This window comes from Spinacia oleracea, chromosome 6 (genome assembly GCF_020520425.1).
Source record: "Spinacia oleracea cultivar Varoflay chromosome 6, BTI_SOV_V1, whole genome shotgun sequence".
NCBI classification, from domain to species: Eukaryota; Viridiplantae; Streptophyta; class Magnoliopsida; order Caryophyllales; family Amaranthaceae; genus Spinacia; species Spinacia oleracea.
Genome location: NC_079492.1, coordinates 131,202,601 through 131,274,689, shown reverse-complemented (window position 1 = coordinate 131,274,689; position 72,089 = coordinate 131,202,601). Strand labels below are relative to the sequence as shown.

Below are 72,089 nucleotides of genomic sequence, written 5' to 3'. Positions count from 1 at the left end.
TCACCTTCAAAAACAACATGAACTCGGTCGTGAAAGTGAAAGTGAAAGGGAAGACGTTACTTGTCATACGTAGTACAAGTAGTCAAGTTGTAGCCAAATAGCGGAAGTTGTCCAAGTTTCACAAGACAACACCAAATAATGTTACTACGTACAAGTTAGAACGGATATCATAACACCAAATGTCACGAAATTCACAAGAAGATTAATAACGAAGACATGATATCCTTGGTGCGGTGCGACAAAGATGAGCTGAGCTGAGCTGAGCTGAGGGTAAATACAGTACTACTATAGTAAAGAAAATAATAAAGCTAAAGCAAACATCACTTTCAAGTTTCATGTAAGTTTAGATTATTCATTGGAGTATTATTATTATTTGCTTTGAAAGTAACCCTTTTGAAAAATAATACTCCCTATGTTCTGTTCTTTACTCCCTCTGTCCCTTTTGAATGTCAAAGGTTGAAAATGGTTCATGGTCGGAGTTTTCTATAAAGATGGACGCATAGAAAACGTTAGACGACTAGAATGCAAGATGACTAGTAGTTTGTTTCTTGAACTATGTGGACATGGCAATGTCGCAATCATTTGCATATATACTTACTTTGGGAAGACTAGTATCGGACAGACCTATGAAACTTTACTGTAAGAGATGAAAGTCTGTCATAAGTAAATTTCATTAAAATTATTAGACACTAAATCCTCAATACCTGAGTGATTTGAGATTACTTGTTTGAGAACTGGTTGCTTTGACGTTGACCAACCGTCGCACCGTAAAAGGAGGCTATAAAGGCAACGCTCGGGTAATCACCTATCAAACGAAGTCTAATCTCAAGATCGCAAGATTGGGATTGTCCTCCCATAAATCGGGATGAGATGCTTAAAAGTTGTACAAGGCCACTCGGAGAGCTAGAAACTGTGAAATGCATGGCCGTGCTCGGATGAATCATAGGCTATGATTATCTGTTTATTTGATCAGTTGAACTCTGAAACCGAGAAACACCTCTGGACATAATAAGGATGACAACTCTTACCTTATGTTCAAGAGCAAGCATCGAGCGACAAAGGAATTAGGAAATGCACACTTGTCCCTAAGGACAAGTGGGAGACTGAAGGAAATAATGCCCTTGGTCCAAGTATGCATTCAATGTTAAGTCTAATAAATGCGGTTCAGTATTAATTAACAAGTTAATAATTCAGTGAGATCAAGTGAGCTGAATGCCTAGTTAGAGGCCGCTTCAGTTCAAGTGGAATTAATGATATTAATCCACAGCTTACTCTTGACTGAACCCGTAGGGTCACACAAATAGTACGTAAACGGATCAAGTATTTAATGGCATTAAATACTCTATCTATGGATATTCGGAATCGACGGATCTTGGTTTCAGTGGGAGCTGAGATCGTCACAAGCAAGAAATGAATACTCCGGAAACGATGATATTGCCAGAAACGGAAATATGGATCGTATCGGAAATATAAATTTTATCCAAGTCGTAGATGTTGCCGGAAACGGAAACATGGTACGTATCGGAAAATATCATCGGAAATGGAAATATTGCCGGAATCGGAAATATTGCCGGAAACGGAAATATTGTCAGAATCGGAAATATTATCGGAATCGGAAAATAATTCCGTAAACGGAAATATTAAATATTTGTTCAAAGCGGAAATTAATTCCGGAATCGGAAATATTAAATATTGTTCGTATCGGAAATGAATTCCGAAATCAGGAATTTAATCGGAAGTGTATCGTACGAATTAGCGTCGGACGAGGCTCGCTAGACGAAGGCCCAGCACGAAGTCAGGCCATCGCCCAGCAAGCCACACGCATCACCAACACACGCCAAGCCTCGACCAGGCCCAACGCAAGCCAGGCCCAGCCGAAGCCATGGGCGGGCGCGGACAGCAGCATGGGCCGAGCGCTGTGCGCTCAGCGTGGGCCGCAAGGCCTGCACGGGTGTACAGTGCTCGTGCGATGCTCGTGTGCGAATCCTAAAGCTATCGGGATTCGATAAAAGATTAAATCCTAAACCTATTAGATAAAGTTTATTTAATAGAGTCCTAGCAGGATTCTAATTAAATTAATTAGTATCCTAATAGGATTCCAGTTCCTTTTCCATACCTCTATAAATAAGTGCCTAGGGTCATTATTTACAGACACGATTGAAGTATTCAAAGGGTAAGTTTTTGAAAGAAAATTCAGCCATAGACTTGCACAACAATAGCCGAAAATTCCTAGCACCTTAAGGGCGATTCTAGTTGGTCAATCTTGAGGCGGATCCGGACGTACTGTGGACTATCTACGAAAGGACGACACTTGGAGTCCTAAAGACTTGTTCTTGTTCGGTTCGGGCGCAGCTAGGGAAGGCACGCTACAAAGTGTATGCATCTATACTATGCTAAATGATTATGTGTAAATAATATGCTTTCCTGGCTTTATGGTTTTTCCGCATGATTTATGTATTGTCATATGTATCATAACCTAACAGTGGTATCAGAGCCTCTTATTATTTTCATAATCTAAATTGCATAAACATGGTTAAATATTACAAATTTGCAAGAATTAAAAGGTAGTCTTTTCCCGAGTTGCAATGCTCTTAGGATGGACCAATGGGGAGATCATAATTTGCCCATGTTGTCCATTTTTCTAGTGAAGTGGGTGTGAAGTTCAGGCATAATTTGATGCGTGATATTCTAGTTGATATTTGTTCCAAAGTGGGGATCGCGGTGCGTAAGGAGGCTCCAATGGGTTTCCTCTCAGAGGCTGGGAAGGATCTAAGACATGCAGACATTTTACTATTCAATTGGTTACAGGGTAAAGATGTATGTTTGGATGTGACGGGCATCTCTCCCTTTGCTAGTATAGGTGTGAATTCTTGGGCTCCGGGGTTTGCCTTGCACAATGTTTTGGAGAAGAAAAAAAAGGAGTATGCATCCAAATGTGAGGACAACGGGTACAAGTTCATCCCATTTGCTTTTTCTACGTTCGGTGAATTAGATAAGGAGACCTTGGACACACTTTCGCGTATCAAGTCTCTCTCCATTAGTCACTCTAACAATGTTAAGACTGGTTCATTTATCTTTCATAGATTGAGTTTTTGCATTCAGAAGGGAGTGGAAGATTAGCTTGTTTCTAGACTCCCATCTAACTTTATGTAATTGTTTACACGTTCATAATAATAATAATAATAATAATAATAATAATAATAATAATAATAATAATAATAATAATAATAAGGGATCACTCAAATATTTCCTCCGTTCTTTTGTAGATGACACAATTGTTTTAATCACATTTGTGAATGCAATATTTCAAACATTAATATTTTTAATTATCAATGGGTAAAGTTATAAAGTCGATATTATAAATCTATACAATGGGAAGATTATAACAAAACGTCACATGATTATATTGTTTCTTAAGTATAAATCACAATAAATTGTCAACGTATATTATATAAATAGTGTCAAAAGTCAAATTATGTCATCTAAAAAAACGGATAAAACACTTATTTACAATAGTGTGAATACATACGGAGCTAGTATGGAATAATAAATAAATATAGGGAGTAATAATATTAATATATGGTCCAAATATAAGTTCATCAGTCAAGCATAATAGTACATGGACCCAATTCGAAAGTGGTTAGATCGAGTTAGAGAAAGTGATAGGACTAGTGTTTATATTTATGAAACAAGGGCATCCAGACAAGGCCAATTCATGAGTTATATTATGAAGAGTTCTAGTGTTCTACTACCTCTGCTTGCCTTTCATTGTGTCAATTTCTTTTACCTCTGTGAGTTCAAAAATGTAATAAATCAAAGTATAAAAAACATTATGAAACGGATTGAAAAGGAAAGTATAAAAATCATTTTGAAACGGAAGTAACATTGTTTTAGCCTTTTAGGTGTCGTTTTTTCGCCTTAACGTGTTGTTATCTCAACTTAACTTACAACCGTAATCTCTTCATACACTATGGCTAATTATATATATGAGGCAACATTTGCTCTTGATTCGATTTATATTATATTACTACGTATATTATACCAAAATGAACAGAGAAATGGCATGCCGATCTCCTACAACAAGGCATGCATGTTACTCCGTTACAGTATAAACTAAGGTCTGCCCCCTACTATGTGTTGTGCTCAATTGCTCATAAAACTATATCAATTTTTCATGAAACTATGTGTTGTACTGTAATGGACTTCAATTATGCTAGTATTACAATTTTGAGTAATGATTCATAAGTAGATTCATAAGTAGATAGACAAAATTCATCAAAAATAGTACTGTATTTTGGTATACTAAAAGTTAAGCACATTGACAGGATGCGAAGAAAGAAACAGAGCACATCTTGCGAAAAAGATTCTGACTCAAATTTCGGCAACATTTTTAAATTAATGCAACTAATCTTAAATACGGAGTAATGCAATCAGCCAATCCTCATCAACAATTCAACATGGGTCATAGTAAACACAAATTCTTCGTTGTCAAAAAAAACACAAATATTTTTATTTATAAGTGGTGTATAATAGGAATATTGTACAACTGAATAAAAGTTAGTTCGTTATACTTAAAAATTACCCTTATATATATGTAAAAATTTATCTATTTTTTAGTGATAAAAGCTTTCATAATAAAAATTATTCCTTCAAAATCACTAATAATATATAAAATTAATCATTTACCCTTGTAAAACATAACTTTTTGCATATTAAAAGGCTGAATTAAACTTATTGTAGCGAAGTTGAATCTCAAACATACAAATCAAGTCAATCTTGATTCTTGGCATATAACAATGTTGGCAAACAGTAGTATTCTCTCCGCTAGTAGGGCCCTGTTCTTTTTGGCTTATCTGCAATTTCAAGATTTATTTGGAAGTTCAGTTCAAGAACATTCAATTTAGTTAATTTTAGTTCAGTTTAAAAGAACATGACAATAGTTATGTTAGATAGTGTAATTAGAATTAAGTAATAATGTGTCGACTAAATCAGGACAGAATAGACACAACTATGAAGAGAATATAGAAAAGCAGTGGAAATGAGGAAAGAAATAGTTACTACTACTAGGCTTACTAGATTTGGTTTCAGAAAAATATGTAATGATATCCATCACAGATTACAATGGTGCATACAACCCATCATAAACTGAACTCTAAACCTACAGAAATCATCTTTATCTTCACTTTGGATTTCAAAAGCTAAAATCAGTCTCTGCTAAGCTACCTAATAAACAAGGGTTAGGCTACATTTAGTCAGCTGCACTTATGTTACAAATCACAGGTTACACATATTCTTTTCTTTTTTTTTTCCCTTTTCCATGATTTCTTGTAAGAATTTGTGTATTTTGCTTCTGCAGATTCTTCCCTCCTACTACTTGTCTACTCGTACCCACTCGTAACGTCCTGAGAGAGGCATATCGCTCATGATATCATAGTTGTACCTGCAATGACATAACAAAATTCGACCAATGTAAGTTTCTCAGAACATGGCTGCAGAAGAGAAGCACCCAGTATACAGCAGGTTAAAAGCTAGAACAATTACTTGTCAAGGAATAGTTTCTGCTGGTGATGTTCAAACCCGGCAAAGAACTCTTCCATTTCCGGGTTCGTTGGGATTGGTCTTTGAGTATTTCGAGCTCTTCGGTTTGCTGAAGCAGAGCACGTCGGTCTCGTAGTTGATCCGGGCGTTCCTATGGTTTCTGCACCTCTAATCAAGCTGCAAGGAGTGCTCTCTCGGGTGCTCCTGCAGTTTTAAATTCATGAAATTTAAGCCCCGGGCCAAAAAAATTGAACTGTCAAATCCAAAGAACACAACACAATTCATGCAGCACATTGAAGGACATGGCCTTTAAGATCAACAGTAAATCACATATAGAAGAACATAAGGAGAACTTGTGGTTCAATTCATCTTTATAATAAGATAAGTACATTCATCAGATTTTGGCCTTGGTCCCCAACAATTTTGAACCAAAAACACATGGCAGAATGAGTTATTGCCGTCAAATCAACAGTTTCTTTGTTCACAATTCAATCTTAAACACCAAACTTATTAGTTATTACCAACCACTCATGAATTCCCTCCCACATAAATACTAACTCATTAAATTAATACCAATAAATATATCAGCATGTACTTCTAAGAATAACAAACGAAAGAAAGTGTTTCAAGCAAATTTCCCCCTTTTGGTTGATCTAAGAGGGTTCGAGAACCGAGAGTAGTTGGCGTCTCACAAAAGGGTATTCCCACCACCCTGAAAGATATCTAACAACAACATGAAGCACCAAAAATAAAATCAAAAAACTAAAAGAGCTACTGATCCTTAGATGTCAAGGAGAAGAGCAGTCACGGGTCACAAAGGTCAGAAGTTGTTTGGCATTTTATAAAATCCATGGAAGAAAGAAACAAATAAGCTTAGGATGAATGCATTGAATGAACCAAAGAACATCCAAAAGCATAAGTTGCTTTCTGAGAGAGAGATATTCTCGGATTTTTATTTGGAATCCAAAAGTTTGGCCCAACACATACAAAAAGAGACCCTTCCCAGAATTACACTTCTTGTGTTGATTTGCTTGGCAAGCTATAAGTTCCTTAAATCAAAGGTTAGTCATACAAGTATTCCGTAAGTCGTACTCGTTTTTAACAAAAAGACGGTCTATTTGGTCAGACCGCGCATTAAGTAAATAATTAATTATACGATCTCACACGGTTAAATTAGATTTTAAATGTTCTTAGAGAAGGTAACAACTAACAACCAAGGTTCTATATTGAGGTAATAAGTTAAAAGCTTAATCCATTAAAAAATTGTAGGAACTTTATATTCACAAATTAGTGCAACCAAAATATTCCCCTTTTCGCCCCCACCTTTGAACCCACTTCAAGATGCTTCTTTTTAACCAAAATAAAATTTCACTAAATTGCCTTTTATATAGATTTATTTCCTTTTTTTCAAATAAAATTACTTTAATTTGGTGAGAGAAAAATAAATTAAAGGAGAACTTTTAATGGGTGCAAATAAGTGTAAAAATTATTTTTTAAAAATCTAGATCAAATTGACAGATGTCGTACATGAACTACCACTGTTGTTTTCAATATTCATCTTTTTGAGAAAAAGAGGCAAGAAACCCTTTTTAAATCCAACTCTCAATTATTATTTTTAAAATATTTTTCAATAATTAAATTAAATTAAATTAAATTAAATAAATCCCTCCATTTTAACAAACGGCCATAAATTAAACACAACAAACCCAGTAATAAAATAAATCAAGAAAATTTAAAAAATCTATGAAAAATTAAACTTAAATAAAAGGAAAACAAACCTTTCTCTGGAATCAAAGTCTAAATTGTTCTCTCCAAAGGATCCATCAACAGTACCCAGATCATGAAACTCCTCGGTATCAGAAAAATGACCAAAACGCCCTCTATCCCCTTTCTTGGACACGGAACCGGACGAGTTGACCGAGTTGACTCGGATACGTCTCTGAGTTTCCGAATTAGGGTTTCTAGAATCAGTGGTTTTCGTGGTCGGTGGAGGAGGGGGCGGAGGAAGGGTTTTTTCGAGGCGTCGGCTACGGAGTTGAAGGTAAGAGAGTTCAGGGTTGGGTTGAAGGGCGAGGGTGCGAGCCCTAGTACGAACTCCTAATGAAGTTGATTGAGAGATATCCATGACTGCAACATCCCCTGATATCTTCCCTTTCTTCATGTACTTACCCATTCTTAATCCTTTTTCCCTGAGAGTTTTTCTGGGTTTTCACTTTTCAGAGTTGGGTTACAATTTCATCCAAAATTTTGATGAAATTCAAAAAAAGGAGGGAAGAAGGAGAGAGAATTTGAGGAGGAAGGAGGGGCAGAGGAGGAGAGAGAAAGAGAGAAAAAATGAGCGGGATAGGAAGAGGGATTTGTAATGGGAAAAAGTTAGGGTTAGGAAAATAAATTGATTTGGGGGAAAATAAAGAGAGGGAAAAGAGGGGTATTACGGGGAAACAGCGGCACGCATTATTGGTTTTTGTCACGGTATTTTGGTGACCCCCACTTATTATAACGGGGGAGGGTTTGGGTTTACGTTTTTCTATTTTTTGTTTCTTGATAAATTTTGCAATTTTATTTTTGTTGGAAATTTGGGAAATATTATCTTCTTTTTATCATTTATCCGAGGCGATAAGGATTTTTTATTATATTATGAATGGAAGGTGCAAAAGATAAAAATAAATATATTGCTGAAGAGATCCTACAAAATGATACTCTTATCTTATAAATAATGTTTTAGAAATTCCTCGTCAAAACTACTTCTTTCGATTTTTTAGTTGCAATACTTTTCTTTACACGTTCGCCAATGCATATCTTGAATAATTAATATATTTAATTACCGATTAGTAAAATTAATAAAAAAAATTGATTTTCGTAAAATATACATTAAGACGAATCTAACAAGATCTCACTTGAATATTTTTTTACTAAAGTATAGATCATCTCTATTAGATAAGTGAAGCGGTGGAGTTAATTTAGTAAATCCGCTTTTGGTAGTTCATACGATATACTTCATTCGCTTGTGGATTTACTAAAATAACCTCACCGCTTCACTTAGCTAATAGAGATGATCTATAAAAATAAACAAGGTAGTTTTGTTCTTTTGGAATTTATTTCAGTCTCATTCAGTTCAATTCAGTTCAGTTCCATTCAGTTCAGTTCAGCTCAAAAGAATGGCGATGTGTTTATTTTTATTCTTAATAAAAAAAAAATTGTTTAATATTAAATGTTTAGGTAATACTAAAATATTATAATGCTCATCCTTATTTATTTTCATTTATTATTAGTATTATAATTATTATTATCATTATATTCATATTATTATTATTATTATTATTATTATTATTATTTTATTATAATAATTATTATTATTATAAAGAAGCAATTACACAAAGTTGGTAGGAGCCTAGCCACTAATTGTGCTCCGACACCCTTATTCAAAGCAAAACACAAACAAAGCTTATTATTATTATTATTATTATTATTATTATTATTATTATTATTATTATTATTATTATGTAATGTATTTATTATTTACTTTTTATGATTTGTTATTTACTATTAATTCAGTTCGGTTCAGTTTAGCTCTTCTCCATTCAGTTTAGTTCAGTTCAATTCATCTTCATTCAATTCAATTCAGTTCGCCCAAATAAAGCTCGGAAAAACAAAGCTTAATTAAGTTGCCTAAGATTAATAGATCCCAATTTAGATTGTTTTTTTTATATTTTTTTAAGACCTTTTTTTTTTACATACAGTAAAAGTGCTAAAAAATAAAAATAAAAAAACCAAAAGAAAAAACCTAGTCGGGATCTAGAGGAAAGGTAGTGAATGTAGCCCCTCCATTGATTGCCATCTGTGCCAACGCATGGGTCGTACTTACCTGATCTCGATCAACTTTACGTATGTCGTAATACGTAAAATCCTGACCACGTTGAAAAATGGTGGTCAGTTCCAATGCATCTGTATATCCTGAGAACCACCGGCAATTAAATTAGCCACAAGGTTTGCCAAGTCAGAGAAAATTGTGACATTTGTCATTGAACTAGTGAGTGCCCATTCCATTCCTTTCAAACATGCTGACGCCTCTGCTTGAGCTGCTGAGCATGTCAAACCTAAAACACAACCACCTATGATATTTCTGAGGTTGACACTTTGCTGACCAAACCCCCAACCCATACCTGCTCTTTTTGTTTGTTTCTTCCAAGCCCCGTCCACTTGAATGCAGGTAGAATGTGAACCTTCTTGTTGCCTTCCAATATCAATATGAAAAAAATCCTCCGGGGTAAGAGGTGTCCCCTTGTGGTTGATATTAATTATCCCAACTCCTTTTCTTTGAGGTCGAGAAGATACGATGTTGTTGCAAAACTTCGTTGATGGTCGAAAAAGCTGAATCAGTATCTCTAGTTTGTCCTCTAAAAATGTGATTATTCCTTGAAACCCACAAAGCCCATAACGTACCAAGGAAGCATGGAAACCTATTCCTTTCCTTTTCATCTTGGCTTAAAAAAAGCCGGATATAGTAAATAATCCAGTCTTTAAGACTCAGATCCTCATTATAATTTGAGTTGATATATAAAGATCCACCCCTCCAAACACTCTACGCTAACGAACAAAACCGAAACAAATGTTGAAGATCTTCAATCATTAACGTACAAGTGTCACATGTTGAATCAATATCAATATCCCTGGATCGAAGATTTTCTTTGACGCCCAAAGCACCCTTAAATAATTTCCAAAGAAACAATTTTCATTTTGAGGAAATATCAAGAGTCCATATGAGCTTATAGCAGTTACTCGTATAATTCTCATCTTGCCTATCATGAGAATTTTCCCCTTCATTCTGAAGGAAAGCATATCCAGACTTATTTGTATATTGACCAGATTTGTGACCTGGCCAATATAAGTAATCTTCTTCACTAGTCGATGGCAATTCCATAGTCAGGATATCACAAGCATCCTCATGTTCAAAGGTTGACCTAATCAAATGAGAATTCCAGGTAGTCGTCTGTTGTATAATAAATTTATCTACCATCCAAGATTTAGCGTTCGACAAGCGTACATTTGAGCTGAACACTGGAACTTTCCCATTTAACCATCTATCTTTAGAAGCTAAAATACGCGTACCACATCCAACCTTCCATGCTGATCTTTGAACCAACAAATTTTCTGCTTTCCTAATACCTCTAAAGCCCCACGAGATAGTACCTTGAATTGAAATACTTCTGGCTACCTCCATAGCCGTCGTTCCTTTAGCTGTATACATCTTTGAAAGTAGTAATTGCGGATTGTGATATATTCTCCATGCTTGCTTCATTAAAAAGGCAGAATTAAAAGTTAAAATATTGCGAATACCCAAACCTCCCATGCTTCTTGGTAAGTGAAGCATATTTCTTTAAGACTTTAATAATGATTAATATTTTATATATTATCTCTAGGCCCCGTTCATTCGAACATTTTAAGATTTTCGATTCAGTTCTGTTTAATTCGGCTTCATCCTTACCACGTACTATATATTAGTTCAGTTTATTTCAGATTCATTTAATCCGCAAAACATGGTCTTATTTTCTTTCAAAATACTACTACGAATAGTAGTTAACTAAACTTTGGGTTTCCTATACTTACCTAGTTTGTTACCTTGTACTAGTATGTAATGCATTGTGGGTTGTTAAAATGACACTTGTGTTTTACTGAAACGACTTCGTTTAACTCGTAAAATGATTTGCATAAACAACACATGTGTTTTCTTGAAAACTCCCCGTTTAACTTGTAAAATGATTTGATGCATGCATGCATCTTGTAGAAAAATTAATTTGTACGGAGTACTTAACTTTGAGTGTTTCCTCATTTTCTTCCCCAAACTCAATTTCTTAATATATTTTCTTTAATGTGTTATGTGGATAAATTATCAAGTACCCCGTACTCCATAGTAGTAAGGAGGACTTATATCTAAAAAGCTCCACGGAAGTGATGAAACATATATCTAGCTAGGCTATGAATTAATCTTCAATTCCGTGAAGTCAATAGCCAAAGGTACACTTCAATTCATTAAATTGCCATATGTGTTCTCTCTTTGTATTTTGCTTCATTTACTAAGTTTAACAATGCATGTCATCCATTATTGCTTACTAGCTAGCCTAAGCTAAGCTAAGCTAGCCTATAAGCTAGATGCTTGGGTTTGTTATCACTATGCTCGTCTATGGATGCATGATGTATGTCACAAAGCTCACTACATTTGGTAGCCTCAAGTTACAAGTTCTACATTTGTTTCTTTCTATACATTAGATCTAGAAACAAGGGGAGAAAACAATTAGGGAGAATTTGATGATAAAGGCAACGTGTGAGAATTTATGCACGTATACTTTCTTCGTTTTGAAATACTTTAGAAACGTAGAATTAACGACACATATACTTTCTTCGTTTTAAAATGCTTTAGAAACGTAGAATCGACGATGTACATATCGGTTTCCGTTATAAAATACTTGATCCATAGCCTCTCAACATGCCATTTGAGAAAGAGGTTGGAGAAGGTAACATACGTACGTGCTAGGTTGCTAAAGGTCAAGTAAAAAAACAAAGGAAGTATGAGATTGACAAGTAAATTAATAGACCTTGTTCTTAAAACACCCCCTTGTTTCCTTAGATAAAAGTTGCATATACGTTTATCACACTGAGAAACTTTGAATATATACGAGCAATAACTATTTTGAAATGAGAGTTTATCTTCACCTTATTACCACTTTAAGAAAAAAATTGTAAATAACTTCAGAAAAGACAAGTTAAGAAAAAATAAGGCATTAAGGGTGCATTCTCTTATGTATACTACTCTATTGTCTCTTTACGTTTTCTTTTTGGGTGTCCCAAAATTTTTTTTACATTTTCTTTTATATTATTACATAAATGCTTTAATATTTTATCAAATTTGTGTTCAATGATTATTCTAACCAATTAAATGCATTGGGTCATTTAATTTCTCACACTTTTCCATTGGGACATTAATTTTTTCTCATTTTCCCAATATCAACATTTTGATAAAAGTGAAAACATTATAAATAAACGTAATTTGACTTGTTTGAATAAATAAATTGAGAAATCTCAATGCACATTAATTAGTCGTTAAAACGCGTGCAAAATACCAAACGTAGAAAACGTTCTTAAGATATGGGTCACGTATAGCCTTCCTTATTACGCCACGTCACCACTAATCATCATCATGAAATGTCATTGACAACCAAAAAACATGTGGCAAAGATCAAACATCAGACCTCTTTGTTAAAAGTTACACTTCCTACCATCTTAACCAAGTACACAACTTATGTTATATTTTTCTATATAAACATATATGTTCTTTTTACAACAAATAACAAATTGAATAAAAGTGAATGCAAAAAAAAAAAAGGAATGATTGCTTCATTTATAAATGTACAATTATTTTATTCCTAGATTAAGCCTCAAAACAAAAAAGCTCGGGGTAATAGAATCTAATAATGAGTAAGAGGTGAAACGTTGACGGTGGTTGAGTAATTAGAACAATATATGTCCACCTGGGTGCTTCCCCCTCACATTTTCTCCTTATTTGTGAAGAGAAAATGTGATAGAGACCACCAATGGGTATAAAAATTCCCTTGGGTGCACGGTGCACTAATAATTTTCAGAGAAATTAATCAACTAATGATGAAGAAAATGATGCGGCGTTGTTTTTATTTTCGGCTAGATGTGGGATTTCAGCTTGGAAAGGTTGCTAATCAGCCGCTAATCTTATGTCACCTCCTTAATTCTATGACAACACCATCTACGTGGGCACATATTTACTACATATAAATCCGAATAAAAGTCAAAATTTGGGGCAACGCCTGAGCCACACACTAGTTGCTTATTACATCAGACCAGACCATGTCAAAAAAATTGAAAAAAAAACATCCACATAAAACATTCAGATCAGACCAGAAACTAAAAAAATTAGACCATATCGGGTTAAAAGAACGAGGCCTAACGATGCATTCTCTTCACTTTAAAATAAATTTTCCCGATCCAAAAAGGTTTTATCAAGTTCAACAAGTTTACTACTCTCCAGTTTATTCAGTTGCATTCAGTTCCAATTAAGTTCACAACTTGATATATTCAAATCAAGAGCAATATTGTCCAATAATCTTAGATAAGTTTGGTTCTTATATGTTCATGAGATTTTAGGTAAAGAGAACACACTCTAAGTTAAACTTACAACTAAAGTAAGTACTAATAAGGGTGTGTCATATTCACCGAATTTGACCTGAATTTATCGAAACTTGTTGAAATTTATTGGACTTGTTGACGCTATAAGCGAACAAGCAATAACACCTAATTCTGTAGGGAGAATAAAGGTGTCTAGGGGTACTGCCCTTAAATGACGGTTGACCTTATTATGTAGAGACCTCGCACTTGAACGAGTAGTTTGTAAGAAATCACCAATTGCAACACCTTTTATGACAAAGTTAATGCAAAATGAAGTGCTTATGAAAACAACATATAAAGTTAAACAAATATCATTGATTGACATGTAATAAAAAAAAAACTGGACATACATTAATTCATGAATAAATGTACCTCCATGGTTGAATTCTTGAAAAATACACTAACATAACTGGCGGAAGTTCTTCAATACATGGGGGGGGGGGGGATGCTACGAACTACTGCTACGCTACTAAGGTAGGGTTACACTAAGCGTTAGGGCTAAAGCTACAGAAAGCTACGAAAATATGAAATGTTTTGTTTGTGTGTTGATGATGTCCTCTAAATGTCGTATATATAGCCCTAGTAAGAGGCGATTGAAGAGAGGTTTGTGAGAGAGTGGGAGTTATCCCTATAACTGCTCGAACAGAGGAGAGAAAGAGGGTAATCGTGGCCACGTCGGCCTTGACTACTTATTTCACGCTTCTCAACTTCCTTGCATATGGCGCTGGGAATTTGATCTTCCTGAGCTCGCTTATTTCTTGGGCTTTTCCTTCACTGGGGTTGCTCTTCCTCTTCTTCTTGAGTTTTTGACTTAACCGGGCCTAATTTTATTATTGGGCACTATGGCACTTGGCCTAGCATCACCCTTGCTAAGGGTGAGTTTTAAAATGTGTGCAACAGGACTTGATCTCGATTGACCGAATTTAAACTTATTGGATCCGAATAGACATGATTACGCATGTATGAGTAAAAACTTATTAGACCTGAAATTTATTTGAACTCGTGGACAAGAAACTTATTTTTTGAAGTTAAAGAGAACACTCTTAACTTCATATATGAGTGAAAATTAGTTATCACATGCATTTTAGATCTAGTTTTAATTACTGTATTACATTTTAAAAGTACTAACAGACCTTCTATCACAGGTAGTACCATAATATTTGTCAGATCAATTAACTTTGTAGTTTCCATCTTTGCTTGGTCCAAAGATTAGAATCAGCCCATCATATTTAATTCTACATGCATGCATATGAAAGAAATTGCCTAGGGTTAATCACTAAAACTCAGTTCTTGGTAATAAATTAAGTTAACCCCTCCGGTGTAAGTTAAGTAGCTAAGATAACAAAGACTAGCTAAATTGTACGTAGTAATAGCTAATCCACTTCTAATGAAAAATATATTTTGAAAAATAGACGTTGAGTACAAATAGTTATACTTCCTTCGTTTCGGAAATATCGCACCATTTGGCTTTTACATTATTCACACTCCGACTTTGACCATTTGTTGTGATTCGTACGTAATAAAAGTTTAGTTATGGGTCATGTTAGATTCGTATCGATATATATTTTCTAAATATTTTTTTATATATAATTTTCACTTGAGTATGATTTGAGATATTAAGGGTCAAAGTAATGGTTAAAGGAGTAAAAGTCAACCATAGTGCTATATTTTCGAAACGGAGAAAGTATATGAAGTAGTTAAATCAACTTATACAATGAGCTAATTAATAGAAATCTATATTATTAAAGAAGAGTGGTGGTAAATGTACGGGATCCATAACCTCAATCCCCCACCTCTCATTCACCGGTTATTCAAGGAAATTTAGCCAGTTAAGAGAAAAAAAAGTTATATTGGAAAATATAATCTCTCGACTTATAAAAATAATTCTCGCTTACAATTAAGAGTTGGACATTTAAGTCAATATTGATAAATAAAATAAAATAAAAAGGAAACTACGTACATTAACAAAAAACAACATAATAATTAAATATTAATTTCCAAACTATTATTCATAACTGCTAAAATAAATTCAAAAAAATATAAATATAGTAAAGAGAAATCGAAATTTATTATTGTACAATAAACTTATTATATTGCGCTTTTATTTTCACAATAGAAAACATCAGACAAATTATTAAACTCATATAGAGTATTAAGAAAACTAGAATAAAAATAAAATTCATCCACCCACTCCCCCCGAAAAAGTAATGGAATACATAATAATATTACAACCTAGATCATGGTTTGAGATTAATTTAATATCAATTAAATAATAAAATTAAATCAGTTCGCCTATATTTTATTTATGTCCTTTGTAAAATAATATTATTATTGTATACAATTCTCCCGTTTCTTTTTACTTGCAATACATCCCTAAAAAAGAAACATCACATTACTTGCAACATATTGTAAATGGAAAACTATTTTATAGGCAAAGACATTTATACCCTCACTTTATTCTCTTTATTAACTTTTAACCTCTCAGCCACCAAATAAAATAATGGAACTTTTCATTTATACCCTCAAAATAAAGAAGTTTGATTCAATTTTTTAAAGTGTGTGAAAAAATGTATGTTGCAAATATAAAGAAACGGAGGAATTAGTACACATGTAACAATCTTAAAAGTAGTAGGAAATATAATTTTATTTTTACTGCTTGATAAATATCAATCATAACATACATTATACATGGACGACATCTTAACATAACATGGTAGTTAATTTTCTAATATCAATATTGGACGTATTAAACATTACATTAGTTCAACATTTATAAATTAAGTTACTCCGTATTAAATTTCAGAGTTAATAATTAAAAAGAGACACCATAAATGAAATACGTAAACAATAAAAAGGGACGGGTGGTTCCCTCAAAAAAAAAAAGGGACGGGTGGTATTGTGGTAACATTAAAATATAACTATGGAAATATTTTTAAAAATCAATATACACATAAATATATGATCGCGTGGTATCAAGAAAATATTACTTTGGTAGAAATCAACTACTTAACACCCAAATAATATATCATACAAAATCAATTAAAATAACCATTTCGATAAGCGTATCCAAGCTAGGTAAATAGGCTAAAACAAAATTGAAACGAAATACCAAGCTAATTAATATGAATATTTTGCCTTAAGTCTCTACCAACATTTTAATTATCTAACATCATTTAAAATGTCAATTATCAGTAGCATAAAGGTATATAAATAGATTTATAAATTTCATAACTACTCCAAAGTTATATTATTATTCTCACTCAACGAGTATACGGAGTATTAGTTTTTTGTATAATCTAATCCTTCATTCGATTTTTTTTAGTTGCAACATTTTGCTTTTCACGTTCGCCAATGAATATCTTGAACAATTAATATATTTAATTACCGATAATTAAAAATTATAAAAAAAAATTCGTAAAAATATATATTAAGACAAATCTAACAAGATCCCACGTGAATAAGTTTTTCTTAAAGTATAAATCATTTAAAATAAACAAAATAGACTATGTGGAAACTGCAAAAAACAAAGTGTTGGAACTATTTGATTCGAAGGAAGTATTAGTTTTCTAATTTTATAGATATCCCGTGCAATAATACGGGAACATACTACTCCCTCCATTCCTTTTTGTTGTTCCCCTAAGGAATGTTGGGTGATTTTTAAGAAAACTGGAATCTTTGGTTGTATTGGGATGTGAGTAATGATTGGGTGTAAGAATTATGATTAAGTGTAAGAGATTATATGTTTAAAATAAAGTAAGGAGAGAGAAAATATTTAAAAAATAAGATAAATAGAAGATATTTTATTTATTAATAACAAAAAAAATCGATTAAATTTGAACCAGAAAAATCAAAAAATATCCGACCAAAAAACGACCAAAAATTCAACCAAATTCAACAAAAAATATCAACAAAATTCACCCAAAAAAACCCAGAAAAATCAACAAAAAAACCCCAGAAAAATCAACCAATTTTATTAGTTACCAATGTTATTATTGTACGTGAATTATATACATCATACATTGAGAATAATCTTGCGTTGAATATGCTAAGCAATCACGCTATACTTGGTAACTAAATATGGGAGTTCGACTAATTGACAATCTAAATCAATTTACAATCAATTTACACTAATCAGAATATATTCACCATATATTATAACAAAATCAACCCAATATTTCGTAAGACATCAACCCCAAGATACGACCAAATTCAACCAAAAAATTCGACCAAAATCAAGACAAAAATTCGACCAAATCAACCCAAAAAAATCGAGCAAAATTATACCCAGAAATTCGACCAAATTCGAGATAATTAAACCCAGAAATTCAACCAAAAAAACAGAAAATTAAACCTTGAAATTCGAGAAAATTATACCCAAAATCAACCACCAAATTTGACCAAATTTAACCCAAAAATTCAGCCAAAATAACGACCAAAATCAACCCAAAATTTCGACAAAAATCACCCAGAAAATTCGACAAAAAACCACACAAAAATAAATTAATACCTACTTGATCCTTAATATCACTCACGATTTTGAGGATTTTGAGGTCAAATTCGACCATGAAAACTCTAGATCTAGAGTTTTTATGGTCGAATTTCACATCTAAAGCCATAATACATGCGGCGGAGATTTGCTTGCGGTGGTGGCGGCGATCTCACTTCTAGATCTGAAGAACAGAGAGTTGTTTTGGAGGAGAGAGAGTGAAAAACGTGAGAGGAGGAGAGAAACGTAGCAAGAAAATGAAGAGAGAGAGAGAGTAAGAAAATGAAGAGGTAAGAAAATGAAGAGAGAGGGAGAAATCAGATAGGTGAAGTGAATGAGAGAGGATGAAAGGGACGGGTAGTGGGGTGGGGTTATGGGGAATAGTTAAATAATTAAATAAGGATGGTGGGGAAAAAGAGGGTGGAAAAAGGGTAGAATCTTAGGGTTTTTTGGTAAATAGTGGGGAATCTTAGGGTAAATTTGTAAAAAAACTATGGCCAAAAATAGTAAAGATTCAGTAGGGGAACAACAAAAAGAAATGCCAAAAAAGGAAATGGGAACAACAAAAAGGAATGGAGGGAGTAATAGCTAACTTTTTTGACGAGGACTAATAGCTAATTAAAAGCTAATAACTGAGCGCTAATTATCAAAATGATCAATACGGCAATAATAGTGAGCGTTTTAGGGTAGGTCCCAACGTTTTATAAAAATGAAAAAAGTATGTAAAAAAAATAGGAATGATAATCGTACAACTGTACAAGTGTCATAAGCTAACACCGGATAAACCCCTGAATATTTTGAAATGCACAAAATCGATCAATAAACAAAGAGTCCCTCATAATACAAACTCTAATCCTAACTTTTGCGCCGAATTTAGGGCTTTATTTGCTTTGTTAATATGATTAGGGCTAATTAAACAAAGTACGGAACATTAAACAATGTTTATTTTGTACTGCCAGACTCTCAACTAAAATTACCCCTCCTTCAAGGATATGGACTGCCCCAATGTGAAGGGAATCTTTTTTTTTTTTTTTTTATTTCCCTCCATTTTTTCCCGCCATTTCTCTTTCTCTCTCTTCATTTTGGCGCCAAATACCGCTTTCATTGCTTACGTCACCAAATATGTCCCCTTTTCAATTTAGGAATTTTTTTTTTTTTTTGAATTATTCAATTTAGGAATTTAATATTGGTAATATTTTATTTATTTTGGGTGACCTCATCCGTCCTCATCTCTGTATTTTATACGAACGTACGGGTAAGTGTATTTATTCGGTAGTAATTTATGTATTGCATCAACGCCTCAACGGTAACAATTTTGATAACCATGCAACTTGCAGGGTAATTTTGTTTGTGTTAGATTAAATACTTCTTAGACATTTTCTTTTTATTTTCTCTTTTGTTAGTTTTGTTAAAAGGTGAAAAATAACTTTTTCCTTTAGGCCTCGCCTGGATTCCTTGAAATAATTAAGAGGGTAAAATCTATGGGATAATTTATACTGTAGGATTTGAGTCTTCTTATCTTATTGGTAAAACAGAATACTTGAAATTCAACATAATCCTTGTTTTCTTTTTTTTTTCATCCGAAATTACGGTAAGGGGGTAATTTATCATTTCTTTAAGTTTGGCATTATTCATTGGATATTGGGGTGAATTTCTATCCTCTTTTCTCACATAGCCGATTTCATCCCACCAACTCAGAAACACCAGGCCACCGCACAAACACTGCCGCCTCTATAATCCGACCACCACCTTATCAACCGCAAAATACGACTCTATGCACCACAATTGTTTTTTTCAAAAAAACTTCCAGATTCAAAAATTTGGAGAGAGAAAGACAAACAAAAATTTCATAAAAGCTAGTAATTCACAATTATGGTCAAAGTCGGCCATTAAAGCTCTAGATCTGGAGGTTTGATGGTCTAATTCGACCATAAAATAAACATCTTGCTCTTGAACAGACGATGAGATAAGAAAGGCGGTTGTGAGATTTAAGTGTCAAAGGTGGTAGATCGAACGACGGTGGAGAGAATAATTGTCGGCGGTAGGAAAGGAGGTGGAGAGATTAGTTGCCGGCGGTAATAGAACGACGACGGTGGAGGGATGATTGGAGGGGATGATTATGAGAGAGAAAGTCAAGGCTCAAGGAGTGGAGGGTGAAAGATTACGGCGTAATGGTTACCCTAGGGGGGGCATGGGTAATGTATTACCCTCAAATGAAGGGTAAAATTTCCAGGCCCAAGAATCTAACCTCATACCAGGCTTGTAGTTTAGTCCCAAAATAATTACTCCCTTAAAATTTCCAGGCTATTTCCCTCATTCCAGGCGGGTCCTTATATAGAGTACTAACTCCGTTACTTAGGGCAGGAAGGAAGTATGACTACTGAACACCTGTTTTTCAATTGAAACATATCAGGGGTCCGCCTAAGGCGTAAAGAACATTACTCTCCGGTATAATGATCAACGAAATCCAAAAAGCACAATGGATTTCTAAACTGTCAGGTTTTGCTTTTTTGTTATAAATATACGTGTAATATGTTATACGTTGGATATTTTAAGATCTCCCACTATGCACAACTAGTAGGGATGTCATTGGGCGAGTTTTGTGGGAGACCCGCCCCGCATCCGCCCCAAGTAGGCGGGGATGGAGTAGGTTTGGCAGGTGATGGGGCGGGGATGGGTATAAAAATCGTACCCGCCATTGGTGATGGCGCGGGTGAGGATTTTGTGTTAAACTCGCCCCATCCCCACCCGCCCCGCCCCATCCTCATCCACCCCGCCCCATCCCCACTCGCCCAGCTTCATACCCGCCATGGGTGATAGGGTGAGTGTAGATTTATTTGCATGTCTAGCTGATATATAATATGAATTTAGGTGAGATTTTTAAGTTTTTGTTTGGATTTTTTGTTATGACGGGTATTTTTTCGATTATATATGTTACTTTAGTCGTAAGGTTTTTTTTTTAATCTAAAGTTAACTTTCATTACTCCGTATATATGACAAATGTTTGCTAGATAAGAAAAAATTAGGCGGGTATGGTGCGGGGATAAGAAGGGGATGGATACCCAATTGGGTGGTGGGGCAGTGATGGATTTTAGTATACTCGTTGGGGCGGGGATGAATTTTGTACCCGTCATGGGTGATGGGGCGGGGATGGGGATGAATTTTGTACCCGTCATGGGTGATGGGGCGGGGATGGGGATGAATTTTGTACCCGTCATGGGTGATGGGGCGGGGATGGGGATGAATTTTGTACCCGTCATGGGTGATGGGGCGGGGATGGGGATGAGTTTTGTACCCGTCATGGGTGATGGGGCGGGGATAGGGATGAATTTTGTACCCGTCATGGGTGATGGGGCGGGAATGGGGATGAAAATTTTAGATGGGGATGGAGGGACCTACATCCGCATCCGCCCCGCCCCATTGACATCCCTATGCACAAGGAGACCCCCAGGCCCCTAAAATGTCAGGAACGACCTTGGCTAGCAGGCCCCTTACTAAATTTGGTTTTTTTTTGTTACTTGGTTAAAAATAAGTGCCTATGTGCGGGCCGATCGTCATACACATGTCAGCATCATGCCAAGTTTCTGAAATGATGTCCATACATGGCCTATGGCTCATCGACATGCATCTCATGGACTTACAATGTGCTATTTCCGTGCCAAGCTTGGGAAACATCAAACATGTGTGCCGGCCCAACCCATGCCTAGCTCTAGGCAGCATCGCTCAACATTCATCAATTAAAGCGTCCATTCTATACTTGAATGCCTTTCACAGTTTCACTTTTATTATCTTCTTATGAGTTACGAGTAGTATTCAAAAGCTTGGTGAAAGGGACATTTGTTTTTGCAAAAGGAGGCTAGCTACTGAGGCTATTTCGAGACTAAAGACAAATAAAGTGTTATGCGGATTCACTGGAGTAGAAGTATTATGCAAACGTGTGTACTCTATGCTACGGAGTATGCTACATTCCTTTGCTTTTCTTTTGATTTACCTAACATTTACTTTAATTGTCAAACTTTACGTCTACTGAGAATATCCAGAGGAGCCCATAAAACTAACTTTGCTGCAATTTGGAACCATAATCAATTGATAGCCGGCCAAATTTAACCAAATCGATCGTGAATCAAGTGACGAGGTTGGGTGCTTGGGTCAAGTGTAGTTCATATGGGTCGGGATTCAGGCACACCAATCTCATATTGAAGAGACCGGCTCAATTTCGTAGTGTCTTTCTTCACGAATTATGTATGGCTCTTGTATGAATATCTGAAATTTCCTTTGGACTTTGGATGGACATAATAAAATTCATTTGATACAAAACAAGAAATGTCTTCTTCGTTCAAAATACTGCAGAAAACAGAGCAAATATCAATGTGTTTCGAGTCATAGAAATCATAGACTTTCTCGCGAGTTTAAGCCAACATTTCCCAACACGCTTTTACAACAGATAGTAACCAAAATCAAATATTCACATCTCCTAACATTAGCTATAAAGGAATGAGGATGCAGCAACTATTCGCAAATATAGTAACAGACTACAGACTATAGTAAATAAAATAAAAATAGGGCCATCATTTACAGAACTTGAACATATTCATGATGCACATATTCAATAAAAATTGCTGCACTACCTCCTGAGACTGTTCATACAGATTTTAAAAGGGAGGATCATCATTACCATCTTGATCCATATTATTATGATCATGATGAGAAAGAGATGTCACGTTATTATCAGAAAATTCCAGAGCATCGGAAAACTCCACCTCAATGGAACCGTCTTGTGTGTCACTGTCATCATGCAGAATATCACCTACAGTCTCATCGGCGGCAGCTACATTGTTATGTATGTTTTCTAGATCATCAACAGATTCAACAGCAATCCAGCCATCTGGGGGATCTTCAATTGCATTAACGGCGAGAACGGGAGCTCCAGAACTATCTACCAGATTTCCTCCAACAAGGCGCAACATTATATTCCGTAAAAAGTCTGGTTGTTTGACAAGCTCAAACCTGTGATCTGCAGTATGTTGCTGATTGAAACGGCCTGGTCGTTTGGATTGTGTATTATAGCAATCTCCACAAAGGTCAAATCCTATCAGCTCCACACAATCTTGGCACCTGTATCTATCCCCAACTATGGGATACATCTGTGCACCACCACCAGAGTGTTAGTCATATAGGCTATTTTGACTCCATTATCCTCTCATAATCAATCAAGTGCAAACGCAAACACCATGAAATTTCACAAATAGCATTGTTTAGATCATCTATAGTCTAGGATATCACATTCTTGGAAAATTATGATAATCTATACTCAGGGATTCGATTGGAGCAAGAGGTCTTTTGGAAACAATCAACTTTCTTAAGAGATCCTCATTCATTTAGTTAAACCCGGTTCTCCCAAATAATCTACTTGCTTTTTGTTTTCTGCTAGCAAAGTCATTTCTGATATCTGAGGTTATTTCCTTAGTAATCACAGTTCAGCCTGATCTTATTAGCATGTCTCAAGCGGAGGGCTCAAGGGTTACTTAAATTTTCAAGAGCAAGTACGGCTACATAAATTATAAAAAGATAAAAACAAGATTGAGGCCCTTACTCCACAATAATCACAACCAGCTCCAGCATGGACTTTTGAACCGTGTTCACTCCACCACGGTATAAATTCTTCACTGCCCCTATATGGCGTGATGAAGCCTTTTTTAGTAGATTTCTTTGAAATAGAACCTGAACCAGGAAACAAGAAGAAAAGTAAGCAAAGAAACAAATCTCTTTCTGAAAGGCATATGAATGAAGGTCAAAATCTTAGTGCTGCTGTTACCTATGTTGCTCAGACTCTTATTTGAGTGTCATATCCGACAAGCGATCGGAGGATCCAACACTCATCAAATACTTTAGATGTAATAAATTTCATACAAAGCCACTATATATTTAGGTGTCATGTCGTGTCGAAGGATCAGAGGATCCGACACCCGACACTCTCCGTCAACCAGAGTGTCGAAGTAACACACATCCCACATATTTTCTTGATTACCAAAGAACAATTTTTTTTCATTGTGATGAAAAAAAAAACTCACTGGCTCTCTGGATGGTAATGGTTGGGCTCTAGACCAGGACTGGCAAGATCCATACTCAGACCCACTTTTTTGGAGGTGGATCCAGATCTGACCAAGATCTGTTGGCCTGTTGGGTCTACAATTAATCAGATTTAGACCCGGGTCTAGGGTCCGAAATGGGTCTAGGAGTATTCATTTCAAATAAATTTCAATCGCTACATTTTCCATCTTACATATTTTATTCACCCATATTTTGTATGTAGCGGATTATATTGCTTTAATAAGACCATTAAATAAAGAAAGTTCATCACAAATGTTTAAAAAAGAAAGCATGCTAGCTTTATATTACGATAAAAATTAAAAGTTACTAGTATTACAACTTACGTGTCACGTCGAACCAATTTAAATACTTCGTAGTTTAGTATCATAAGAACTTGATAAAGTTTAAAACACAAGAATTGAAGGATATTAGAAGATTGTTAATTTTTTTTATATAACATATATTTGGGTCCATAGGTCTGATCAGGGGCGGGACTGGGTCTGAAATTCTAGGATCCGGACCCGCCCCATAGAACATACACCCAAATATCCAACGGGTAATTTTTTGGACCCAGCCCTTAAAAATGGTTGGATCTGGATTGGGTCTTGGACCCATTGCCATCAGCCATCCTACTCTGCAACTCTACATACATGTGTCAGTGTCGCCATCAATAAAGTAAAATCTAAACTACTAAGATTCTACATGTTGGATTAAATTCCCAAACAAGAATCTGAAGTTCCAAACCCTCTTTCCAATTATTCCCGAATCCTGACTGCTTTCAAATCTGAATTTGCACAAGGCCTACTAAGTTCATGACATGCTTATAGAATTTGAGAACTAAGCCCCTGACAAAACATCATCTATTAACGAGAACCTTAGTACTCTCCATACTTTAGGCAAAGTTGGCCCTTCATAATAACATCAGGTTTCCTCCGTCGCAGGACAATATCAGACCCTTTCTATATAAAGTGTTTGGAAAACATTCTCACTTCTGACTTCTGAATTCTTGACATACTATAAGATACTCATCATTTCCATTTCATCCCCAAATCTTTCTTTGAACAATTTTCCTCAAGATGTATATTTTAAAACACAAATCAATACAATAGGATGGAAAGGGACCAGTTGCAAACACAATTCCAAGCTCTACCCGTTACTTCACTCTCTAAGCTTTATCACTTCAACATACCACCTACAGGTTACATACTCACATGTCCTCTCAGATCCTGAAATATTTCTTTTATACCATCAAGGTCTCAAAAGTCATGAAAGCACCTAACTTAGTCAAGAAGTCACATGTTAATACAAACAGTGCGAGGACAGAACTTGACTTTTAAAGAGAATTCCCGCAGGTCATTCCTCAGTCATACACAGTGGTGATTCTCAAGGCCTTTCAAAATTCCACCTTCTTTGTCCAGAAACGTCCCAGGGAACCAATTTTTCTTAGAAAGCACTTTTAATTCCAAAAAGAAAGCCTCAAGCAACTTTCCCTCCACCCTACTACCACCCCACCCCCCACCCACAAAAAAAGAGCCTCAAGCCCAGCCAGGGAAATCGATTGTTGTGACCCCAACCCTGACTATCAAAATTCGTTTCTGAAGGAGATGAAGCAAATGCATGAGTCGCGCACCTGACAAGTTGAAAGTTGGTTTGGTTGGGTTGTTCGAATTTCAAATCTACCTACCCGCCCTGTATGACCAGGTAAGAATTGGTTAGGTTGGGTAGTTTCATTTCCAATTCAAATATACTACCTATCTAGCCTCAGAAAAAAAATTCTATAAATCCATACTCCATATTAGGTTCAAGAGTGCAACATGTTTTCTCAAACTTCTAGCTAAAAATCTTAAAATAGATAATGTTAGACATTGTTATGCTAAATATTGGAGATTAGTTGCTCGAGTCATATTGCACAATTGCAACAACCCCTAGTATTCATTCAACTTCAGATACATGATATCATTAATAGCAATAGAAAGATCAGAAGTACCAGAATCTATGGTGCTTATCTCCATACCACATAATGAAGACAATAAGTACTCGCATAGAACTTGCATAACAATTTGGAATAGAGCCTAATCAGAAACATACAACTAATAGCCTTAACACCATACTGCCAACCAAGAGGGAGTTTAACTGACTAGCATGAAATAATAATTGCATTTACTGATACCACAACTTCAAAACCACTTACAGTTCACTATGCGTCGGTTATTAATGAAAAGAAAAGGAATATATAGAAGGAATTAAGACCCGGCATAACCTAGAATATATTCTTATATTTTGTCTCTAAACCCACCTTACCTTAAACCTCATAAATACAGTAACAAATTTATTCAGATTTCCAGACTTATAATATCAATTCGTCATTGCATCATAGGAAACAAATCCACAAAGGAAAAAAAATGACACTTTTTTAAGATACGTTTCTACTTGAAATATATTTGGTAACTCATTCATAAAGTTGATGTACGAGAAGTTGGTTATAATTAAAACAATAATGTTTTCGCAAGCAAGTAGTCAAGTACTCATAAAGAGGGGGAGAAAGCGAGGAACATACAAGATGATGGATTCTTATGCTGAAACCGTGCTTGTTTCTCTTCAACACTTTTTCTGCGTGCTGAATATTTTATGGGGAATTGTTCCTCCAAGAAGTTGTTCAACTCCAAGCAAACATTTGGACAGTCACTTGGATGTGGGTAGTCACAAACTTTGCATATAATTATTCCATCTTCTGGAACTACTATACAAGCTTCACAGTATACTGGACAAAGAGATAAGCAAGCATAACATCAGTCAAGCAAAATTAATAAATTAGCAAACAACAGAGAAAAATACAGGGACATCTATATATTCCATTCAAATGATGAGGGATTCATCACACATAAAGAAGACCTGGAAGGACATACAGTCATGGGAGATCAGATAATACCATGGCCACAATTAAGAACTGCAGGACGATACAGAAGCTGCTCACAAGCTGGACAGAGTACACCACTACTTGAAACCCTCTCAATAGCCGGTAAATCTCTTTCCTTGATAGAAGCTGAACAATTACTATCCATGTTTGAAGAGTCTTTGTCTACACGAGTGATGCAAGAGGAAGAAGCCTGACCGGACAACATATTTGAATCATGAGAAGGTATGGATCCATTACTACTCTTGAGCTCTTTACAATCAAGCTGTGGTGAGAAGCAATTCTTCACCGTTTCTTCCTCTGAAATTTTTAAAAGTTAAATGACAAATTGATATTGTCGTTACATAGGAGATTTAACATGAGACACCATTGACAACAGAATATAATAGTTTGAGTGAACAGAAAATTTGTGGCCAAGTAATCATTACAACTTAAATAAAGAAGATCTACGAACGAGCTGTACTACAATTTTCAGTTGAAAAGCTGATGCAAATCCCCGGGCAATCTGAAATCCTCCCCCCCCCCCCCCCCCCCCCTCAAACCCAATCTTAAAAAGAAGACCACCCTGTCTAGGAATAGAGATGTTCAGGTAACAATATGGTAAAATAAATAAATACTGGAGCATGTATCGGGACTCGTATTAGCTGTCTTTAGAATGTATTGCTGCTTAAATTTTTCATAAGATCTCCCTTGTAAACTGTGCTCATGAAATGCACACTCTAGTTGAACGAGCATCCAATAAATGTGGTTATCAACTTAGCATTGATAATTTAGAGCAAAAATCCGATTAATTCATCACCGTCATGAGCTCATGACATCATCTATTAAACACCAAATTGATAAACTTGTTATACATCTCTTATTTATTTGAGTCCATAGAAAAAATGTGGTAGTTGTCATGCCCATGGTCACAGACATCACATTAATAGACATATTGTAATTTTCAGCTTATCATTGTAGTTCAAGAATTATAAGAAAGAAGTTATGTTTGTAATTTTGTGAAGATATGAGTGGTTGTAAACATATGTAATGATTAAGTTATAGTCTTATAGACCTAAAGTGTGAATATCAATAGCAACAATACACATTATAGCCTCTGACGGTGGTCATAATGTGACCTTAAAACCAAACAGAAGAAAGGGAGCAAGTTCAAATTCCCATACAAATTAGACTTTCAATAACCTTCATCTAATTCCATCTAGTGATACTTTCTTGTTAGACTACTGGTCCTATTCCCACCCCCACCCCCCGGACCCCAAAAAAGGGCTAGATAGATATCCTAGAAATCACCATAAAACATTTTCTAGTGCATGTTACTTTGAAAATTTTGGATAATCCTTATAAAAACATTGTTGCCTTATTTATATACACTGGGATAGAGGGGCAAGGAAGCAATACGCATGAATAAAGTGGGAAAACACTTTTGTATCAAATACTCCTTATATACTTTTTATAAGGAAAAACTTGTGCAAACGAGGACAGCTGACCTCTGACCATTTTTTTTTATCAAGGTTTTCCTTCAAATTGGAGGATATAAGGAACAAGAAAAGAGATACATCAACTGTATCATCGAAAACATAGAAGAAAAATGATTCATACTCTCTTAAAAAAGAAAGGAAACACCACATTAATGATACAAGTGAGCTGCAACATTTCAAAATTTTGAGGAAGTAATCTTACCAAGAATTTGTTTTTCCCTTCTCTTATAAGCAAGGGGATACATCTTTGAAAGAAGGAAATGCATCATTTCACATATAGTTGGAAAGTGATGATATGGATGCCTACAAATTGGGCAATGAGATTCATGAATAGCGTCCATAGAATTATGAACACACCAGAAGCAGGAAACATGACCACACTCTGCAAAACAAATTGTGGGGATTACTACAGAACAATAAATTTATAAGTTACATATTACAAATTATCAACAACAAATTATGTGTTTACACTAAAAAATGGTGTACCTAGAACAATAGGCTTGTATAGTAGATCCCTGCAACATAACAAACTAGACATCAGAAAACGATACAGGGCAAATAATAAAATAAAAATATCCTTAAGCAGCTACACCATAAAAGCCGAAACCAACCCAACTAGTTTCATCACCAAAGAGATATACATCCTTAATGTTCAACTATACGGTCACATATTATATATACATACCTAAAAAAATCATAATTGGGAACAAGCAATCATGAGTTTTCATGAACATAAATCAAAAGCTAAGCAGACCCTTTGTAAATCTCTTGATGATCACATTACTACAAAGGAACTGCAAAGATACAAAAGTTAAAGTCTTGCATATTATATGCTAACAAATATGTCACATCAGTTAACACTTGAGCACAATCTTTTAGGTTATTTAATACAACACCTGCGAACTACAGACCAATCTTAAAAATCACAAGGCATAACCCTAAAGGTATCACAAAAAAGCTAAAAAACAACACTTACAAGAACTTAATCCAAATACTTCACCAAAATCATGTTTATTAGGAGGTCTAAAAGTCCCTAGCGCGAAACGTTTGCTTGGATAGCAGTCATGATTTCATGAATAGTACTAATTGGTACCAATAACAAACTGTACATAGAGAGACCAAATGGAGCAATTATAGGCGTATAGCAATCTCAATGAATGGGTAGTCATGTCTAGTTGTCGTGAGCCAGAGAAATTTCTTGAGCATAGAATGGTAGCCTCATAACTTGCAGCATACAATGTCTTGAATATAAAGAAGAAAAATGAACTTTCCGAAATATAATTACTAAACATTTACACCCCCACAAAAACTCACGAACATTGGCAACGCGTGACCCATACGACAGTGGCATACGTACAAAAGGACGCTGCAAACTGAGGTGCAGTAAACAAATGGCCGGAGACCCTGCGCCACAAACAATTAACACCGCCTATAAAGGAGCTAATTAACAAAATGAACCTCAGCGGGCAAAATTCACAAGCACATCAGCAAAAAGTCTTAAACCAATCAACAGGAGTCAATAATGTAATCTAGAATCATCAAAACAACGATCATTCCATAAGAACAACAACAAAAATCGGTTTGGCAAATAAATGATAATATAATATAACATGCTAACTAAAATAAAAAGACAACATCTTTCTGCGGCACTATGCAATTGCAGCTCAAATCCTATCAAATTGAGCAAAGTTTCGAGGCTAAACTGATCAAAATTAGCATAAATGAACGAAAAAAATTAGAAAAATGATAAAACTTACAAACAAACGCAACAAATGAATGAATCAGAAATTGTTTCTTCGTGTTGTTCAATTTCAAGGCAATTCAAGGATTTATTGGCCATGATTGATGAAGAAGAATTGAGTGATGACATTTGATCAAGAAATTTGTGAAAACAAAATAGAACCCTAGGAGAGAGAAAATTATTGAAAAAAATAGAGGGATGGAGATGCTGGAAGGTCAGATATTTTTTATTTTTATTTTTATTTTTATTTTTATTTTTATTTTTATTTTTTATGATTTGATTAGATTTGATTAGATTTGATTTGATTTGATTAAGCACAATAAAGTTTATGTTGAGACAATTTATTTTTGTTGCTTTTTGCGGTTGGAGGTTTAAGCCTTTGAGAGTTTGAGGTGGCGACATCAAGTCAGCAATAGGCCTTTTTCTGCTCCAACTTTACTTCGTGGAGTTGATTTAGAGTTCGACAAGGGTCGGGCCGTCTCACAAACAAAAGGTTTTGTAATTGTATGTAGAATAAATTTATTTCCCATTGAGTGTTGCTTTTCTAACTGATCATGTTCACCAAAAAAACATAAACATAAGACAAATTAACAAATCAAAATTTGATAACTCCATTCCCTCAATACGTAGCTAGAGCTGGCAAAATGTGACACGACACTATAACACGACACAAACCGGACACGAAAATAGCGGGTTAGTGTCAAGGTTTACGACTCGTTTAGTTAAACGGGTCAACACGACACAGCTCGTTGTATTAAATAGGTCGGGTTAGTGTTGAGATTCTCAACACGAAACTGACAGGACTTAAACCGATTAAGAAAAATCAACCAATAATTTGATGTATTCGGTTACAAACCTTATAATAAAGCCAACTTTATCAAACAAACACGACACGAACCACACACGAAAAAAATGGGTTAGTGTCAAGAGATTATGACACGATTAGTTAATCGGGTCAACACGACACGACACGTTTATTAAATGGGTCGGGTTAGTGTTGAGACTTTTCCAACCCGTTTATATTCGACACGAACCCGGACACGATCCGACACGACACGTTTGCCAGCTCTATACGTAGCTACCTCGATTGAAATTATTCAAATTGAATCCGACTATTCCCTTCACTCGGCGATAGTTTTGGTCATCAAATATCATCTTAGAAGCTTCGGATTAATGAACGCTTAATTATCTAGTTACATTGTTGGTAACTTCTTGACTTAAGCTCCAAAGCTTCGAGAAGACATTAAATGACTCCTTTTCTTGAGATCAAACACCTATTAGTGAAAAGTGCACTTTTTCTATCATCAACAATGAAGCGATAACAAAATATTCTTTGGACTAACTACAATATTATTGGTAATGTTGATAAGATCTTTTTTTGTTTGAATCGAACTCCTTTGCGCCAATCTTTTCGAGAGGCAAAGCATGACCGTGTTCATGGCTAATAAAGGCCATTATCTCAAATCATGCATTATTTGTTGTTCCGGTGTTGAAGTGGATGAAACAATGGGCTTTGAATGAAGGCCCTTTTGTGTGTCTTGAAGATCTTGCTAGCTCAAATGTGTCATGTCCAAATCAACCTGCACAGTAAACAAGTTACTAGCCTCGGGGGTGTTTCCGAGGAAAGCCCCTCCGATGCCTAAGTAAGAACAATGCTCGGATTCTAGAGAGAGAAGTTCTCTAGAAGAGTAGTCTTAAGGCGTGAAATGGACGTACCTTGGTAAGTGAGCCCTGACGGCTTATTTATAGTGTTTGTACAATAAATCCCCTTAGGTTATTTATTGCAAGTGGGCCTTGGGCCTTGGTTGGCGACTGAATAGCCTTTTGGACTGTAGTGGGTTCGATGTTGTTGTTGTGAGCCCTTGGGCTTTGGACTTAATGGCCCAATTGATATTCAATTGGGAGCCCAAACAACATGCCCCCCAGACCCGGCCCATTTAGAATTAAATGGGTGGGTTTCCAGCTGTGAGAAGTCCAAAGGTTCTCTCTTTTTTCGAGGAGAAGATGATGCGAGTTCGTGGATGAATGACAAGTGTGGAGAGCGGAAGTTGGGCGGTTTTTAGGACGTGGCCTATAAATACCGCATCTTTTTCCTCATTTCAAACTTTATTCACTCAAGCGTTTTCCATATCTTCAGAATTCCGGCGATTTCTTTGGGTGTTTTCTTCAGATCTTTGCGTATTCATCGCGAATTTGCTTCGGGACTTTACTTCGTTCACTTCATCGGCGTTTTCCGCTTCCGGAAAGGTAATTTGTTTTCCGTTTTTGCTTCCTTCTTTTCCTACTCCTTTCTGTGTATCTTCGGCATTCTCTGTTTTGCCATGGCTGGGGGAAGATGGAAGAAGAAATCCGATGTGGTGTCCTCCTCTAGTGATGAGGAGGACAGGGCTGTTCCCGGGGTTGGTGTTGGAGAGGACTCGGGGAACGAGGCGCGTGCTGAGTCGAGCCAAGGGGCTGGCGTGACAGGTCGTTTTCCTATTCGCTCGCTCTTTCCGAGGCGTTGGGAGGAGGCTGATCCCTTGGGGAGGCTTGCTAGCCTTTATGAGGACAAGTCCGAGATTGCTGGCCTGGATGGAGTGGCAGTTGATGGGAAGTGGCTAGTGGATGCTAAGAAAGGGAGGTATCATCGACTTGCCGAGGATTTATATGGCATTCAACACGCCTTGGGCTATTGGTGCGAGCTCCCGAAGCAGAAAAATGCGAGGGTGACTCGTACTCCTCCGGAATACGTTCCTATGTATCTCCACCACTTCGACTACGGGCTTCGGTTCCCCTTGGATCCGTTCATCGCCCGTGTGCTGGAGGAGTACAACGTCTCATTGTGTCAGTTGACCCCGAAGTCCATGCGCCATATTGTGGGGTATCGCTGGATGTGCGATTACCTCGGCTACGAGCCGTCGGTCGAGGTTTTCAAAGAGATGCATGAGCTCGTGAGGAACGCGAATGCCGAGGCCGGTTGGTGGGCCATCAACAATAAGAATAAACGGAAAGGCGAGGATCTTTATATGACCGCTTTTCCGTATGTATCCTCGGTCCATGGGTGGAAAGAACGATGGCTGTTGGTCCGCGTTCCCGTTGATCCGAGGCATCCTCAGTATTTCTCGCCGCCGAAGTGGTTCGTGAAGCCGGACCCTTCGATGTCGCGGGTTGGCCCTGTTGACCGAGAGAATCCTGATCACGCCATGCAGCTGGAGTGGTTTAAAGCCAAGACGGCTCGGGAGCCGATGTATTGGCTTCCGAACCTGCACTATATCACACGGGAGGTCATCCTCGCTGCTGCTGGTCTCAGTAGGATATATGACAGGGGTGAGGTTTTCTTTGCTGAGATCGTGCTTCAGTTGGGGTGTTGGCCTCCCCTTTCTTTTCTCCTTTGAATCTCATCTTTTTCTATCTTTTCTTTTTGTGTAGATCAAGGCGAGAAAGCTGTTGACCCCGCGGTGCTCGGCTATCAGCTCAACGGCGAAGGGGTTCTCGTTCGTTGCCCTCCCTACGATTTCAAAGCGCAGAATCCTCGGCAGCCAAAGATTGAGGATCACAAGTTCTCGGGTCACGCTCTTGCGCATTTGGAAGACGTTCGAGCCGACCCCTGGGATTCTCAGAACCCTGGAGAGGCTGTTCCGAGGCGGACAGTGCTTCCTGAATTGGTAACTACCTCCGATCCGGTAACGCTGATTAGTTCGTTCATTTTGTTTAGACTTCGGATCTATGGATTCTCGTGGTCTCGATTTTGACCCTGTCTTCGGTGTCTGTTTTTCTTAGGGACCATAGGTAACAGCCGCTGCGCCTGTCATTTCCTCTGCTTCGTCTCCTCCATCTTTCGCCGCTCCCGAGGTAATCGATCTTACATTCGTACTCTGTTTTCCTTCTTCGGCGTTTTGGTCGTTTCTCATCCGCCCTCTCTTTTTTTTTAGGAGTCGAAGAAGCTAAAGAAGAGGAAAGCTTCGGAGAAAGAGACTTCTCCTAAGAAGCACATAAAGGAGAGGTCTCCTTCGAAGTTGAAGAAGAAGGTTGCTTCTTCGTCGAAGGTAACCCCTAGTCCCGAAGTTCTCGAGTTTTTGAGTCGTCGCCCTTATCTGACTGAGGAAAGAATTCGGCAGGTTGTTTCTGCGGATCCCAGTCTAGCTGAGGCGGGCGAACGCTACCTTGCTCGACAGAAGGAAGAGATGGGTCCGCCGCCGAGCCTCAGGAGTAAGCTTCCGCTCCCTGGCCAGAAGCTGAAAAGCGTGGCGATTCTGGTACAGGACGAGCCTGTGAACCAGCCCATGGGCGAAGAGTTTACTACGCCTTCACCTCTGAAGGCTGAGTTCACTCCAGTGGGGGGGGACTGTCGCTGATGTCACTCCGATGGTGGAGATGTTCGAGATGGATCCCCCTTTTGGCGCTGCTGAGGCTGCCGAGGCTGCTGGGTCTGAGGACGCTGCTGCGGCTGGGCAGGGGAATGATCTGCAAGATCCCCCGAAGGTGGTTGTCGACCTTACCTCTTCGGGTACTGAGGAAGGTGGTCCTTCGGCAGCCAAGGGCGCTGATTTTGCGGTTCCCGAAGGTGGGGAGCTCGGCCCTCAACGCGGACTGAAAAGGAAGTTCTGCGAGACTTTGGGCTCCACATCTACTTCGGTGTTGGAGCGTCTGGCTTACCCTTCCTTCGACGTGCCGATCAGGAGGGTTCCTCGGAAGGTGAGGGACACCATGGCTCAGTTTGCTCGTGCTTCTGTTCTGGGTGAAGACCCCGAGGCACACCCCGAGTCCATGATTGGCCCTAGCGCCGCCAGGGAGAACATGCTTCGGGGCATCCCTTACTGGCGTTTCCCTGGGCAGGAGGCGAACCACCCTACTCAAATGGCTCAGTTCCATTTGAACGAGGTAAACATCATTTCTTTCTTGTGATTTTTTGCTTTTACTCTTCTTTTGTATTCACTGTTCTTTTTCTCATCCTTGTAGGCGCACTTCTGGTCTTCCTTCGCTGCGGAATGTCAGTACTTTGACGAAGTGAGGCTGGCCAGATTTGAGGAGCGCTATGATCATGATGTTCCTCTTCTGGATGAGAAGGCGAACACTCTCCTTGCCGAGCTTGAAGAAGCAAAGGGCTTGGTTGCCGAGTTTACTCGGGAACAGACGGGCACAGTCGAGCTGCTCGGCAAGGGGATTCATGATCTCAAGTCGAAGATGGAGGCTGATGCTCGGGAGCACGAGGCCTTGAAGACGGAGAAAGCTGAGGAGAAGGCTCGCTTTAATGCTGCGCTGCAGAGCAAGGATGTTGTCATCCTGAACTTTCGCGAGAGCGCTCAGAAGTTTACGGCTGCTCTTGAACGAATCCCCGTGCTTGAGCACGAAGCTGATGAGCTTAAGGCCAAGGTTCTTCAGCTCGAAGCAGAGAAAGCCTTGTTGTACACCGCCGACCAGTGTCGAGACCAATACTGGGAGGGGATCCTTGGTGCTCGTCGGATGTTCGCCAAGCACATGCCTGACTTCAAGTGGACTGAGCATGTGCCTCAGTGGCTCGAGGCCGAGGATAACTTGGTGGAATGTCAGGCTGACAGAGACGATGCTGCCAGGGAGCGCGAAGAAGCTGCTAAGGCGCAGCAAGCTCGGAAGGTCGCCTCGGAAGGTGATACCACTGTCGGCGCCTCTTCGCGGTCTGCTCCTCAGGGACACGTTGGTGATGTCCCTTAGGAACTCGGGCAGTCGTCTTCCTCAGAGTCGGTCGGTTCAAGTTGAGGGCCTCCGAACTTGCGCTTTATTTTCTCCCTTTTTGCCTCGGTGCTGCGTTGTACTTTAATAATTTCTTTTTGCTTTCCTTTAGTACTTCGGTAGGCCGATGTTTTGTCTGTTGATGGCTGCCGAATTTAGCTTTTTCTTTTGGTCATTTTGTTTTCAATTTTTGAGGACTCCTCGGGCTGTGCCGAGCTTTAGTTGGTATGATTGTACTTGTCCCCCCAAATATTGAATAAAAAATGACTTTGTTGTTTCGTACATTACCGAAGTATTTGGTTTTTTTTTCTTGCTTTTGAATCCACCGTTTTTCTAAGTTGTTTCCTCGTTTGCGAGCTTTCCCAATCCGTAGGTTTTCTAAGACTCGTTTCGAGTCTTGCTTAGGCTCTGCGGGTGGATTCGGTAGTTCTGGACTCGTAGTCTTTGATTTCCTTGGAGTTTCTCTTTCGAGCTCTTCAGATCCGTGGATCTGTTTTGAGAGTGCTTTTGAGCTTTTTAACGTATGTATATGTGTTCAGAGTCTGCTTTTGAGCTCTTCAGATCCGTGGATCTGTTGAGTCTGCTTTTGAGCTTTTTTAATGTTTGTAATGTTTAGAGTCTGCTTCTGAGCTCTTCAGATCCGTGGATCTGTCGAGTCTGCTTTTGAGCTCTTTTAATGTTTGTAGACATGTTTAGAGTCTGCTTCTGAGCTCTTCAGATCCGTGGATCCGTCGAGTCTGCTTTTGAGCTCTTTTAATGTCTACTTCCGCTCTTCCGACTTCTTGTGGTTCGGAAACCTGGGCAAGAAATCGCAAGTCTGACTTAGCTATGAGTTTCGGGGATCCGTGGATCTGAGCCGAACTCTTTATAACTGTTCGAGACTTTTTTTGAGAACGGAATGTCCCTGGGCACCGCGAATCCGAGGGTTCTGGACGGTACCTTGCGGGTTGTTTCGAATTAGCTATTTCTTGGGCCTATTGACCCCAGGAAATGGCTACTTCGGGTTGATTTTAGCTTCGGATTGATCAGATCCGAAGTTGCATGTATTCGTATAAAAACATAGTGGCAGAAAAATAAAAAAGACATAGGGATATGTTTAATGAAACATATGGTGCCAGTGGCTTTCCTCTTCTCATTAAACGACTTACTTGGCATACAAAAGGAGGGGTGGGATCATACAAAATATTTCTTGAGAATATCGGCATTCCAATGGTTCTTCAAGATGGTTCCATCTAACTGTTTAAGCATAAAGGTGCCAGTCCTCTTTTCAGAGTGGATGATGTATGGTCCTTCCCATGTTGCCGAGAGTTTTCCGTGGATCTTTCCCTTCTGAACCGCAGCAGCATTTCTGAGCACTAGATCACCGACCTTTAGAGGTCTGGCATTGACTCTTCGGTTGTAGTGCTTGCTGACTCTTTGCTGATAGGCTGCGTTGAGAGTTCTGGCTTCGTCCCGAGCCTCATCTAGTAGATCCAAGGATTCGGACAGAAGTTGATTGTTGCTTTGCCCATGGATTCCATCATACTTGTTGTATGCTTGGACCCTTAGGCTTTCTGTTCCGATCTCTACAGGGATGACAGCTTCGGAACCGTAAACCAAGTGGAAGGGTGTTTGTCCTGTGGCTTCTTTCTCGGTGGTCCGAAGGGACCAGAGTGTCCCAGGGAGCTCCTCTAGCCATTTGCTTTTTTCGTTCTCAACCCTCTTCTTGAGTGCGTTGAGGATGAGTTTGTTTGCGGCTTCGGCTTGGCCGTTGCTCTGAGGATGGCACACTGCTGAGTAGGTGACAGGCTAAATCGCACTCCTATCAAAGATAAACCTAACGTTCACCAACTAAAAATATAGCAAGGGAAGCAGGGATCGTATCCACAGGGAAACAATGTTCTTTCTACTATTAAAAGACTAATCTAGACTACTGGTAACAAGAATTGGATTGGTTTGTATATTAAACTAAAGCAAATAATCAAATCGGAAGATAACAATATTAAAGGAATCTAGGGCAGCGGTTCACCATAAGTGCAGACCGGGATTGGACAACGGACAATAACAATCAATTAACAATCATAACTAGGAAAACATGCATCTCTCGAATCTTATGAATTCCTTAGGATAGAACAACTAGCGGGCTCTCGCTACGTACTAGAAATAATTCCTATCTAATAGCCACAGACCAAAAACATCAAATTTATACCTCTCGGCGCATAATCTAAGGTTAATCAAACTCAATCAAAATAGTCCGGCCGAACAGAAATGACGAGCAATAATAATAAGCTATAGAAATTATAATCAATCAATCAATAATCAAAACCACATATAATCCCAATCATGCATTCATGGATCCCCTAAACCCTAGAAAAGTAACTACTCACACATAATACCAATAAACAAAGCAAACATATTAATTGAAAGCATAATTGAAATTAAATAAAAGAATAAGAACACAAAGTAATACCTAAAACGAAGAACGAAGGATTAACTGAAAGTTTGAATCTTTAATTCATTAAAAGCTGAGTGTTTGGAGAATAAAAATTGAAGTTTTTTTTAAGCTAAGCTATAATAATAATACGAAGTTCCGAGGGAGAGAACGTACTAAAAAAAACTATATATATATATATATATATATATATATATATATATATATATATATATATATATATATATATATATATATATAAGCCTCCCCTTAATCCTACGGAGTAACTAAGCAAAAGAAGACGCAAAGGGACCGAAAACCGGGCACCCCGGTTTCCAGAAACCGGCCGGTTTTCGGCCCAGTCAGGCGTTCCAAAAGCATCAGGTAGCGAAAACCGGGGCCACAGGTTTCTCCAAACCTGCCGGTTTCGCTTTTAAGATAGATTTCCTTCAATTTTCAAAACCTGCCGGTTTCTGGAAACCGGGGCCACAGGTTTTGAGCTCAGTTTGACGCAATTGCCTTGAGTTTGAACTTGAGGCCTAGGCCCAACTCCTTTGGGCCAAGTTTGACGCTCGTGACCCCTTTGAAGCTAGCTAGATCATCCCGCAATGCTCCGGGATCCGTGTAGTCATCCAAGAGTGATAAGAAACAGGCCTCCAAAGATCAATTATCATCAAAAACAGCACTGCAACTAACAGACACTACACAACACACATTAACACTAAAATAGGCTCCGAAGAGCTCAAATGAGATGAAAAGTGCATACGGGACGGGGGTAAAAACTATATAAAATATGAGTGTATCAGTAGGCGAGGTGGATACCGAGCTGTTTACACCATCTTTGCAGTGGTGTGTTGTCGAATTGCTTCAGCCTCGGTATCCCGAATCTTGTGATGGTATTTTGCCAAATGAACTTGCGGACCTGCTGCTCCGTGATGGATGAGAATGCCTCGGCCTCAATCCACTTACTGAAGTAGTCGACCCCTATAATCAACCACTTCTTCGGATTCACAGCCGAAGGGAATGGACCAATGATATCCAAACCCCATTGTGCGAATGGTAAGGGGTGGAGTGTTGCTTGCAGGGTTTGGGTTGGCTGGTGGATTGCAGGTGCGAACTTTTGGCATTTCTCACATTTCCTTGTCAGCGCCTTTGCTTCGGAGACCATGGTGGGCCACCAGAATCTGGCCCTTAGTGCCTTGTGTGCCAGTGCCTTGCCTCTGATGTGATTTCCACATATGCCGAGGTGGATTTCCCTGAGGACATAATCGGCATCGGTTGGGCCTACACATTTCAGCAGTGGGGCTGAGAATGACTTCCTCATGAGCTCTCCGTTGGTGTCAATGATGAACCATTGGTTGAACCTTTTAAGCTTCCTTGCTTGCAGCTTGTCTTCGGGAAGTTCTCCCCTCTCTTTGTACGCAATGACTGCGTCCATCCAGCTCGGCTCTGGACGCACATTGCACACTGTGGGGGGTGGCATGTCAATGCTTCTTTCTTGGTGTACTTCCACATGGACTGACCTGTTTAGGTCGGTGAGCGTTGAGCTTGCAAGTTTGGATAATGCATCTGCTTGTGCGTTCTGACCTCGGGGGATGAGTATGACTTCGAAGGATCTTAACTTTGATGTTAAGGATTTGATTTTTGCTAGGTAAGCTGTCATGCTTGGCCATTTGGTCTCATACTCCCCTCGGATCTGGTTGGCTACGAGCTGAGAATCAGTCTTGAGACAAACATGTTCGGCTTCCAGAGATAAGCACAGCTCTATTCCTGCGATTGCGGCCTCATATTCGGCCTCATTGTTGGTTGCTTTGAAACCGAACTTTAGGGCGTACTCTATGCTCTTTCCCACTGGGGGTATCAGTAGTACTCCGACTCCCGAGCCGTTCACAGTGGAAGATCCGTCAGTGTAGACCTCCCATGTCTTTTTGGTGTCATCTAGCATTTCCTGATATGAGCATTCGACCAAGAAGTCTGCGAGCGCTTGCGCTTTAATGGCCGTCCTTGGTTGATACTTGATCCCGAACTCAGATAGCTCGAAAGCCCATGCAGCCAATCTTCCCGATCTCTCTATTTTGTCTAGCACTTTCTCCAGTGGTTGGTCAGTTAGCACCACTATTTGATGGGAATCGAAATAGGGTCTCAGTTTCCGAGCTGCTACCACCACCGCGTGTGCTACTTTCTCAATGAGCGGGTACCGAGTTTCGGCGTCTGTCAGGGTTCGGCTGGTAAAATAGATTGGCTGTTGTTTCTTTTCCTCCTCTCGTAGGAGCACTGCGCTTACAGTTCCGGGGCTGACTGCGACGTATAAGTACAGATTTTCCCCTTCTTTCGGTCTGGCTAGCGTCGGCAGTTGGGCTAAGTGAGCCCTGAGTTGCTGGAATGCGTCTCTTTGCTCTTGTTCCCATGTCAACTCGGGGTCCACTTTCCTCGGGACGCCTTTCTTTTTGATGGGTTTTGCTTCTCCTCCTAGGAGGGTCTTAGGTTTGAGAGCTTTGAAGAAGGGTGCCCCTTTATCCGAAGCTTTCGATATGAATCTCGACAGTGCGGCTAACCTGCCTGTTAGCCTTTGCACGTCTCTCTTTGTCTTCGGCTCGGGTAAATCTAGTGCAGCCTGGACCTTGTCCGGGTTCGCGTCTATTCCCCTTTCGCTCACCATGAATCCGAGGAATTTCCCTGACTTTACCCCGAAGACACATTTCCTCGGGTTCAGTTTCATGTTGTATTTCCTCAGGTTGGCGAAGGTCTCAACCAAGTCTTTGATGTGATCTTCTTCCTTCACGCTTTTTACTATGGAATCGTCCACATAAACCTCGACGTTCCTTCCCTTTTGGTCGGCGAAGATGTGATCAACTAGTCTTTGGTAGGTGGCTCCGGCATTTTTCAATCCGAAGGGCATCATCCTGTAGTTGAACACTCCCGCGCTTGTGATGAAGGCGGTCTTCGCTCTATCGTCGGGGTGCATGAACACTTCGTGGTACCCTGAAAAGGCGTCCATGAAGCTCAGCAATGCATGGCCACTGGTTGAGTCCACTAGCTGATCTATCCTCGGGAGGGGATAGCAGTCTTTTGGGCAGGCTCGGTTCAGATCAGTGAAATCGACGCACATGCGCCATGAGCCATTCGCTTTTTTGACCATGACCACATTGGCCAACCACTTGGGGTACATGCATGGCTCGATGAAGCCTGCTTCTTGTAGCTTTTTCACCTCTTCGGCGATAGCTTTGTTCTTCTCCGAGGAGTAGTTCCTTTTCTTCTGTTTGATTGGACGAGCTTCGGGATTGACATCCAGCTTGTGACAGATCATCTTCGGATCTATCCCTGGCATGTCAGCCGCCGACCACGCGAAGATGTCTTGTGATCCCTCAGCAACTGGATCAACTCTATCCGAAGTCCCGAGCCTAGGCCTCTGCCTATTCGGATACTTCTGTCTGACTCATCCTCTAGGGGGATGTCTTCCATTTCTTGGTCTGGTTCGGGGGAAAGGGTCTCTGGTCGAGCATCAACCTCTGCGGGCTTTACCAGACTGCTCGGCTCTGCCTTTCTCCTCTTGGCATCTTTTTCTCCACCTGGGGGAGGGCTCTTCTCATCTTCGTCCTCAGGATTGTCTCCTAGTCTCGGCTTTCGGATGGCCGTGTGACAGGTTGACCTTGCCACCTCTTGGTCGCCTTTTATCCGCTCGGCGAAGCCTGCATCCGAGACGTACATCATCATCTGATGGTACGTGGATGGGACTGCTTGTATTTTGTGGATCATGGTTCGTCCCATGATGACGTTATACACTGAGTCGCAGTCCATCACCAGGAATTCTTCTCGGACGTTTCTCGCCGCCAGGCCTTGGCCGATTGTGACGGGTAGGGTGATCTTTCCTCGGGGAATAGCTGCGGATCCGTTGAATCCGATCAATGGGTAGCTGACCTTGGTCAGTGACTCTTCTCCCTCTTCGAGGATGAGCTGCTCGAAACAGTTCCTGAAGATGATATTGACGACGCTCCCTCCATCGACTAGTACTCTGTGGACATTGTGGTTGTTGAGATCCATTTCGATCACCAACGGGTCGTCATGTTTGTACTGGGTCCTGAGGCAGTCATCAGCAGTGAAGGTCATGTTCGAGGGGGTAGGCTGGTTCTCCCCAACATTGCTGAAGTTGACTCGGTGGGAGAGAGCTCTTAAGTGTTTCTTGCTGGCGTGGCCGGACCTTTGTCCTCCAAACACCACGAGAATTGGTTTCTTCTTTTGCTCCTCGGTCTCATGGACTCTTCTCTGGGCTTGCTCTTGTTGCTTTCCAGATGTTGCTTTCTCTTTTTCTTCCCTCTCCGTTCTACGGTCGAGCAAGTATTGCTTTAGGTAGCCTCGGCGGATGAGGTCCTCGATGTTGTCCTTCAGCGAGTTGCATTCCTCAGTGGTATGGCCGAAGTCATCGTGGAACTCACACCACTTGTTCTTGTTCCTACGGAGAGGGTTGGATCTGAGCTTGTCTGGTAGCTTCCACTTTTCATCATCTTTGTGGAGATTGAAAATTTCTCTTCGGGGTATGGCGAGTGGAGTGTAGTTGGTGTATTTGGGTTGAAATTCACCCTTTTTCCCATCCTTCTTTGGGCTCGCCTCTCTCGCACCCACCTTCTCTTTCCCTTTTCTCGAGTTGCCCTCGGGCTTACTCTGATTTGTTTTGTTATCTTTCGGATCCGAGGATCCTCTTAGCCTTGCTGCGGCCTTGTTGAACTCTTCTGTTCTGATGAACGCATCTGCTATTTGGAGCACGTCCGCTATCTTGGAGGGGTTTTTCATTGTCAGTTTGTCTCGGAATTTTCCCTCCCGTAGCGCGTGCTTCAAAGCGAAGATTGCCACGTCTGGCTGCAGGTTCGGAATGTTGGTGGATTCTTTCATGAATCTGGCCATGAAGTCTCGCAGGCTCTCATCCCTTTCTTGCTGTATAGAAGTTAGCTCGGCAGTGGTTCGTTCTGGGCGGTTGTTGCTCACGAACTGCACACAGAACCTTTTCTTCAGCTTCTTCCAACTTTTGATCGATCCCTTCGGCAGCGATCTGAACCATTCTCCTGCAACTCCTGTCAGCGTGGTTGGGAAGTACTTGCACCAACAGGCTTCGGAGTAGGGACTCAGAAACATCTGTTGTTCATAGGAGATGACGTGATCCCTCGGATCCGTAATCCCGCTGTATGTCAAGTGTGCTGGAAGCCTCACTTTGGGGATTGTCTCCATGACAATGTCGTCCGAAAATGGGGACGATGCTGGAGTCATGATCCTCTTTCCTAGCCTCGCCCTGATACCTTCGCTCTTCGAGTTCCCTCTAAGGGATTGCTCGGGGGCGTGTAGGGGGCTAGGAGTTCGGTCACTTCTCCTTCTCCTTCTCGACTGGCCACTGCCTTCGGGTTGTCTACTGGACCCACAGGGGCTACCCAGCCTGTCATGAACCGAAGGTCGCAGTCTGCTATGGACCGAGCTTCGGATCCGAGTGCGATCACTTGCTCCGCTTTGGAGAGCTTGCGGTGTTGGAGACGGTGTTGCGAACCACTCTGGCTGTTGTGCAGCGCTCTGCTGCGTATCCCACGTGCTCTCTCTCCACCTCGTCATTAGGTGCGTTCCTGACATTGTGGAGAGATCTTGCTCGGGTCTCACATTGTCCTCGTCAGTCGAGGGCATGTTCAGCAATACCTGTCGCCTAGCTCTCCTCGCTTCTCGCCGTGCTGCTGCCTGGGCTTGTTCTTTCTCGTTGAAGAGGAAGTTCTGCATGATGGTCATGGCCGCAGCGAGCTCTTCTCAAGAAGGGAGTGGTCTGCTGGTCGCGGCGGTGGCCCTTGTTGGCTGCGATCTCGCCACTGAGTGCATCTGTTCACCTCCATCGGATTCCGAATCCGTTTGGACAAGGACATCTCCCACCTGGTTGTCATTGTTGGGAATTTCTATTTTTTTTTTGTGAAAAGTGAAGTGTTTTTCAGAGCTTTCAAGCGTTCTTCCCCACAGACAGCACTAAATTGTTCCGGTGTTGAAGTGGATGAAACAATGGGCTTCGAATGAAGGCCCTTTTGTGTGTGTTGAAGATCTTGCTAGCTCAAATGTGTCGTATCCAAATCAACCTGCACAGTAAACAAGTTACTAGCCTCGGGGGTGTTTCCGAGGAAAGCCCCTCCGATGCCTAAGTAAGAACAATGCTCGGATTCTAGAGAGAGAAGTTCTCTAGAAGAGTAGTTTTAAGGCGTGAAATGGACGTACCTTGGTAAGTGAGCCCTGGCGGCTTATTTATAGTGTTTGTACAATAAATCCCCATAGGTTATTTATTGCAAGTGGGCCTTGGGCCTTGGTTGGCGACTGAATAGCCTTTTGGACTGTAGTGGGTTCGATGTTGTTGTTGTGAGCCCTTAGGCTTTGGACTTAATGGCCCAATTGATATTTAATTGGGAGTCCAAACATTTGTTAAGTTCTTATTATAATTTGTTATAATTTCCTCTAACTTTTCAGAATGATGGGTTAAATTAGTCATGTGCTAAATGTTTCTTCCTTTAAAGTATTTTTTTTTTTAAAACACTCACTTGGCTTATTTTCTCACTCTCTCATATGTAAATCTTGAGTGTGGCCATCTACAAAAAATCAGACATGTATAGAAGGATGATTGAGGGACAATTTGGATCGAGTCGTTGAGGAGCTAAAAACCTTTTCCAATACTAAGAAGACAAAAATATAGTTAAAAAGTACTCCCTTCATAGTAGGAGATACACTTACCATTTCAGGTCGTATTTAAATACGAGATATATTTGATATTTTTAATAACTTTTCAACTCCACCATCTAATTAAATAATACTATAACCCCACTACCACATTAAACAATTAATTTCATAAACCCCCCCACCCCACACCTCTCCAAAATTTAATGGTCCGCACTTATTTTACTTGATTACAATATTTATCCTAACCTCACTGCTCGGCCAAATATATCTCTTATTTAAATATGAAGGAAGTACAATAGTTGTTTATTCATATCAAAGCATACGTGTCTATTAAATCAAAATACAAATGCTATTGATAAATTCATTACCCTATGGTAACTAAGGCCTTGTTATGTTCGACTTATTTTGACTTATTTAAGACAAAATAAGTTCAGATAAGTGCAGCAATAATTAAGTTTTTCAGATATTTTCACACACAAATAATTTTATTTCAGACAAAATAAGTTGTTTTCAGATAAAATAAGTTCAGACAAATTCAGATAAGTTAAGTAAAGTTCATATAATATAAGTTCAGTCAAAATAAGTCAATAGAACGGAGACTAAATATCTTATACTCCCTTCCCCCAAATATTAGTGCAGCGTTTGACATTTCAAAGACATTGAATTTTGACCTTAATTTTAATCTATACATAACGATGAACATTGTCAAATTGTTAGATTAATTCAAAAATTTATAATTTGTATCGATTCGTAACTAAAATGTTAGTGGTCATACATAGACCTCCGACACTCTACACAACGTAAACTTAAATGTGATGCTTAACGTGGGACAAAGGGAGTAGTAGAAGTGAAAATTTTGTTTTTTTTTTTTATGGAAGAAAAATGATACTTCTATTGATATTGATGTTGTTAAATATTTTTTGAAAAGGAACTCAAAATTAAATTTAACTCTCATATGTCTCAATAATCTATGACAGAACCCACAATTTACGTCGTGAATAATTCTTAATAACAAGCACGATTGGAAACTGGAAACCATGTAACGAAACAAGTTTAAGCATGGGTTAGCCCTTAAATACCTAATTAGTACATGCACCCCAATGATACTTACAAAACCACAAGGTCACCGAAGAAGGTCAAATAATTTTGTTTCCACCTAGTAGAAAAAATTATTGTAGAGCATGAAGAATTTCCCATTCTTTTTGGACAATCCTAAAAAGATCATTGAAGAATAGAATTCACCATCACTTCACTACCTACTCTCTAGGAAATATGTGATCAACAAAAGTTGAAGTGTGACAGAAGTCGTCAAAAGGTCGACAAAGGTTGAGCCGCTGTCTCAAAGATAATCGTCGACCATCTTCATTCATACCATTGAAATCAACAGTGTACTCTTGCGTTAAGAACGTTATGCTATAAACTTACACAGCAAAATAAAAATATACAAGTATATGTTCTAAACGGCCCAATCTGGTTTTACGGTCACGACATCCCTACAGAACATAATACATGAGCTATAATACAATATAAATACTCCTATGGAATACAACAGAATGCCCATGGATCTACAACGTCAAATGACTCAAATCCTGGGTTGTGCGAACTACATTCTAAAACAAGATCTAGGTCAGATGAACTTAAAAAAATTAACATACATAAAAATAGAAAAAAGGAAAATTGGAATGTAGTAGTATAAATACATAAAAGTACAAGCCGTAGGCATCATAAATAGAACAGCAACATGAATGGCGATACTAGTAAAATTTGCAAGAAACACACCCTTTTCCGTGCTTCTATACCTCCATAGTCCATACCAACTGTTTAAATACTCGAGGATGCCAGATGCTCTCTTCTGTGTAGCGCATTATAGCAAGGATCGTATTTGTCATCCCAAAGCTCAAGCATTTATTTCACAGACTCAATAAAATTTCAGGACAATACCGGTATGTATTTTCGGATATTTAACTTAACCACAATCACGCTTTATTTCCACAGCTTAACAGCGCAGTCATGCCCGGCTGAAGCAACCATTCCAGTGGCAGATGCGGCTAAAGCTGATACAATATTGTCATGTGCTGGAACCGTCATGCTCCTGTTGTCAGCCATGTTCCACAACTCCAGGGACTGACCAAATTGAAAAACTCAAGTTAATTCCTGCATAACTGAGAGGATTTTCCTCCATAGACTTGCATATGAAAAGAAAATTGAGCTGCATGATTTCGTGATTCCATCATATAAAACGAGAATAGTCCCAGAAACTAAAAAAAAAACAGCAACAAGCTTCACAACTTCTGTAATAAACACTTAACAACCTTTTGGACAGACCAAACCTAGAAATTGGATCAGATAGAGCAGTAACAGTGGTAAAAAGTTAGTAAAATAACCTATGTTAGGCATGGGATGATGGGAATACGGATACAAATCCAATGATTTTAACACACACAAAATTAGCAGAAAATGCCTGCCAAGGTAAAGTTCACCACTAAGATATTGGAAACAATATATTCTGGCAATGGCATGCTGACTTACTAGTAGGTTGACTCATGGGTAGTGACAACTAAAAGTCTAAAACGATATAACTATGTGGGAGCTCATTGGTAGATCTCCCACTTCTCAACCATTAGGCATGCATTTTGTTTCTCATAGACCATAAATTTAGTGTGAGAAAGGTATCTGATGGTGCGTAGTATGGTCTCTGTGCCTTAAGTAGTTAAGTCCAATTTCTAGCCTATGGATTGGGGTTCCTTTGAACCTAATAACCAACCCTTCTGGTTCCATGAGGGCAGTTCCTTTCTATTAGAATCAGAGTATCAGACTCCTCACACCAAAAGAAACGGCACCTCAGAAAAAGAAACTAAATCTTCCATCAGAGGATAAGATAGGAGTTACCCGTGTGCCTCCAACCACCAAGAGCGTTGAGAAACTGGGATGAAAAACACATGAATGGTATGGATTTCCACTCGAGCACAGCTCATGAATGCATTCTCCTGAGGTCAACGACCAAACTTTTACACTATCTTGACTGACAGAAGCTAGAAGTTCTCCACTTGCATCCCAGCATATGTAGTTTATAACATCAGAGTGTGCCTACTCACAAAAAACATGTCAATGCAAAATGGTGTTCACAATAAGAAAATAAAGACCAGCCTTCCATAAAGAAAGGAATATGTTTCACTGGAAACATTTATCATAGTTATCCATGCCAGTATCTTTCAAACTAACCTGGAAAGAGTGTGTTAGCCTGTCTGACTCAACATCGAAAATGGAAACAACTTTATCTGATGCAGCTGCGAGAAACTGCCCTACTCTTGGCTGGAATCTCACTTGTGCCGTACCACCCTATGATCCTCATAATTAGTGTCATTGATGCTTATTAAATTACTATTCTTCATAAGCATTACTATCATCGTTTATAGTATTTCACAGAAGCAAGGTTAGGAAAGGCAACTAACCTTAGACATGCGGATACAGGAAAATGGACTCATGCTCCAGTAGTGAATTTCATTGTTACTGTCACAAAAACAGAAAAGATCGTTCTTCTTAGGGTGGAAATCAAGTGACATAACATGGGTGCCTCGTCCAGGATAGACATTCAAACAATAGCTGGGCTGCAAGGAGAAACAAAATGGGTTAGTCAGATAGCAAAGAGAAGGTAATATTAAAGTGCTCCATGTAACTTGCAAACTGACATTGGATGCATCCCACAGTCGTACAGATCCATCAAATGAAGCCGTCGCTAAATGAGTTGAATTTGGCCTGAAACGAACATCAGTAATTACAAGTGTATGATCCTCAGGAGTGTTCTCTGTTTGCAAAGTATCCATGTTCCAGAGGACAGCCTAAGTCACAGGGGGGAAAGTATATTAGAAATTCACCATTTTGCAATCTTACAATAAACCAAATTGTGCAAGATGGAAATTAAGCTAAGTAACCCAGCCAACCCATACAGCAGGAAAAGAATGGCGTTTTGGTAGGTTTTTTTATTTTGTTGCTCAGATTTTATTATTCACTACATTCCCTCTTTATTTTATGCTTTTCACTAGGCCTAAAAGATATTCCCTCTCAATTAAACAACTTAGATGGCAGCGGAAACTAATATAGGAGGACATCAACTCCGTTTAGACAAGGTAAAAGAGTGGTGCAAGTTTAGTGTTAGTTATGTAATATAATATGTCTAGCCTAGTAAAGAGAAAATCCAGTAAACAAAAATACAGGTCACTTAGCGGAAGTTGATGAATACAACGTGCATTACCTTTTTGTCATGCCCAGCACTGGCCAAATACTTTCCATCTGAAGAAAAATGGCAGCTTGTGACTTTATTCCTTGTACGTATACATCCTACTTCAGCAAAAGAAAAGCCTGAAATAGCAGTAGCTTCTTTGAGAATTAGAAAATCCAAAAGCATTTTCAAGATGCAAAATATAGTAAAATACACATCTACCCTTGGAGGGCTCTGGTTTTGGTTCAGCTGGACTTGGTTTGAGTGATCCATAGAGATCCTTTCCATCCCCTCCATCATGAGACAGGAATGACTCCACGTTATCATCTAGAGAGCCAACATCTCCAAACTGCTCTATGTCATCCTGCATAATGCATCTTAATCAAACTATATAATAGGCAAATAGCATTTTTGTGGTGATTATTAGTGATGTATCATCCAACACAAAACAGTTTTTCAAATTGATGAACCGATATTTTCACCGTTGTAAAGGAAAGCTAGCTATCATCAAATACTACCAATAAGGAATTGAAACATTGAAGATAAGGGTTGTTGGTGATATTCTGGCAGCTAGAACACTGTAAACTGATTCTAAAATTCTTAAGTAATCTCTTTCTTGTTGGGAATGATTACAAATAATCTTGCAGCTGAAATAATATTCGTTTTCTCTTTCGTGTATAAAAAAAATAGGCTAACAAAATAACTCACAAAGTGTATAAGATATAAACTAATATTCGATGGTATACTCTCAAAATGTAATGTTTCTCTATATATATAAACTATCTTACATTGTTACAATTTATGTATATTAACTATCGATCTGATTACCTAATTATAACCAGCCTATTCCTAAGAAACTAATGATGCAAATAATCGCAGAATAATTTGCCAATAAATGTTTCTTGCTTTCTCACTTCTCTCTTTCTTTTTCTCTCCTTTTATTTCTCTTATTCTTTACTAATTACATCTTCTCCAAATAAGGAGAAATAACCAACAAATCCCCCATTCCGACTTATTATAAGATTTTTGATAAATCCACTTCCTTTCGACATAAATCAAGCTTTTGCATGGTCAATACTTTGGTCATCATATCTGAGCCATTGTGGTCAGTATGGATCTTTTCCAAATGCAACAGCTTGGCTTCAAAGACCTCTCGTATCCAATGATACCTTAGGTCTATATGTTTAGAACGAGCATGAAAGATGAGATTTTTCGCAATAAAGTATATAATTTTCTTGTATAAATCCCAACTCTTGTAGAAAATTCTTCATCCACAAGAGTTCTTTGCAAGCTTCTGTCACAGCAATATACTCGGCTTTTGTTGTTGATAATGCAACACATTTTTGTAACCTTGATTGCCATGATATAGCTCCCCCTGCAAAAGTCATCATGTAACCTGATACTGACTTTCGCGAATCAACATCATTAGCCATATCCGCATCTGTGTAACCTTGTAATACATGATCTCCTAGACCAAAGCATAAGCACATTTTTGAAGTGCCACGTAAATACCTTAATATCCATTTTACAGCTTCCCAGTGTTCTTTCCCTAGAGAAACCTACTAACAACACCTACTGAATAGGCAATGTCTGGTCTTGTACAAACCATAACATACATCAAATGCCAACTGCAGATGCATAAGGAACTTTATCCATCTCTTCTTTTTCTTTATCAGTTGTAGGACATTGTTGAGAGCTTAATTTAAAATGACCTACAAGTGGAGAACTCATCGGCTTAGCCTTATGCATATTAAACCAGTTTCTCTATATATATTTCCTGTGACAACCATAACTTTTTATTTTTCTTGTCACGGGAGATTTTCATGCCAGATATTTGTTTTGTTGGTCCTAAGTCCTTCATAGCAAAGAACTTATTCATCGCCTTCTTCAAATTGGCGATTTTATTAGTATCATGACCAATAATTAACATATCATCAACATAGAGGAGCAGAATGATAAAATATCCCTCTGCAAATCTTTTAATGAACACACAATGATGTAATGTCATCTTTTGATATTTATGATCTTCATAAAAGACTCAAATTTTCGATACCATTGTCGTGGTGCTTGCTTTAAGCCATACAAGCTCTTATTCAAATGACATACCATGTGTTCCTTTCCCTTAACCCGAAATCCGTCAGGTTGTACCGTAAATATTTCTTCTTCCAAATCAACATGTAGGAAGACTGTTTTCACATCTAGTTGTTCAATTTCCAAATCCATGCACGCTGCCATGCCAAGAACAACTCGTATTGACGACATTTTCACCACTGGTGAGAATGTTTCTTCAAAGTCGATACCTTTCTTTTTACTGAACCCCTTCACGACCAACCTAGCTTTATATCTTGGTTGTGAATTATTTTCATCAGTCTTTAATCTAAACACCCACTTATTCTTGAATGTTCGTCGCCCCTTCGGAAGTTGTACCAAATCAAATGTGTGATTCTCATGCAAGGATTTTGTTTCATCTTGCATGGCTTCCATCTACTTTTCATGATGTACATCTCTCAAAGCCTCTTCATAGGACTCTGGTTCTCCCCCTTCAGTAAGTAACTGATATTCACCTCCAGCCAATTCTGCTGGAAATTGTCTATCTCGAATGGATTCTTAATTCTGCTTCATCAGATGATTGATTTTCTTGTTCTGGAATATATTCCACATTCTCATCATCATGAGGTTGATCATCTTTGTGTACTTCTCCCCCGTGATCATCAATTGCATCCGAAGAAGGAACTGGATTCATGATTATAGGCAATTTTTCATGAGACGTTGTAGAATTGTACGTCTTCAATGGTTTGATCTTCAAAGAAAACATCTCTGCTTCTAACAATCTTTCTTTCAGCAGGACTCCATAACCTATAACCGAAATCATCTTCAAGATAGCCAAGAAAAATACATTGTTTTGTCTTGCTATCAAGTTTTGATCTTTCATCCCTCGGGATGTGAACATATGCTCTACATCCAAACACCTCCAAACTTTCATAGTTTAATTTTCTTCCAGACCATATCATCCGGTGGAACATCACCACCAGGAAAATAATTAATCAAATGAACTGCAATCTTTACTGTTCCCCCCAAAAAGATTTGGGTAACCCTGCATGTTCGATTCATTCTTTCAGCGAGACCATTTGTTGAGGTGTTTTTTGGGACAGTTTTCTCGAGCTTTATCCCATACTTCCTGCAACACTTTTCAAATGGACCTCTATACTCACCACCATCATCGGATCGCACACATTTTAATTTCATGCCAATTTCTCTTTCGACTTTTGCATGAAACCTTTAAACGCGTCAAAGACTTGGTCTTTACTTTGAAAAGAAAGACCCACACTTCCCTAGAATGGTCATCAATGAATGTAACAAAATATGATGCACCACCAAGAGATTTCTCGACAACATAGAACAAACGTCTGTATGAACCCAATCTAGAACCCGAGATCTTCTAGATGGTGGATTGTTTTCCTGCCAAACAATCAACACTTGAGTTCCTTGCAATTGGTATCACAGCAGGCAAAACATGTCGGATTTACACGGCCAGCGTCTAGACAACATTGACAAAACCATCGTAGAAGTCGGTGGACAACTAGGTTCTGTGGAAGAGTGACTCAGTGGCTAGGCAGAATCCATGGGACGCGTCGTAGCAAAGCCGGTTGCACATCACATGAATGTGTTGAGAACGACCATCCACGAACAAACCTAGAAGGCAGCTAAGACAAAGGCTCAAGAGTGGAAAAGGGGAAAAGAAAATTTCGCACATAGAAGGAAGGTTGAACCGATTTCGCGAGACACAAGCAGGAATAGATGAAGGGCCAAACAAGAAAAATTCCAAACGGAATTGAGTTGATTGCAGCCTTTGCAGGGATAAAAAAAACCAAACACGTAATTTGTTCACTTGGAGGACGAAGCAGAGACGTCGCCAATAGGGGAGGAAGGCAATAATCGAGTGTTTGAAAAAGAAAGGAAAGAGTAAGTGGAAGAATAGGAAAATCGAAATGTCGTTGTTTGAAGGGAAGGTCCCAAACGGTTGGGTGCTGCGGAACGAGAAATACTTTACTGTTTGTCGACTGAACGAGGACGAGAAGGTGGGCGTAGGGGTTGTGGCCATGGAGGGTGACGCGCTGAAATGGTACCAATGGGAAAACGGACGAACACCTTGGGCGGACCGTAAGATGAGGATCTTGCACCAATTTTTACCACTAAAAGTCGGATCCCTTCATGAGCAGTGGCTGACCACCACCCACACCACCATGGTGCTTGAGTACCGCCAGCGTTTCATTGAGATAGTCGCGCCATTGAGTGATATTCCAGAAATTTTACTTATGGGGCAATTTATAAATGGGTTGAAGGAAGATGTTAAGGTCGAGGTGAGGTTGCTCAAGCCGTTGACATTGGAGCAAAACATGGAGGTGGCGGCTCAGAAAGGAATCATATTAATGATGTTAAAAGATCTGGGGTGTTTGGAGCAGGGTAGAACCGACTCGGTTTGTTTTCGATCTACGATCGCGGGTTAACCACCACAGGATCCTTCCTATGCTTTTGGATCTAATGTGGAACTAAACCAGCCAAAAGGAAATATGGGCCTGCGCTGGATCCACAAATTTTTGCAATAGTGGACCCACTAACACATTGGGTACCCAAACTTCAGTTAATCAAAATTCACAACCGTCATCACCATCTTTTGCGAGACCATCTGGTGGTTTTCGCAGACTAATCGAGCGAGAGCTTGATGACAAAAAATCCAAAGGCTTGTGCTTCGAGGGTGACGACAAATGGGAGGTCGGTCACACGGAAGGAACTGAGTGTGATCCTAATTGAGGAAGATGAAGTTGGTGAGTGGGAGAACGAGATCCGGACGGAGGAAATACCGAGGGTGGTGGAGGAGTTGTTGCCGGAAGTAGCCCTAAATTCCGTCATCATACTATCTAGTCCAAAGACCATGAAATTGCTCGGGATGGTCGATGGTCGGGAAGTCGTAGTGATGATTGACCCCGGTGCCACGCACAATTTCATCTCTCACAAGACTGTGGAAGAACTCGCCTGACGGCACCGGTTGGTTTCGGAGTATCACTCGGCAACGATGAGTCAGTTAGAGGGAGGGGAGTGTGTGAAGGGGTGGTTGTGGCCTTGAAATGAGGAGGTAATGGTGAAATAAAATTTTCTTCCCCTGAGTTTGAGCCATTCTTATTTGATTTTGGGGATTGAATGGTTGAAAAATTTGGGAACTGTAAGTAACAATTGGAAGTCCTATTAATAAAGTTCTGCAAGGGACCCTTCGTCAGCCCAAACACACATTTCGTTGAAGGCCATGTTACGCACCATTAGGAGGGAAGGAGGAGTTCTACTAGAGTTGAATGAGATGATTGGGGAAGGAGAAATACAGGAAGGGGGGGAGCAGATGATGCCTGAGGGGCTGCCACCACCGAGAGGGGGCTGCCACCACCGAGAGGGGGCTGAGAACACACAATAGTGTCCGGGAAGGCAGTAATCCGATGGGCATCCGACCATATCGTTACCCACAATTTCTAAAGGATGAGATCGAACGATTAATCAAGGAGATTTAATTAAGCCCTCCACAAGCCCATTTTCCAGTTCGGTACTTCTTCTCAAAGAAAAAAGATGGCTCGTGGAGATTTGGTGTGAATTACGGAGCTTTAAATCGGGAGACCATACCCGATAAATATCCAATCCCTATTATTGATGAGCTACTCGATGAGTTACATTGGCAAGGGTGTTTTCCAAGTTGGATTTGAAGTCGGGATACCATTAAATCCAGGTGAAGACAGAAGACAAACCGAAAACAGCTTTCCTGACTCATGAGGGCCACTATGAGTTTTTAGTGATGTCATTCGGGTTGACAAACGCACCGGCAACATTCCAAGCTCTTATGATTGAGGTATGTCCACCTTATCTTCGTAAGTCCGTCCTTTTTTTTTATGACATACTGATTTATAGCAACGGTGGGGAGGAATATCCGGTGCATTTGAGAATGGTCCTAGAAAAGTTGTGTGAAAATAAATAGATGCAAACTCAAACAAATGTAAGTTTGGGAAAAATATAGTGGCCTATTTTGGTCATGTTGTGTCCGGTGAAACAATGGACATGGAGAAAGTAAAGGCCATGCTCGAGTGGGCTGTTCCGGAGAATGTGAAAGAGCTAAGGGGCTTTCTAGGATTAACGGATATTATTGGAAGTTTATGTGTCGATATGCTCACATTGCTCAACCCCTTACCGAGCAATTGAAGAAGGATTCTTAGTGGAGTGACAAGGCCACAAAAACCTTTGAAAAGCTCAAACAAGCTATGTGCAAAGCCCCAGTTTTAGCAATGCCGAATTTCAAGAGAACTTTTGTGGTTGAAACGGACGCCTCCGGGTTTGGACTAGGAGTCGTGTTAATGCAAGAAGGCCTCCCCATCGCGTTCTATAGTCTCTTACTAGGCCCACTGGTACATCCAAGTTTGTTTACGAAAAGGAATTAATGGCAGTATGTTTGTCCGATCTTAAATAGAAACATTTACATTTTGGCTTGCATTTTGTGATGAGGACCGACCAATAAATCTTGAAGTACATCACCCGCGAGCTAAAATGGGAGTTGATTATAAAAAATCGGTGAGTAAGTTGGTGGGGTTCGATTTCGAAGTTCATTACAAACCCGGGACGTCGAATAGAGTGGTTGATGCACTCTCACGCAAGCATAATGGCGAGTAAGAATTGGGTGCATGGAATCCTCAAGTGCGGTGCAATGGAGAGAGCTAGAAAAAGAAATTGAAGGAGATAAGTTTATTCAAGGTGAAGGCAAAGCAGCTCGCAGGAGGTAGCAAAGGGGGTTTCGAATTACGGGAAGGTAAGGTCTTTTATAAAGACCGATATCTCATACCCAAATCCTCACAAGTTATCCCTACTCTATTGTTTGAATATCATGATTTTATAGTTGGGGGACATGGAGAAGATGTCAAGACATATTTAAGGTTGGCTCAAGAATGGTTTTGGCCTGGTATGCGTAAAACAGTAGTTGAGTATGTTAAGAAGTGTAAAATATGTCTGAGGCACACAGGCCTCATACTACCTCCGCGGCTCTGCCCTTTTCTACACTAATTTGAGACGAGATAGCAATAGTTTATAGAGGGTTTGCCACTCTCCAGAGTCGTGAACACCATCCTAGTAGTGGTTGAGGCTCTCGAAGTACGCCCATTTCGTTCACAACAACGTGATAAGATTTTCTTAAAGAGATTGTACGACTTCATGGGTTTCCGTCCTCAATAGTTTCAGATCGTGATAAGAGTTTTCTTAAGCATATTTTAGAAGGAGCTTTTTCGTTTACAAGGAACATCCCTCGGAAGGAGTACGGCCTACCATCCCCAAACGGATGGCCAATTGGAAGTGGTTAACAAAATATCAGTCTTACCTTTGTTGTTTCGCATCCGAGCAACCACGAGAATGGGCCAAATGGCTAGCATGAGCTGAGCAACCTCATAGTTCGACTAAGCTAAGCCCATTCAAGGTGGTCTATGGGAGGGAACCACCTCGAATAATTCAATTCAACAAAGTGGATACCGTGGTGGGGATATTGCAGGAAAGGAATTTGATGTTGGATAAGACAAGGATGAACCTATATAGATCACAACAGCAAATGAGGGAATTGGATGATCGTAAGAGGAGAGAATTGAGCTTTGAGGAAGGGGACATGGTGTATTTGAAGCTCCAACCTTACCGCCAAAAATCTCTAGCTAAGAGGCCATTCGAGAAGCTCATTGCACGTATGGGCCTTTTCAGATCATCAAGAAGATAGGAAAGGTGGCTTACAAGCTAAAAATTCCTCCCGAGAGCAAGATACATCCGGTTTTTCACGTATCTCAGTTTAAGTTTGCAGTGGTACTTATCTGGTTCCCTTGTCTATCCCCACACAGCTGACTCCAACACTTGAACTAATCGTGGAGCCGAAAGAAGTGAAGGAGGTACGGTATGTTCAGAAGATGGAGAAGAGACCGTGGATGTTTTGTTGAAGTGGAAAGGCTTGTCTGATTATGAGGCGACATGGGAAGATTCTACCATGATCGTGCTCCGTTTTCCAGCTTTCCACCTTGAGGACAAGGTGCGTTTTGGGGAGGGGGGGTATTGTAAGACTCTCCTAATCCACCTGTTCTCCTAATCAACACCGATAGATTAAGGATTCAAGCATAGCTTACTCTTCATGTTATTCTTCTAAAATTAAATTAATACGAAGTACTAAATCACATCATATATGCATTTTCATGTGGCAGCCTACGCAAAGCAGAATAAATCAGAAGTGGCAGGCACCACACAATTGGTTGACATGAAGCAACACCTTTCAAAATAAGTATAGATGACCAATATCTGACTACGTAAAACAAATATCAGCAGGAGCAGATCTTCCATTAACACGAGCTCTACACATATCATAAGCAACAAGTTGTCATACCAGCTGATTTGAAGATGAAGCCAGCGCTCCAGTTCCTTCAGCACCATACATCATTAAGCTTTTAGGCATGCTGTTAACCTGCTGCAGACTGTTCGCTGGTCCAATCCCATCACCAGGTGTATGAGTTGATGGAGGAGAGTTAGGAGAAGGGCCTACAGTGTTGCCTGTTCCTGTACTGTTTGCTGGTCCCGAAGAGGAATGCTGTTTTCTTTTTCTGTTATTCTGCGCACACAGTAAATAATTCAGAATTGATGCACTAAAAACTGTTTGACCAGGTTACATTTATTTCATTACCAGAACAAGCAAAAAATAACAGTAAGTAGATTCATTGGCAAGAGGTTGGTGGTCATGTTCTTTATAAACCTTTTCCATCAAGGTCGTATATCATAATAATTTAAAATATTATGTATATGTATATTGTATCATGTATTCAGATACGTATATGTATATGTGTGCATGTGTGTGCGCCCATTAACAAGGGGAGAAGTGAGAAAATCACTCATATGCTGAAACACACCTTATAACCAGGAGACACGAAGGATTGCATTTCAGTTTTTGGCCACCACAAATCCCGAAAATAGAATAGGGGTTGATTTGGGATTATAAGTGGTTTCCCAAACTTCAATTTTCATCTTAGATAAATCTCTTCATCATAAGTTAAATAAATGACATACCACAGTTTCAATTAGTGTCATATGGGGGGGGAGGGATTTTATTTTCATCAAAAGACAGAGCAGGGGAGGGGAGAGGGTGTACAGGGTTTTGTAATCGGTCCCTGACAAAATGGACAACCTGTTGTATTTGTTGCTGCTGCAACTGATCTTGCTGCTGTGAAGAAGATTGCTGCATCTGACCCATCTTCATCTGTGAATACACATGCAGCAGAAAGAAATCAGTAGTCTGAAGCATATAGCAAAGCTAATAGTAAAATTTTCAATCGTCTTCCAATCCTTTTGTACTTTCGCTGATTCAGCTTAAAAGAAGGCAATGGTAGTGTGTTGTGACTTGCATGATGTTCCACAGAAAATGCGGAGCTTATAGAGAAACTACAGAGATAAAAATATTTACTCGAGTTCATTTGACTGTGGTGAACTGGTGAAATTTACCAAGACAAAGACAAACAAGTTTTGCAAATAAATAGCCTTTTCTCCCAGTCGAGGAGTGAGTTATGTTGAATTACAAAAAACCGAAACAATCTGTTGACAAACATTGGTCTCTGCATAATAACCACCTATAAGCAGGTTTTTGATTGGATTTCTTCCTACCAGTCATCAAATTCGAAGTTTACTACTTCGCTTGGAAGCCAAAAAGCCACAGGACTCCTATATGCAGTTTACCATTCTAATTTGTGCTTCAAGAGTCTCTATGCATTGTAGAATGTACTAAAATAATCATGAACGTCAACCTAAATGCTTCTCATGCAACTGAAAAGAGCCAAGTGACCTGTGGTGAACTTGATTGCATTGGAGAGCAGACATCATTTCTTGCAGATTGAGCCTCTTTTGTATTCAAGCTACCCTTTGGTAGTCCATTGAATCTTCGAGGATCATTATCTCCATAACTTGGTGAATTTCCAAGGCTATTCTGTGTCTGAGCCTGTGATAAAACTTGTTGTTGCTGTGCCGCCAGAAGAATTTGATTTTGAATTAGAGGCTTCTGCGTCTGCATCCTCAAGTTGTCAATTCCCTGTTGACAAACCCAATACATCGATACTTAAAAAGGTCCAGAACAAATGTCTGTACACATCCATGGACTTCACAAGTAAGGGGACTTACAGTTAGGGGCCAACCCTTTAAAGGAAGACTGTTGATGCCGGGATTCAAACCTGAACACGGAACTAATTAATAGTGTGAACTGAGAACCAAGTTTATGTAACACTGAAGGTAAAATAAATTATCTTGAAATTTCAAATTCAGAGAGGGCTTTACACCACAAAACATAGCAACACAAGCCATATGCTCTTCGTCACCTACTATACAGGAAGACGTGTATAAATGCTTGTTGGAATTCTGATAGGAGTGAGGAGTGCTATTCAGAAAAAAAAAAGGCAAACAAACACCAACTTGGTCCCAAACAGTAACAACTAATAAGGACAAAACAAACTGTAATGAATTCTCTAAAAAGTAAAAACTAAGAAAACAAACTGTAACACAGAGCACTCAAATTGATAGGCAATGCTTTTTTGTTTAAGAAAACGACCTGGCATTCTCCTTCCTAGAGCCTGAGAAACTCCTAATCCTGATCTATCCTGTAATCATAAACAACTAAACCCTACCTCAAGTATCTTTATAGAAGACCATTTTTCTAACTCCATTTGTTTCCAGAGAGCCAAAAATGGAAATACGGCACGAACGAGACAGTATTTAATATATTTCTAACATCACGTCCTACTTTTTTGACAATATGCAAAATAAACAAGTAAGATACACTTCATACTTTCTGTATATAAGAAAGAAAGGACTACAAACTAACAAGCTATCTTCTGAGCTGAAATGAAAATTACAAATTAACCCAATTTCTTTGAACCTCCTCGACCGAGTAATTAAAGTGTCAACCGCTTTGGCAGATGGTGAAGCTAAATAACTAAGGTGACCTTGTCCCACAACAAATCGGAAGGCAAGGAATCTCGTGAAAAAACCCAGAAGTTTACGCTCTAACCGTGCCCATCAGATAATTTCCATAGTTTCCATGAAAGCAGTGTGCCAAAAGACCCCTAACAACTTCTTCTCATTCTCCTTACCCTCAGCCTCATCAAACCTCCTAGAATAAAATTGCAACCAATCAAACACCTAGATAAAAACCCAAGATTCCTCATAAGTAGACCTGTCAAACGGGTCGGGTTCGACTCGGTCACATTCGGGTTTGGGTTTTTGGGTCGGTCACTTTCGGGTTCGGGTTGACAAATGCTTGTTCAAGACCCAGAGTTTTCGGATTCGGGTTGACCCAACAGGTTGAGAGCTTTGTGTTACGTCTTTTTTCTAATATCTTTTTTTAATGTTTTTTTTGGTGTGTAGCTGGTATATTAACAAGTCATACCCAAAACATATGTACATGTGTCATAAAAAAAAATTAACCACAAAACACCCAACCAATCCTAGTAAAAATGGTGCCTTCATTGGTAATTTGGTATGTTACGTCGTATAACCTTGTTTATAAAGTATAAACCCAGCCCAAAAACCTCAACTACCTCTATTTCCAATTCCCAGTATAGATTAAAAAAAGTGACTTTCAAACCAAATTAACAGTTTAATATAGGATCACCCATCTTACATCATCAAATTTGCAATGCGGTTCCTAAATTCAATTTAAAAGCAATTCATTTTAAAATATAGAAAGGAATTCAAGAGTGGTTTATCACTAACTAGTTAAAAAAAAAAAACCCAAAAATCTCAGCAAATTGAAAAGGGTTATTAAAAGAAAAGGGGAAATTATAGAGAACCAGCTTGAGCTTGACAATCTCCGGAGCTTTTGAACTCTTGGTTTATCGCCTTTTTTGACAAGAAGAATGCATCTTTTTCTTCCGCCATCTCTATAAACTGGAATTAGTTTCCAGTTTGACAAGAAGAATGCATCTTGGTTTTGAATTCTTGGTTTATCCGCCATCTCCGAAGCTTTTGAATTCTTGGTTTATTGCCTTTTTTGACAAGAAGAATGCATCTTTTTCATCCACCATCTCTATAAACTGGAATTAGCTTCAAGCTTAAACCCAATAATTGTAATGCTATCAAGTACGGACTACTACCAACCTTTCAGATGATCAAGCAGAAAATGGGAGTGATGTGAGTAGCAGAGTAGCAAAAGGGAAATAACTGCAACGTTGAGAGAGAGAGAGAGAGAGAGATCTTGCCCGGTAAACCAGAGAGCTTGAGAGGATGAGAGAGAGATTAGTGTTTGAGAGTTGAGATTGAGAGGATGGCGGCTAACCTGATGCTTTAGGTTTAGGTTGGTTTTAACTTTTTTTTACAAAATAAAAAATAAATTCAAAAAATTCTTTTTTTACCATCTAACCCGACGGGTCAGACCCGACCCGTTCTTGACCCGAAATGTTCGGGTTGTTCGGATTCGGATAAAAACGGGCTACGGGTCAGAAAACCTTGTTCATGTGGGTCGGGTTCGGGTCGATTTTTGATAGGTCTACTCATAAGCCATGTGGAAATAATCTCCTCCAAAGATAATTCACCACTTCACAGTGTCAAATAAATACGAGAAAATAAGACACTCTGTTAGCACTACAAAACAAGCACATACTCACCAAAATAACCAATTTGGGCTTTCTCTTTCGGAGCATGTCTTTAGCGTTAGTCCTCCATAATGCCAAATTCCACAAAAAAAGCCCTACTTAAAAGCAACCCACGCCTTACAAGTTACGATAAAGGCTGGAAATTAAGGGGTCAATTCCAGAAACTTAGAAAAGATTTACAAGAAGAAGACCCTGGTGACTTTCCCGTTTACACCCTAGTTAGTGAAAGATTAGACTTGTCTCAAAAATTGATATCACTTTACTTTGAAATGCAATCCAAGATTCTTTCACAGAAGTGAATTGTCATATGAAAGAGTACGACTCATGACTACCTAGGAGAATGCTTCGAGTCCGGATCCTCTAGAGTTTTAATAAAACTCTACAAGGAAAAGTTGTATCTAAACCAAACATTTTAAAATCAATGTCTCGTATTAGTGGGAAGGGAAAATCAGGGGGTGGATATTTATGAGAAAAAATAGGGGGATTTTGGAAAGATAATATATGAGCCATTGATTTTTCATTCAATGGTTGATAATGCCCAAACTCTACCTTGTAGAGTTATTTCAGAACTCTAGAGGATCCAAAACCGAATGCTTCACACCCACAACTATCAGCTATCTACGCTTGGTGTCGTAGTTTCTATGAATACTTTATTTGTACTAGGGCCGCTCTGCATGAATTATTCAGATAATGACATTACATCCTCGATTAAACACTATTCACTTGTATCATTATCACACTTGGAAAAACTAACCTAGAGAAGTGAAAGAAAACTTGAAAAAAAACCATTTTATTCTCACCTGCATTGCCTATTCCGGATTTTGATTGCAAAATAGCCTGGCCATAAATTGAAGGGTCCATGGGCAAAGATTTCTGTGCTCCACCGATGTTCACATCACTCTTGTGATCCTGTACCATCCATATGTCGCACATTAACAGTTGGTTGTAATGCAAGGGTTAAGATTCCTATCACAACTATCAGCAGAAACAAATGAAAGAAAATTGATCATAGAGAAGAATCTAACTGGCTAGAACTGATAGAGAATAAAATTATCTCCGAATATAAGTTGTATAATTCTAGTCACATTCGATTTCCTGATGCGATTAGGACTAATGCTTGTAACACTATGAATATGATCACAAAAGGTCTTGTGTGCACCCGATGTACGATAAATAACTTTTAATCGGTTTTCGGTAACTTTTAATATGTTTTTATTAACTTTTTATACTATGATGTACTCTCTCCGTCCTATATTAGTTTTGACACTTATCATGGACACATAGTTTTAGGAGATAACTTATTGTTTGGTTCCTTGACATTATTTTATTGGCGTATGTGGCAAATAAGCCCCAAGAGTTAGCTTTAATGTGAAAATTAGCCCTCTTACTATTAATTGAAGCAAATTAAACCCATATTTTTTGTAATATGTTCAATTAACACCTAACAGATATTTTCCAGCCAAATCTAACCCGAAATTTATAATTTAACCGGAATACAATCGCACATTTTCAATTTCACCGGAATTCAACAATATGCTTACCGCTATTCCTTTATACAATATTACAATTACAAAATTTTCTCTCTCCTCCTACGTTCATGAGTCATCTCCTCCCCACAGTATTTTCATCTCTGCCACCCCCGACCTCTTTCATCTCCTCCTACAATTGTCTTCCTTCATGGAGAATGGACTCATGGTCCGTCGAACCTGGCGTGCAACATTCCGAGTCCACACCAACACAAAACTCACAAATCCCTTGTCCCTTGTCCCTTCCTCCCCAATTGGTTTACTCAATTAGAAATTACGGAGTATTATTGAAGTGCTTTCAACCGTTCACGGAGATTTGAGTTTTTGAGATTTGAGTTTCTAATTAATATGGAGTACTAGATGGATTAGATTTTCCGGTCATTGTCTTCTTTTTGGTCAATAAATAATTGTGGTTTTCCGATGGGTTTTTTCTCATTAATATTGTATCTCATCAGAAAATGTTAGTTTGTTACATGGGAGTTTTAATTTGCACAATTTTTAAAGTAATAGGATTAATTTGCTACAACTGATAGTAAGAGGGCTAATTTACACATGAGAGTTAACTCTTGGGGCTTATTTGCCACATTCCCGTTATTTTATTGGAAAAGTAGACGGGAAAGAAGATAAATGTAAAAACTAATCTAGAACGGATGAAAATGGAGAGTGTAAAAGCAAATATGGGACAGAGGGAATAATTTTTACGGTAAACTTTTAAAGAGTGACACGGTTAGCTTCATACATTATAGCCATATATGCACGCATTGCGTGCATAAACTAAATAAGAAATTAATATTGTTCACAGTATTTAAAAATGAAAGATAATAAGTGAATTCGCAATCTTTTACTCCACCTAGTTCCCTTAAAGAATAGAGATCTTTTGTAACATATATACCTAAATTAGTTAGTTAATCACAATATTTAAAAATAATGCTTTGAGCAGAGGAATTGCGTATATATGGTTAGCGAATAACTTCATATACAGAGTATTTAATACAGAATATTGTTAGCAAAATAGAAAGTTTTTTTTAAAAATAAATAAATTAAGTACAAGGTATATGGAGTAGTTCACATTTTTTAAAGGAAAACTAGTTAGTGGCTCGGACGATGTCCCCGAGTGACGAGTGTTGCATATAGTTCGAGTTTTTTTAGTAATTTCAAATTCACTTATAAATTTCTTCATATACGCAGTTTGACAATAATATGAATTTCATTACATATGCAGTTTAAGAATAAAATTGGTTAACCAACTACCACTAAACTAATTTTTTGAGTAATTTTGCATTTTTGTGTATGTTTTTATTTTTTGTACCTATACGTATGACTTGTAAGAAAATTTTTAAGTTACAATTGTATATTGAGTTACAAAGGCGAAATACATTTTGGAGGAAAAAAACACATTTGATTAGCTAAAAGAAAGTGCAACATTAGTTTTTTCTATTCTTTTCTCTTATAATTTTATGGTTTTATGTTTGATCTAAATACATTTCTAGAAAAGATAAATGATTCGATTTTTTATTTTATAATATGACTCGATTAGTAAATGAATAAAACTTAAGAAACTTTCCGTTGCCATAAATTATTATTCAATACATATATTTGGGTATTAAAGGTTTATGTATTCATAAGTATGAATTCTTTTTTTATTGCTTTAGAGTTATAAGTTATATCATTGGAGTGATGGTTAAGACTTTGCATTAGCATGTAAGAGGTCATGAGTTCGAGTATGGATAATAATATTATTCTTTATGAGGAAGCAATAAAAGATGTGTGTGTATGACATGGCACTGCTACGCCATTTACTTGCCAAGTCATCCTGACACATGGAGAGATGTCATGAAATGCCTTGGAGTTTTAATATATATATATATAGATTTGGTAATATTAATCCAACCTTTGGCTGATTTTCTTTTATTAAGCCCAACTATGACATATTTTTTAATAATCCCACTTTTACTACCCAACGACTTTTATTGGGCCTAACAGGTCAAAAACCTGTTGTAGGCGGTAATATGTCCCTACGTGGCAGTACTCTCTCTATATATATTCAGTCATCATCATCAATTCATCACCATCTCGTTGACTTTTTCACCGGTTATCGGTCACTTAAGCCAAATAAAAGTCGTTGGGTAGTAAAGGTGGGATTATTAAAAAATATGTCGTGGGATTAATAAAAGAAAATCAGCCAAATGTTGGATTAATATTACCAAATTTTCTTTTTTAAAATGCATGTATATAATTGCGATGAGGGACTTTGAAGGGGTAATTTTTATTACAGAGAAAAAAATTATCACTAAAAAATGAACGACTTTTATATTATATCGGGATAACTTTTAAATATTTTGTGATAACTTTATATAGATTTAGGTTCACATGAGAACTCTCTTATGGTAGAACTTTTCTTACGGTGAGAACCTTAAATGTGCATTTTTTTTAACTATTGTGCATATTTTTTTACTCAAATATCATGTGCATAATTTTTTATCGTACACCCGCCTTAAATAACAAAGTTACACACTCCAATGGAGAGAGTTTTCACAAAATATGATCAATTGAATAAAGTTATACACTCCAATTCAGAGAATTTTCACAAAATCTAATAAGAACTACTCTTTTTTTTTTTAGGGGGATAACAAGAACTACTTACAGCGGTCATATGAGGTCGTGTCTGGATTTGTTGCAAAGCTGCAGACATGGCCCCGGAATTACCTTGGATCAACTGGCTGAATCAACAAAATTGACAAGATATATGAAAATGTTTCGAGACCAGGCAAAAATAGGTGAAATTTCTTCAAGCTAACTCCTAATGATTTAACGAAACAAATTACCCTTGCTGATTGCTCGGCATGCTCGCTGATTTGAGGAGGGCCATCCTATTATCCATAATACCTAGACAAGCATCAAAATAGATTTAGAAAGAGGGTGTATCACACAACCTTAATTATTCTACTGGTCGATAAGTTAGCTTTCACCGACTAATCATTGAATTTACACACCATTTACGGAACCACCAAGAGGAGGATGGTTAGGACCGCCTCTCTGCATCTGGGCATTTCGCTGCTGCATGAGTTGCAACTGTTGTATTTGCAGTTGCTGCTGCTGCTGTTGTTGCTGCTGCTGTTGTTGCTGCTCTCTAGTCTTCATTTGTTGTGTCTGATTTCAATTTCAGAAAGCCAATAAAGAAAAATATCATTGAACATTTACGTAGCCGGTTTATGTCCAATTTAATAAAAGAAGATTTACATCAACATAGACATGACTCCAAAGCCTCAAAAAAGGGAAAAGGGGGGTGAACATGGAATGTACATGGCACAACAGGCTATTTCCATTTAACCGTTAATCTAATATGCAACGACCAATCGCTGCTTCACGATGAATAAGAAGTGCAAATGTTGTGATGAGCCATTCATTTTAGTTTAGACATTTATACTCCAGTTGTTAGAACCTGTTAAGAAAAGTTATGAATATTCAAAAAAAATCTTAAATCTTGGATTTAATTATCATTCGGAAATTCCAATTCAATGACTAACAGTTCCTTAGTCCGGAATTATTAATCACATTATCTGAATCTTCCATATTTAAGTATTAACCATGATATACAATAAAATACCATGTAAATAGCATTTGTGTTCTTCTCATCTATCTAAAAGACTACACCATTCAATTAAATGGGGGATACATGTATGGAAATTTGACCATATCCAACTTTACTTTGAGAAAAGTGATGGGAGGATTAAAACCATTAATAAGGCAACTGGTTAGATATAGAAAGTACCTCGATATAAGCTGCTGCAGCTTCTGAATGCTTTTCATTTGTTCTAGCAATAAAGATGTCCCAAAAGACAGACCACCATTCGAAAAGAAACCCTCCAGGAGCGTCGATAGCTACAAGGATACAACGAAAAATAAACATAATTGTTATGGTAATGTCCTCTTTCTCACCAACAAATGATGATCTACAAAACTGGAGCGAGGAAATAGTAAAATACCAACTGGATCAGTAGCCACCTTCCCTTCCGCCATAAATGCTTTGGCAGAATTATGCAATTTTCTTTTCAACAAATAATCATGGATGTAAACATCCAACCTACACGGAAAAATAAATCACATAGCAGAAATTAAAGGATGTAAACATCCAACCTACACGGAAAACTAAATCACATAGCAGAAATTAAGGGTACTCAGTTTAGAGTTATATTGTAATGCAGCATACATATTTGCTTAAAGTTTGATTACTACAAAGGTTACCTTTTTCCGGCCAAAGCTCATTTGCTCGTTTGCTCAGGCAGTCGTACCAAAAGAAAATGAAGACAAAAATCAATTGTGAATGAAGTTTCTAACACTACTTCATCGAACACCTACAAAAGTTACCTCTAACTCCCAATGGATAAATATTTGAGTTATTTCAAAACACTAATGCACCTCTCCCTACCTTAAACACTAGTTCATCGAACACCTTTTTCATTGTTGAGTTTTGAACAGGTTAAAACTCTAAAACCTACTTGAAAAGTTAATGCCAAACAGGACCTTTAATCCTTAATCATGATTGTATGAGGGCAATAAATTTGTAAGTAATGAGTCCATGCAAATTATACCAGTGAACCGACCTCTACAAAAAAAATTGGGTAAGTGAGGAAATATCATTTCAAAACACACAAATATATAACCTAAAGGGCTAAAAGACCCTCATCCAACATCAGCCAAACGGCTTACAACTTCCCAAACATCCAAACAGAAGAACGACAACTCTTCTAACCAATTCCTACCAACTTCAGAAACTTTCTTCCCCATAGCACCTCTAATTCCTTTTACATTACTCTGAATCTCATTAGTTGTTGAAACTACAGTAGGTAGTTTCCCTTTCCACAAAGCATCTTTTCTAATACTCCAAATTCCATATACAGTCACTGCTACTTGTGCAACTACCACCATTTTTTGGAACGGTGACTTCTTATCTCCTGAATATATTACATACTATATTCACATTTAAGAAAACTGTGAATATGAGATCATTGGGATTCACTCATCTACTTTATTTTTACACGAAAGATTCACTCCATCCCAGGATTAATCCTCATTGTAACTATTTCAGGTCTTTGACATTTCACTTTCACTAAGTAGTAATTTCTCTGTTTAACCAAATCGACCCCATTTGACTTTTTGGATAAATTCCTGTGAACTTTATCAGGATTCAGGACTATCACTATATCATCTATCATCATTACTTCGCATATTATTGCAGAAATGGTAAAAATATAAAATTAAAACGAGGAAGTAAGAATTAGCTCATATTTTTCTCATACTAACGTTAACTAGGGTTCCGTTTGTTTTAACGGATAACTATTTTCCATTTATCAAAACAATTTCAAGGGAAAAACACAGTTGTAAAATAGCTTTGTTTGCTTCCTTACAAGAAAATTTATCGAGAAAAAGGAAATGGAAGTGGAAAGGGGATGATGAACGGAAGGAGAGAAAACGGGATTTAAGGGAGTAGTGAGGAGAATATGGGAGAGTTATTTTCCAGCTTTTGGAACATTGTTTTCCTTTCCTTCACAAAAGAAAAATTGTTTTCCCTCAAACCAAACGCAGCCCAGGTTCAAACCAATTCAATTGAATTCTATTTTCACTTACCAAATATCCAATGTTGCAACCAATAAATTTTTCAATTTTTTTTAAAAAGTCCTGATGTTTCACCCAAAATTGAAAACTAACATTCTCATTCACGAAGAATACGAGTATATAGCACCGAAAAAGGCATCTTCAGCTAAATTCGACTACCGTTCAGAAAAAAGGATAATCTTCAATAACTAAATTTTTGTTTGCAGTCGATATAGAAAAAAGAAAGGCAATAAATCTCATTACTTACATCTTATCAGCTTCCCAATTACTCTGCGCCATAATGAACTCCGCTTGACCTCTCTCTTTATCTGAAAATTTAAGAAATTCTGAAAATCAAAAATTCTATTAACAGACCAAAACTTAATACTCCTGAACAAAATTAACACGATTTTTTTCACTAAATGAAAAAGAAATCAATCAACGCATTTCACACAAAAATCCTCAATTGCGAGATCTACGCAGAAAAAAAGTCAAGCAAAATTCAACACAAAAAAAAATTACGAAATTCTCAAAAAAAAACGAAAATTGACAAGCAGAACTGAACTGAAATTGAAGACAGAAGAACAAAGGAGATCTCTGACCTGAAATCTTGAGTTGAGGAAGTGAAGAAGATGATCAAAGACGAAGAACAAGAGAGAGAAAGAGGAGAGAGAAAAGAGGAGCTTTATTTTCTGAAGCAGCAATGGAGAAATTGGGCATGAGTATGGAATTGAGGTAGTGTTGTTTGCTTTATGAGTTGATGAATAAATTAAACTTTTAAAAATAGAAAAGGAAAACTAAAAAAAAGTGGAATTTATAAATGGGAAGATATCAAGGGAGATGATGGGTACAGCTAATTTGATTTTTGGGGAGGAGAGATAAATAATGTGACGTTTGGACGTTTGGTTTTCAGTGTGAAGAGGTTCGGCTGCAGTTTTTGATCGATATTTACTAGGCTCGGACAAACTTCCGGCTATTCGTTTTGTTGGATTTTGCGAAACTATTTGAATTGGATTGTTATCGTCAATATTGCATAAAGATTCAATAATTCCTAAAAAAATGTTATTTTCTAAGTTAATTTTCACCATACCGTCCATGTAAGTAAGGGAGAAAGAGAAATAATTTTTTTCCCGGTTCAGCGTTGAACTGCCATCTGAGATTATAAACCGCTATCTGAGATAGCGGTTTGCTTTAAAACAAAACCGCTATCTCAGATGGCGGTTTGCTTTAAAACATAACGGGGGTACGGTAAGTTCTTGTTTTGGAAGCTCACTGTAAGTTTTGATTTAGAGAATATATAAACCGCTATCTGAGATAGCGATTTACTTAAGTCAACACCTGAGATAGCGGTTTAGTGCCACTTTGTTAAAAAAAATAGACTGGTTTTAATGCTGACGTGGGCGGTATGTTGGGAATTAAGTTAAAAAGTGACGCATTTTGGGAATTTGACGTTCTTTAAACAATATTGAAGGAAATCGCTCATGTTATCAACTTATCATTGATTAAATAAGGGTTTACTATTTATCGCTCCATATTACTCAAAATCGTTTTCCTATTTAACCCATATACCCTCCTTTATTTACCCCTTTATTTAACACTTATCATCCTCACTTATCCTTTTACCTTCACACCTCCATCCACCACCGACGACCAGCACCACCGCCACCACCGTTGTCACCACGTTGTCGGCGAAAAAATGCGTAATAATGTTTACATAGCCGAATCTACCTGTGAAACGTCGAATTTTTATTTATTTTTTTTGTCCGAATTTTTTTTAAGAAACTTATGCATTTTTAGCTTATACCATGGTACAGACTTATGAATTTTAAGCTTGTACCATTGTACAGACTTATGAGTTTTTAGCTTTGACCATGGTATAAACTTATATATGCAGTTTAAGCTCGTACCATGGACGGAGCTTAAAATTCATAAGTCTACGCCATGGTCTGAATTTAATATGCATAAGTCTATATTATTTAAGGTTTTGATTTCTGTTGAATTTGATTTAATCTAAACTTATGAATTTTTAGCTTCGACCATGGTATAGACTTATGTACGTAGTTTAAGCTCGTATCATGGCGTAGACTTATAAATTTGTAATGAACCCACTTAGTGAGGCCAAAAAAGGGCAGCAGACTGCAGCCCAAAGCAGACGACAACACCAACATCACCAAGTGAAGTCGTTGCCACTACCTGACAAAAAGCAGCAGCAGCAATTAATGGTTGTACTTGCAAGAAGGAGAGAGAATAGTAGTATAAGTAAAGAAGGAGAGGAAAGAGAAAGGGTATAGAAAAATTAGTAAAGGTTAGGCTTTGGAGAGTGATGACCTCAAGTCACTAAATCTGGAGATTTGTGGCCTCAAGTCACTACCTTTTGTATCCCCTTTTATGTTCATCATCCTTCTAGCAAATTAAATATACTTTAGCCATTAATTTTCTGCCCAAAAATATCAGTGCATTACAGAATTTTAAGTTTCGTCCATGGTACGAGCTCAAACTGCATAAGTCTATACCGTGGTCGAAGCTAAAAACTCATAAGTTTGTACCATGGTACAAGCTTAAAATTCATAAGCATGTACCATGGTACAAGCTAAAAATTCATAAGTTTCTAAAAATATTTCCGGACAAAAAAAAATCTTGTGAATTCGACATTCCACCGGTAGACTCGTTCATGTAAACATTACTACGCATTTTGTCGTCGGGATGTGGTGGCGCCGGCTGTGGTGGACAAGGGTGTTGTCCTGCGGTGTTGGTCGGTGGTTGTCCGATTTGGGGTGGGAAGGTAAGAGGGTAAATAAGGATGGTAAATATTGAATGAGGGGTAAATAAAGAAGGGTATATGGGTGAAATAGT

The 72,089-nt window shown here is 38.4% G+C and overlaps 3 protein-coding genes across 8 annotated transcripts; all 3 read right to left on the bottom strand.

Annotated features, from left to right (window-relative positions):
* Positions 1 to 5,033: 5,033 nt before the first annotated feature.
* LOC110799674 (cyclin-dependent kinase inhibitor 3) lies at positions 5,034 to 7,986 on the bottom strand. Its single transcript, XM_022004958.2, has 3 exons — positions 7,317 to 7,986; positions 5,542 to 5,742; positions 5,034 to 5,440 (listed from the first exon to the last, which is right to left on the bottom strand). The coding sequence occupies exons 1-3, from the start codon at positions 7,709 to 7,711 to the stop codon at positions 5,371 to 5,373; spliced, it is 666 nt and encodes a 221-aa protein (XP_021860650.1). The 5' UTR covers positions 7,712 to 7,986; the 3' UTR covers positions 5,034 to 5,370.
* A 14,592-nt stretch (positions 7,987 to 22,578) lies between these two features.
* On the bottom strand, positions 22,579 to 30,674 carry LOC110799665 (E3 ubiquitin-protein ligase PRT1). Of its 2 annotated transcripts, XM_056831087.1 has the most exons (8): positions 30,457 to 30,674; positions 30,018 to 30,103; positions 29,186 to 29,214; positions 28,902 to 29,081; positions 27,237 to 27,521; positions 26,865 to 27,068; positions 23,811 to 23,938; positions 22,579 to 23,361 (listed from the first exon to the last, which is right to left on the bottom strand). In XM_056831087.1, the coding sequence occupies exons 2-8, from the start codon at positions 30,035 to 30,037 to the stop codon at positions 22,870 to 22,872; spliced, it is 1,338 nt and encodes a 445-aa protein (XP_056687065.1). In that variant the 5' UTR covers positions 30,038 to 30,103; positions 30,457 to 30,674; the 3' UTR covers positions 22,579 to 22,869. The 2 variants fall into 2 exon arrangements, with proteins under 2 accessions (XP_056687065.1, XP_021860641.1); XM_022004949.2 differs by lacking the exon at positions 30,018 to 30,103 and having other exon boundaries at positions 30,457 to 30,673.
* A 15,887-nt stretch (positions 30,675 to 46,561) lies between these two features.
* Positions 46,562 to 70,153, bottom strand: LOC110799668 (transcriptional corepressor LEUNIG_HOMOLOG). Of its 5 annotated transcripts, none has more exons than XM_022004952.2 (19): positions 69,839 to 70,153; positions 69,505 to 69,565; positions 67,628 to 67,725; positions 67,414 to 67,523; positions 66,635 to 66,791; positions 66,467 to 66,527; positions 66,286 to 66,361; positions 62,916 to 63,024; positions 59,651 to 59,700; positions 59,319 to 59,561; positions 58,668 to 58,739; positions 57,876 to 58,097; positions 49,664 to 49,805; positions 49,475 to 49,581; positions 48,912 to 49,061; positions 48,675 to 48,830; positions 48,445 to 48,561; positions 48,112 to 48,309; positions 46,562 to 47,346 (listed from the first exon to the last, which is right to left on the bottom strand). In XM_022004952.2, the coding sequence occupies exons 2-19, from the start codon at positions 69,534 to 69,536 to the stop codon at positions 47,206 to 47,208; spliced, it is 2,241 nt and encodes a 746-aa protein (XP_021860644.1). In that variant the 5' UTR covers positions 69,537 to 69,565; positions 69,839 to 70,153; the 3' UTR covers positions 46,562 to 47,205. The 5 variants fall into 5 exon arrangements, with proteins under 5 accessions (XP_021860644.1, XP_056689826.1, XP_056689825.1 ...); XM_056833848.1 differs by having other exon boundaries at positions 58,632 to 58,739; positions 69,505 to 69,583; positions 69,839 to 70,119; XM_056833847.1 differs by having other exon boundaries at positions 58,632 to 58,739; positions 69,839 to 70,119.
* Between the last annotated feature and the right edge of the window lie 1,936 nt (positions 70,154 to 72,089).

What these genes read in the sequence shown, in the direction of transcription:
- LOC110799674 (XM_022004958.2), bottom strand. Translation starts at nt 7,711, where the DNA reads ATGGGTAAGTACATGAAGAAAGGGAAGATATCAGGGGATGTTGCAGTC. An exon ending in GACTTTGATTCCAGAGAAAG is followed by an intron (nt 5,743 to 7,316) that starts GTTTGTTTTCCT and finishes TTAAAACTGCAG; the next exon opens with GAGCACCCGAGAGAGCACTC. An exon ending in CAGAAACTATTCCTTGACAA is followed by an intron (nt 5,441 to 5,541) that starts GTAATTGTTCTA and finishes ATGTCATTGCAG; the next exon opens with GTACAACTATGATATCATGA.
- LOC110799665 (XM_022004949.2), bottom strand. Translation starts at nt 30,569, where the DNA reads ATGTCATCACTCAATTCTTCTTCATCAATCATGGCCAATAAATCCTTG. An exon ending in ATACAAGCCTATTGTTCTAG is followed by an intron (nt 29,082 to 29,185) that starts GTACACCATTTT and finishes TTTGTTTTGCAG; the next exon opens with AGTGTGGTCATGTTTCCTGC. An exon ending in AGTTCTTAATTGTGGCCATG is followed by an intron (nt 27,069 to 27,236) that starts GTATTATCTGAT and finishes CTCTTTGTCCAG; the next exon opens with TATACTGTGAAGCTTGTATA.
- LOC110799668 (XM_056833848.1), bottom strand. Translation starts at nt 69,536, where the DNA reads ATGGCGCAGAGTAATTGGGAAGCTGATAAGAT. An exon ending in TCTTGGTGGTTCCGTAAATG is followed by an intron (nt 66,528 to 66,634) that starts GTGTGTAAATTC and finishes ATGCTTGTCTAG; the next exon opens with GTATTATGGATAATAGGATG. An exon ending in GACTGTGGGATGCATCCAAT is followed by an intron (nt 48,831 to 48,911) that starts GTCAGTTTGCAA and finishes TTCTCCTTGCAG; the next exon opens with CCCAGCTATTGTTTGAATGT.